This window comes from Actinia tenebrosa, unplaced genomic scaffold (assembly GCF_029948245.1).
Source record: "Actinia tenebrosa isolate PJP-AT-01 unplaced genomic scaffold, QUT_ActTen_1.0 PGA_scaffold10__47_contigs__length_13832649, whole genome shotgun sequence".
NCBI classification, from domain to species: domain Eukaryota; kingdom Metazoa; phylum Cnidaria; class Anthozoa; order Actiniaria; family Actiniidae; genus Actinia; species Actinia tenebrosa.
Window position 1 is genome coordinate 10,029,301 of NW_028292570.1, and position 62,356 is coordinate 10,091,656.

The window sequence follows — 62,356 nt, forward strand, 5'->3', positions numbered from 1 at the left end:
TATCAGTATTTGTAAAACAAAAATATAATTTTTTTAATAAACAGGATGTTAAACCCACATGCTTCATTTGCTTAGACGATATTGCAGAAGACGCAGAGCGCCAGAAATTCAATTGCTGCCGTAAAAGTATTCATGGCAGATGTTTTTTTCATTTCTGTAGACATCAAAACGTAACCCATTTCATCAAATGTCCTCACTGTAAACAAGATATGATTCTAGAAAACATAGCGCAATACCTTCCCTCGATTATTAATAATGAAGCGGAAAGCCTTGGAGTCCACGCCATCCGTAAACTACTCTACGTTGAACTCATTTCATGCAAAAAAAGGAATTTACAAGGAGAGGCGTGTAAAATATGTAACATTCCTATGGCCACGGCTTCCCTCTTCATTAATTGTTGTAAGCGATATGTACATGTACACTGTTTAGGTCAAGCCCTAATTAAGAAAAAGCAGTACAGATGTGATATGCATGATACTTTTTTATTTACTCATGTTCAAAAAATTCCCATCAAGCTCGTCATTTACGTATTACAGCATTCTAAAAACAAAGAACTCATCAGCGAAATTATCAAAGACGTTGAAGTACGCTGTACATTTTTCATCCTACAAAAGTTAAATGCTATACCTAATCTAATGTATTAAAAGAGGGTTTTTTTTTTATTTTTTTACTGGTGCTCCTTTTTCTTGTTTTACTTCATCTTCTTTTTAAGATTCTTTTTTTTCTTCTTCTTCTTCACTTTTTCATCCTCAGACTCCTCTTCTTCTTCTTCAGAATCTTCTTCTTCAGAATCTTCATCTTCTTCTTCTTCAGATTCTTCTTCGCTTTCTAACAGCTTTCTCTTCTTCTTCTTTTTCTTTCCGCCGTCAGCACCTGTTTTCATTTGCTCGTTCATGATAGCATCAAAACTACCATCATCCTCTTCGTCATCATAGACGTATTGAAAAAACAAAATTCCACATCAGGCCAGCGCACTGGACAGGCGTAAAAGGTCTTTCCAGGACAATCCACACTACCATCGTCTGCAACTTTTCGCTTCGTTATTCCAATTTTGCAGCGAAGTTTATGCTTACAGTGAGGAAGATCTCTGAACTGAAACGTTTCAGGAATCCTGTCGAACTCCTCCACTGGCATGTTAAGGTTGCAGCCCAAATTTGCTTTTGCCATGACGTTTAAACGTGCTGTCTTGCTCTTGCATGATGATAACTTCTTTTGTAAAGAACGCTTATCCACTTTATACCCACAGCGTATATAGTCTACTCCATCTTTCGAAGTACTAATCTCTGCCTCAGTTCCGCGACACCAACAGTAGCGAGTCATGCTTATCTTTTAGTTCTTGCAATGAGCTAAAGATAAATGAGGGAACATCGATCGCTGCTCTTTATATAATGAAAATAAATCATGTGACTAACCTGTTAAACACGCAAAACCGGTTTAAACCTGATTTTTTCTATTTTTTCACAGATAAAAACAGGACAAAACCGGTTTAACGTGAATATAAAGAACCTTTTGCATGATCGCTGTTCTATGATTCGCTGTCCTATCTGTTCGTCAGGATTACATATGACTGTTCCTCACATCGTTCAATGCGAAAGTCCTCTTTGTTTTTTCTTTGACATCTTTGAAAAAAACTTTGATCTCTTTTTTGAACCCGATACCATATATGCGCTACCTGGATATGAAATACACCGACTTCATAATCCTTCTGAAGCCGAATGGCGAATACACAGAGCAATGAAACGAAGATACCCTTCTTACATGCATAATGATGCAACTTTTATTTTAAATCAAACTATTGGATACTTGGCTAGAAATTATGATAGAACCTTTTACGACGTTCATAATGTATTATTTTATATTTGGACTAGAGATAAATTACTTATTTCAAGAGTTGTCTATACGCGCTTCGTCAATAGAGAAATTGTACGCTATTGTTTTCGAGTCCGCGTTCATCAAACAAAAACTCAAATATCGTTTAGACAAACGTTAGACTCTTATCATTAATAACCGTTTCTTTTCTTAGGTTGATCAATTAAATCCTTTACCAAAATCCATCTCTCCTGGTATACGGGCTTGGACCTTCGTTTGGGAAAATGCAGATAGACTGGCTTGCCTCTGCTGTAAAAAAATATTTGAAAGACAAATCGAATTTAATACTCGGAAAACACATTGGATAGTACTTATCTTAAAATGCGGATGTCAGGGACGCACAGAAATTACAACAAGCTTTAGCTTCATGTGCACTAAATCCATACAATTTTTTAAATTTCATGAATTATTTAGATTCATGATCCAGGAATTTGGAAAAGAAACCGGAACATGGCTATACGTGAATACTAAGCACTTAATTCTTGCCTGCGATGCTAGAGCTTCCATGGAAAAACACGGAATGACTGTTTTCGTGCGCGTTCCGCCAGAACCGCATCTTGTAGAAACAACATTCGTAGGAATAGATTATGTTAGTCCTTTTAACGTGTATGAAAGTGAATGTGAATACTGGTTTTTAAGTAAGGGAAGCACACATTATTCTATTTCCCTTCAGGATTAATTTACTTTTTTTTCTTCTTCTTCTTTCCAGTTTCCGTGCTAGAAATGTGGAAAAACTATAGGCTTAAATCATTGTAATAGTTGTGGGCTACCATTAAGAATCAAACACGTAGACAATATTCCTAATTGTTTTTACTGCACTACTGAAATTGGTATCGATCGCTGTGAATGCGGATGTGCGCTTTATCGAAGCTGGAATTATGCTTTAAATAATGGCACCTTAAAATCAAATAAATTCAAATAAATAAACGTGTTTTTTTTTTTCATTTTTGTTTTTTAGAACATGCGCAGGATATTACAAAAACAAAAAATACAGAAGCGCGATGATTCCCTTGATCTTCAGTTTAAAGTGTTTGCATGCAAATGTTGTAATGAACTATTTTGTGTAAAGTATTGTGATAAGTGTGCTCGTAATGTGATAGGCGGTGACACCTCATATCTCTTATAATTTCTTTTAGATTTGGAAGAATAAAAATGTGGATTTTAACGACAGTTTGGAAAGTGAATCTACCCGCCAATTTTTGTTCATAAAAACCCTCTGCGAACAAGAAGAATGTACTCCTGAAAATTTCAAACCCCTTATCAAGGCGATCCTTCAAACTGCTTCAGAAATGAATCACGAAGGATACATTACTCCCACTCTTATTTTTTATTTTTATTCTATCTTATTCCCTAAAATAAATAACTATGAAATGATTGAAAAAATATACTATTACTCCTGAAAATAAAATGCACACCTATCCTATCCTTTTCTTTCTCATTAAGCAATAGAAAAAGAGCTTCATTCGCTCTGCGATAACTATAACTATCATATAAAACTTTCTACCCTTCATTGGCTCAGATCATGTAGCGAATTTATTATTAACTTCTTAAATCTTCACCCCTTTCCCTACGGTAATGGGAGGATGGCGCGTTTCCTATTCTTCTATTTCTGCATCAGTAAATTTCCCTATAAACAACCTTTATCTTGCAATATCATTATGCCTCTGCCGACCACACGAACCACCCCTTTCCTTGATTGGTGTCACGTGATTCATACAAAAGATACCAAAAAACTTACTCGTATCCTTTTTGATTGTATCTTCGGCCGAATTGTTTCGTTTCTTTATTACTTTTTCAGGTTAAGAATAACATCTTTGGTCGCAACTGGTATGTCCAATCCGCAAAAGAAAAAGAAGTCGTAAACTTCATTTCAGAGCGATTTGGCCGATTAGAATATACCACCCATAAAAAATTAGAAAAAAGTCCTTATTTTCCCTTAATTAATATTATCGATGAAAAAACGTTTCATGCTATTGCGAAGCTCATACCGCTTCCTAAAATAGAATACGATACTTCTTACCCTTCATGATGGCTGAAGCCTAATCTTTAACGCATAAATACATTTATGTTACAAAATTTTTCTCAGGGTCTGCTATAGCGCAGGCGGTAAATCGCGAGAATTCAGTGTTAAAGTAATGAGTTCAAATGATAGCTAGGTAGGTAATCATCCAAGCTCAAGACACACTAGGTAGTAATAAATAGTTAGAATAAATAATACTAAGGTCGCTATACACTCCCTGCGCTATTAGCAGACCCATCTTTTGCCCAAATAAAGAATAATCTTGTCACGTAATTCTCTGCTCTCCATGAATTCTGTCTGTCCCTCCTCGTCACGGTCTGCTCTCCATGAATTCTGTCTGTCCGTCTCTCGTCACGTGGTTGGTCCAACTTTTTGCTGCCCTAACATACTACTCATACACGGTACGACATGCCGTAACATTTAAATGGCTTCCCATAAGAATGATTATCGCATGGGTGGGACACTGACTTACAGCAGCATGTTCATAAAACACAACCGAGAATACAAATCATGTTTTATTATTATACATTATTATTTATTTACGATTTTTCAATGTATAACACATTTGTTGTTACTCGTTTTCTGGTCACTCTCTTTACTCTTTACTCCGTTACTCGTTTTAGCAACACCCTATCGTGTGTATGGGAAACGTATGGTACTTACATCACTTTCAAGGTCTATGGTATGCCGTATTATTGAAATGGCTTCCCATAAGAATAGTTAGCGTATAAGTGGGAATCATAAAGTACTGTCTTACGCCCCTGTCACACGGTACAATTTCTCATGAAACAGAGAGAAGTTGCACGAGAATGTCACACGTAAATTTTTATAAAAGCTGTTGCGGAAAGTAGAAGCCGTTTCTACTATTGTCAGTGGTCTCACTGGTATAAATGTATGAGAATTGATTAGCATATCAATCATTCCACCTCAAGCCTGCTAAGGCTAGGACGTGTTCCTTTTAGCTCCGGCTTTACCAAGACTTCGAGCTTTACTGAGGCTTTGAACAATGTCTAATACTCTGGAAGTACCGCAGGACAGGGTCGTCGAAGCGCTTGGAGCTGTCCGAGGCAAACAAAATGAAGAACCAGTCACCGACCGAAGGGGCAGACTCTCCAGCGCTTGTTAAGGCAAATATATATATATATTTTTTAAATCTTCATATTAAACTCCGGTCAAGGAGAAAAGTAGTTTATGGCCTTTCGCCTCTGTGGTTGTCTTTTAAACCCTTGAGTGGCGTAATGTGGTCTAAGTGTGAATATTCTTTCGATATGTTCTTTGCGGTTGTGAAGCATTTTACTTTTTTTTTTCGTTTGTAAGTTTAACAAGTTTTGACACGGGAAAACGTGTCACTTAAAAACTTAAAAACTTGCAGGCAACATGGCTGAATTACGTTAAACAGGGGCTTATCCAGGATTTGTCATGGGGGGGGGGGGGGGGCGTGGGGGTCACAACATACCAAATTGTCACTATGACATCATATCACATACTGCATCTACGGTCAGATGATTTATCTTTGGCTTTGAAAATGGGGTCAAAGGCCCCCCTGAGCCCCATAGATAGGTCTATGTTAAGTTTAACAAATTTACACGTTAAAGTATGCAAAAAAAAAAAAAAAAGTTCAAATTGTATAATCATAGCTAAGGACAGTTGATGACAGCTAAGGACAGTTGAAAATAGCAAGAGATAGTTGAAAATAGCTAGGGATAATTGATCATAGCTAAGGGATAGTTGATCATAGCTAGTGACAGTTGATCATAGCTAGGAACAGTTGATCATAGGTAGGGACGGTTGATAATAGCTAGGACATGTAATCATAGCAAGGGAGAGGTGAGGTATAAGTGTGGAATACTTCTATGGGAGACTATACGTATGAGCGTCTATATGACATTCTACCATGAAGTACATCCCTTCCAAGGAAAACAAACACTCGATCGATCGATAAAAGTCAATAAAATTTTACATCAATGACGCAGTAGAAATTCCTGGCCTGTACATTTACAATCTATTGTTTACGTAACTAATTCGAGTTGTATCAAAAAAACAAAAATCGCACTTAAAGTTTCTAATTTAGCTCCAGTTTCTAATTATCTGCTTAGAATACTACCAAATTAAGTTTAAAGTAAGTTGGGTTAAGGCAATCTTACCGCGAAAACCACATATGTTCAACCTCTTTCACCTCCTCCGTGTCCCGATCTTATAGATCTCAACGTGCATTTTCACCTCGTGTTTCACCAATGTCAATCATGACGAGGTCCACCAATGGCATTCGTAACACTAAATTCCGATCATACCTAACTCACCAAAAACAAATGTACTGTGCCCATAGGCCCAGCACAAAAAAAAAAACTGCCAACAATAAATCCCACACAATCACAAGTGCACAATCACAAGTGCACAATCACAAGTGCACAATCACAATGTTCATTTATATACTTCAGGGATTTTATGATTTCTTTGGTATTTCGATTTTGCCCATTCAACAATGTTGCTAGTGAAACCGAGTGTGGATAAGCAGCTTCAGAATTTTTTGTTGTCTTCTTCATGATGCTTGATTGAGAATCACTGAAATATCATAAAACATAATAAAAATAATTGTATCAGAACATGTCCTTTTGATTTGACAGATTCATACTAGAATGATCCCTATGTCGAGTTAAAGAACACACTTCATGATCAGTTATATACGCACAAGATGCTAACAATACATCAACCTTTGATGATTTGCAGCTCCTTTTCTCTGTAGTTCACTTTACAATAGTAACTTCCTGGCTCATATACTTTGATTACACAACGATGAACACCACTGCACAATGGATATCCGTCATAAAACCAGTGATAGTTAAGGGACGGTTTTTTGTGCACATTAGTCACAACACCAAGAAAGAGGTTTTTATCTTCGTGACCGTTGATTACATCTGGACCATGTATGATCGATGGCTCTTTGGGAAGTTGCCCTTCCTCACAAAATGAGAAGGAACCATTCGTGGCTCTCCAGATACACCATGTTGTTAACTTCGATGCCACTCACAAAAAAAAAATGTCGTCCAAGGGATCGTATTCTTCTTGATCTTGATCCATCAACATTTCTGAGCGATATTGGAAGTTTGACGCCCAGTTTGAAAGGACCAGGGTGCTACACTCTCCAGACTACTTTGAAAATGTATCATACGCCAACTGGATAGTTATAGTATTTGCTTTCCCTTCAACGATCAACTTCATCTTCGTCTTCTGTGGCCACTGTAATACGATAGACGACCATGTTCACACATTATATCAGCTTTGATTTATTGCCGACTAACCATTCGGCATATTGCTTTCTTACTTACGGTTTCAATAAGTTTTTAAAATGAAGCGTCAGGCAGCTTGGGATAAGCTTAAAGATGAAATGGGCAAAAAAAGGAACCGGAACGACCGAAAGAATAGCAAGAAAGGGTCTGCGCCGCATGCGATCATCGTTCAGAGATTAGCTTCTGAGGCTGATAACAAGCACTGCAGACGTACAAGCCTATTCGACCCAGAGAATTTGTCGAATTTCCTTTTGAAGACCTGTCCTTGGCAAATCTCAAGAATGCATGTGTACAGCATTTTAATCTACCAACTCCTCAATGTGATATTTTGGTTTCAAGTAAAGGACCATTGTGTACCAACATCTCTAAAATACCGCGAAGGAAAAACAAGGTGAGCATTTATTATTTCAGACTTAATAAATTACTTTTTATCAGTTACTTTTGAATTAGCCTGACAGAAATTTTGTATAAAAATAATTCTTAGTTAAATTTTAATCTTTATTTTTTTTCCTCCTAAAAATTGTCTTTCCCATAATTCTAGAAATCTAAGAGTATTTATCAATTAAAATTCTTTTATATTTATTAAGAAACACCAAGCACTTCTGTTGACTACAATTTAGTTTGATTTCCTCGGCACAGAGTAGCTAATGCTTGTTTAAAGGCACTTGAAGTCTAATAAGGACGCAGCAATTTAAATTTCACCGAACATGCTCTTTGTAGTCATGGCAATCATTTTGTCTTGAATTATGTGAATGTGACAAAAGCTCATGTTAGCAAGGTATTTAAAACTTATGCTAAAATATTGACCTATGATGTGCACAGAGTGATTCTTATGTAAAATCTATTCCCCCTTCTCACCCTTCTCTCTTTTTTGGCCTACAAAATCAACCCATTTTACTAGAATGTCCACTTAATTCATTTCTTCATACTGCAGGTGTATCTAGTCAGATTTGCATTACAAGAAGAACAGCCTGATGCAGATACAGATCCAGAATCACCTGAATCCAAAGATAGTGAAAACCTGTCATTTCCAGGACCAGGTGGAACCATTGTTAAGGTGACGACCCTTAAAAGTCATCTAAAGATGAGCCAAAAAGCACTTTCCCAGCTTCTTTGTCAATTGAAGCATTGCTAAAAGCTGGGAAGTTAATCAAGCCTAAGCACCAAAACAAGGTGACACTAATTCTTGAGAGTTTGATATATCATCACAAAAATGGCTAGGAGGCACAGAGGAAGAAGTATCTATGATTGACCTGGAAAAATTCTCATTTCGAGATGCCTTCCATGCTGTAAGTAGTCAGAATGGCAAGAAGTGGGTTGTAAAAACGTACAACGCGAAGGCAAAATAGACAATTGAAGATACGGCAAAGACATCCATAGAGAATCACTGTCGCGAACCGGTAAAGATGCATGAAGTTTCCCGTCATCTGGCCAAAACATTTGAACCTAAAGCTCCTCCAGCCTTCGGGAAATGCTTTAAGTATAACCAGTGCTTCTTTCTACACAGTTTTCAGTGGTCAGCCTTAAACTATAGAAGAGTTTGTTCCAGGGACATTTGTAAAACTTATCAACAATGATGGTTCATTCCTAGAGCCTCCAGAGGAATCAAGCAAGGGACTCTATGCTAAAGCATAGTGTTTGGTGCATTTCAACTATGCATCAACAAAAGAAAAACGTATGCTCCTCCTCAGGTTATACATTGTATGACCCAGAAATTTCATCTGTGGAGCTGACTGATGTGGATTCAGATGAAATAAACTTTGGCTGCGGGAATTGTTCCACATATGAAATGGAGACATTTCTAAAATCCCACATTCGCAATGAGTTTGGTAAACTCATGGATTTGAGCAACGACATCAGGTCAACTTGAGATCATGCCAAGAGCCAAAAGTTAGTTTAAAGTTATTGCATTTAATCTATTATTTGTTATGTATGGTAGATATATACATTTAGATTGGTCATTTTTCATTTACACCTAGAGAAACTTCTTTTTTACACTTAATCAAAATACATCGCCAAAAGTGGTCCTTTATTTAGATGACTGAAGTAAATATACTTAGAAAACTCATTAATAATTCATGAAGAAAACACAATAGAAATCACGATCATTACGGAGGTTCTACATCTGATATAGATTCATCATCATTTGTATAAACTTTAACGTATTGCTTAATAAACGAGCAGGATAAAACACGATCTGCGAGTTATTAAACTACTTCAAAAAATTTAAGTTTTATTTTACAAACCTTTGGCTGAAGTAGAGCGACCATTTACCTCGCGAACGTTAACTTTTGTACTTTGATAGTCGTTTGTACAGCAATGTCATGCACAGTGAGGTTTGTACGTCACTGCCATGCGCAGTAAGTGCAAAAAAGACTCCCACAAGTTGAAGACAACATGCCGAACTCAAGACAGGGGCACTAGACGAAGATAATTCATAGGTCGTCTATGATCGTACGTGAGACTGACATTGATGAGGCTCGAAGTCTTCATCTAAACTTGGATGCACCTTCATTCTGATAAGGTTGTCCATATTAGTATTCTTCATATAATGAGTACTAATAAGGATGAGACTTTATATAAAGTCTCATCCTCATTAGTATTCTTTATATAAAGAATACTAATGAAGAGGACTTTATGGGGTTTAAAGGTCCATGCACGTGACGTGTATGGTCGGCTCCAATTGGTTCCAATGCTCATTAATTATTCAAGAGTTTTTGAATTGGATTTTCTCTATCAAACTTGATTCAGTACAATATGAAAACATACATCATGTGTTTTTTAAGCCGTTGAATAAACTCGCAGATAGTGTTTTATCGGATCTAAAACCACTCGGCTGCGCCTCGTGTTTTATGCCTGATAAAACACTCCTTCCCGTTTATTAAGCAGTACATAATGCACATTCTTTATTTTACCAAAATCAAGATGTAGTAGAGGGCTTTTTAAAGCGTGTTTTACGAAAAATATATGTGAATGATGCATTTTGTGGCTTAACATCCTCTAATTTGGGGACCACTCTTTCACATTCTTCTCTTACAGCTTGGGATATAAAGTCGTTGCTAATCTCCATGACTTGAGAGAGTTCTGCAACATCATCAAGTACCTTCTTGGTTATTTGAAAGCCTAGGATGTAAAATTGTTATAATAGAGAGTTTTAGATTGACTTTTTTTCTCCCCGCAAACGGCAAACGTGACCACGTTTCCATAGTTTTCCTGTATTTTACTTTACCTTTTGCAAACCTTCTCACCAAGCGCAAATACTCTTTTGTTTTTCTACTACTTGGACTTTTTTGCGATTCTTTTTCAGTAATTTAAAAGAATTTTTTACTGGTCAACTGACGTTTCACGTTTGCCGTGAACGTAAATCTAAAACTCTCTAATTACTAAGAACTCCTTGAACTGCAAAGCTGTTATACAAAGTTAACAAGAGCAGCTGTGGGATTTGCAAACCATATGTTAAAAATAAAACATACAAACTCTACCAATACCAATTTTTTTGGAAAAATATAGCTAGGAGCTTTTCAGTAATTATATTAGTGTCTTTGGAGGAAAATTAGGGGAAAGGGGTCATGATATTCTTCAAACCGAATAAAGGATACTTATGAATATATATATATATTTTAGAAATCTTACCAAGGCATTTAGCCAATTGCAGCTTTAATTGCAAAACATACTGAAAGTGCAATAAAATTCATTAAAAATCAATTCATTGTATTATTGTTGATCACTCTAGTCTATTGATGAGCTTGGGAGATTTTAACATCAATTAGATAAACTTGCCACATTGTTCAGCATCATAGTTCTCTGGGAAGTGGTAGAGATGGCTTGGTACTCCTTTTGGCATTTGAGCATCTTTTTGACATCTAACCCTGTGGGAGTTCCATGTTGTCTTAAAGATGCTCATCTCTTTATGAATTAGAGGGATAAAGATGAATGCTAGGAGATTCCTGTGAATCAGGACATGAAGAATTTTTAGTTTTAGTTGTTTTTTTCCCATTTCGCTAGATAATAATGATCATCATCATAGCGGAGCCCGCGCGAGCGAAGCACCATAGGTATAGAATATGGTAAACTATACATCTCAGTTTTCGTGGTCATCGTATGGGAACCCTGTGCGTAACGCTAAAAGTTTCGCCCGCCAGGTGTACATCGCGTTTCTGATTGGTCGAGCTTTCAAATCACACGTCACTTGGAAAATGGCGACTTTTTTAACGAGCTTTTTAACTATCATTTTTTTGTAAATATTGTAAAAACGAAACAAAAAAATTATTGAAGAAAATCATGGAAAAATAGAATTCGCCACAGTGTGAAGATAGAGGTTAGGACATTTCCTATTTATTTTTATTTTTTTTTAGGTTAGATAACATAGCTAACATAGTTAGATAACATTACCGGGAAACGAGCAACAAACTAGCATGAGGAACGAGCAAAAAAAAAAATACGTGTTTTGTTCTTATGGTAATAGTATTCGTAGTTCATACATGATACAAAATAATCATTTGAAAAAGCACTTTTTGAATTCCACAATTAAACAAATCCAAGAGATTTTTGACAAAGTTTAAAGCTAAATAACATTCCTAAAATTGCCAGCAAACGAGCAACGAACTAGAATGACAAACGTGCGAAAAAAGTGTTATTATGGTTATTATGGTAAGAGTACTTTCATTTTGAATTTCATTCAATAATTTTATATCTTTCTACAGATAATTTATCTAAATATTGATTGAATTTTAAAATTACACCAAATATTCAACTGTTTATTGAGCTTTTTGACCTAGTACATGATTATAAAAATGAGCTTGAATTTGTGTTGTTGTGAGATATGTTATTGTATAAAGAGCGGTACCTTGTCTTTCACTTTCAAAAGCTAAGAAAATATTAAAAAGCATTTCCAAATGCCAATTTACTGACAAAGAAAATATTATTTTGTATTTGCATTGCATTTTGCGTTATTTTCTAATTTGCTTCAGTTGTTCTTGCCAAGTATAAATGAATGTAAACTTATTAGTTTTTCAAAAACTTTTGTTGTTAATGATAATATTGAATTTTTAAAAATCTAGTAAGCTTATGTTTTCAAGCTTCTCGAAAAATAGTTAAGACTTTTATGAATGAAAATACGGTTTTTGTAAAAATATAAAACCTTGATGTGGATAATTAACCAAACATCGTTATTAGTGTATAAGAACTAAAAGTAAGCTTATGTATTTTGCTCACCTTTTTTTTACCAGTTTTCAAGTCTGTTTCATAGTCTTGATTTGTCCATAAAAGTTCGGAAATCTCCAAAATTTCGATTTCAATGAAAGACATCCGAGGTAAATTTCACTAAACGTGATATTGTATTGGATTATTTGTAGTTATCTTTCGTTTTACAATTAAAATTAACCAGGAATTCAAAGCTTAAAAAATGTCGGCCATGGAAAACTTTGTCGAAGAATCTTCCAAGAAAAAAACTAGCCCCTGATGGGGTTGGTGGTGAGTTGTGTACAAAATTCGTATAAGTGGGATCGGGAGAGGATTCTCGCGCAAAGAAAGCGATGTAGTGTATTTTGATTCGTTTTCAGTGCATGTTTTTTTATCATGGGAGACATTAACTTAATATTGAATAAAAAATATTTTTTTCCGATTTTAATTTTATCTTCCACATTCATTCAAATTGGGCTCCCTGTGACTTGCGTATCGGGAGCTCCGCTTTTAGGCAGTGCCTAAATATATTTAATATTTTCAGATCAGCATTATACATATAGTAATCCTTCATCTGCTGGCACTCCAAGACTACCACTACATTAAATATTTTGCATAAATGACTCAAGATACAAGGAAAAAAAAAAAAAAAAAAAAAAAAAAAAAAGAAAAAACAGAGAAAAAAACATTCATGGCATATTTAAGAGAACAACAAACTAAACGAACTAAGTTCACATATGACCCACAGTAGTAAATGGCTGGTGCTATGAGCGGCAGCCAAAAGTGGTAAAGATGACTGTTAATCCTTTCTGTTGATTGTTTGTTTTAGACAAATCAACATTTGTTATTGTACTTAAAAATTAAAAAAATAAAAAAAAAATGTTGACTTACCTATCAATTTGGTCTTCTGGGTCATAATGTCCTTGCTCAAGCAACATTAACATTTGCCTTTAAAAAAATCTTTCTAAACGATAATGAAGCTCACGCCACCACCTCTCTATCTAAAAAAAAATAAAACAGCTAAAAAAATAATTATAATAGTCAATGAATTTTTGTCCAATTTTAAAGTCACACGTGATGAGGGGCAAAGGGAACACCAGCTAATTATTGTGGTACCAAATAGTGTAAAGGATTTAACACTGTCTAGTACAACGTAGTTGGCTGCTTCCTAATGTTGTATCCACTCCCTTAATTAACCTCTAGTTCAACAATAAAAAGTAAGTCTTAAGACTTAGCTTAAGTCATTTCGCAACTTTGACGGACGATATCACCCCCAAAAACGCATTTCATGGAATTTTCATTTCGATTTTCAAAATCAACAAGGTTTGATGTACATTTTAAGCTATGATGTGTATGGCACCTCAGAGTCCCTTTAAAAGCTTTCTCTAGCATTAGGTCATCCTCTCTCAAAAGTAATTCTTATAGTTTACCTGTCATTGTGAACACTATTTTGTCTCTCATCATCCTGTATCTCTCTTTAAAGTTGCAGGAGGCTGCTCTTGTTTGGAGCTCTGTGTAGAAGTTGTCGAATGGATCCTGGTAGGGGATATTCCAGAATCTATGGGACTCGATTACTTCGTTATCTCTTGGGTTACAGTACTTTTTCAAGGCTTTTAGTATTTCATTGGGCTTGTCTGCATCCTCTTCTTCATTCCAAGTGAGATTATAGTATACTTCAAGCACTTGAGGACCAGCACAGTTGAGAATTATAGCTGTTTTTACCTTTTTACTCTTTGCAGTCGCGCCAGAGGCCGTTAAGAAAGTAGTATGGAAATGAAAGTTCTGCGCCATCCGAGTCCCCACTCGGACCGCCGGTGCTCAGCCCCATCTGCCTCCCGGTCATTCCACGCGGGCGCTCATTGGCTAAGGCGTCCAGCTATTGTTGGAGTGTTCGATCCCAGTCCCCTTCCCGGTGCTCAACCCCAATATCCCGCTCTACTGCTTCTTCATCCCAGAGATTGGCTAGGGTTTCTACTATTGTGCATGACATCACCAATCATCATCAATCATCACCATCATCATTTGTTAACATGGTACACATCTTGTACACATCAAAGTTTGGATCCAAAGGCTTCTTTGTGTTATTCTTTGTCACGGTAGCTTCCAATAATGTCGTGTATCCGTAAACGGTTTTGGAGATTCTTTGTCAGTTACATGTTAGATTCATCTTCGATCAAATGTTTCATCCGATCTGAGCTTGAAATTGAACAGGATTTGAGTAAAGTAGTCATTGTTTCTTGTGGAATATTACCTTTGGTCGGTGGATAAGTAAACAGTAGGTGATAGCGTCTCAGATTGATAACAGCAGATAAAATGGAAACAAGCTGTTTATGTATACGCTTGTTAAGCAGTTCACAGTCATGATCACGTTGAAGGCTTTCATTTTTTTAATGATTTAATGACGAGTCGTTAGGAACCAAAAATTTGCACTCTGTCAATATACAATATGCAAATTTCTAGATGTTTATTTTTCAACAGCAAAATTCATGCAAGAACTCCAAGCGAAGTTTATTCCTAGACTGATCTGTTTTGACTTGATTCTAATCTGTGTTTTCTTAAAATTTCCAACCACTTTTATTGGTCTTGCGATTCAGGGAAGTTTACGACTCCAGTCTCGACTAGGGATTATGCGAACCTTTGTTTACTTTGTAAATAAGCAATAGCAGGGATTACCAACAATGTGCGACATTTGAATAATTAAGGTCTCGGCGCGAACCTCGTAAAAAATATCATGTTAACAAGACTCAGGTGAAAAAAGTGTGTTAAGCTCAGTGAATTTTGACTGGATCTTACTTGCTGCAGTCTTTTAGAAATGTGAACTATGAATTTGAGTAAATAAATAAATAATATATATATAAAGTCAAACAACCAAAGTGACTCAAACTTCTTTATTTGCATTCAGTCACGACAGCCGGGAAAAGAGAAAAATGATTAACTGTTCATTTTATAAATTTCAAACTTAGATACAGCTTAGTAAGCCTCCCAATGAGTCAAGGAAGGAACGTAGTCGAGCTCTGCTCCGTAGTTTTCCTCCCCTTCCATTTCTCGGCTTCCTTGTCGTGCACTACAAGTTTCAACCTGCCTGATTTTAACGACATCTGGTGAATCGAATTGCAGTTATTACAGCAATAAAACCTTCTCTTTGTGTTTCTCAAATTCAGAGGAAACACGTTTGCACAAACGTCACAACGAACCGCTTGTTTTAGATGACTCATAATATGTCCTTCATGCCAATAGCAAGTTGGGCACCGCATTATAGATATCTTGAGAAACTGTCCTGGTTCTTGACAAACGAAACACTCTCTTTGTTCGTCTTCATCATAATTCGATTCTTCATCCATGCTTTGCTCTTCCTTCTGTCCATTCTCTTCATCATCACTGCTTTGCTCTTCCTCTTGTTCTTCATCCATTTCATGGTCATCGGATTGATCATCTATTGACCCACTTTCGACCTCACTCTCATTCTCACTTTCATCGTCGTCTTCATCTTCGGGTTGCGTAGCAACAAGATCGACCATTATTTTCTGGTTACCAATTAGATGCTTGTTTATACCAAGCTCTACCAGACCTTTAGTAAAAGTTTTCAAACCTCTGGGTGTTCTAATGTCTGGGTTGTAAGGTAACATAGTGTAGAGTATTGGGATACCTGTGTTATCACGTGTCAATAGTAATAAGAATAAACGTGGTTCCGCCATCTTGTCTAAAAGTCCTCGTGAAAACTCAACAAATTGGCGACGAGTACGGGATGTTTTCCACGCTTAAACTCAGGAAAACAATCCTAGAGAGTCCCTGGAGTGGAAAATTGGCTGAAAGCTTCCAGGATATAAGTTGTGTGTAAGGAAAAAAAGGGAGAAAATGCCGGATGAAGCGAGTCCAATACAAGCCGTTGGGAAAGTCCAGAAGTATGTTGTTGGAAGCGACTGGGAGTCGTATGCTGAACAGCTAGACTTTTACTTCGTGGCCAATGGTATTAAGGACGCAAATAGGAAGAAAGCTAACCTCCTAACAAATATTCCGACGGAAACATACCAGCTTATAAAGGATTTAGTGGCTCCAGAAACACTAAGAAGCGATTCAGTTACGTACGATGTTATCGTCGAGCGGCTTGCGGGTCAGCTAAAACCACAAAAGTCTGCCTTGGTAGCCAGGTATGAATTCGACAATCGAGCCAGGAAACTGGGTGAGTCAGTCAATGAATATGTCGCAGTTCTGAACATTTAGCTACCGAGTGCAAGTTTAATGAAGCGATGCGGGCCGAACGTCTTCGCGATAGATTGGTCTCGAGAATTCGCGACGCAAAGATGATAAGCGAGCTGCTCAAGGTCAAGCTCTCAGACCTCACGTTTGATGTTGCAGTGCGAAAATGCTTGGCGATCGAACAAGCGAATAAAGACGTCAGTGCATTGAAGGGCGATGCAAACGGGTCTGTTGACCCCAGAGAGCAAGTAAATAAATTACATGCAAAGAAACCTGGAAGGAAAACCCAGCCCAAAGCCCAAGCAAGCAAATAACCCAACCCGACATCCGCGCCCAGCGAAGCGAACTGCTATCGCTGTGATGGGAAGCATGCCCCCAAAAGTTGCCCTTTCCTTAACGAAAAGTGTCACTAATGTAAGAAGGTGGGGCACATCAAAAAGGTCTGTAGGAAAAGGAGGGGTGAAGAGAAAGGCAAGACCCCTGTGAACACCATGCAGGATGATGGGAAGGGAGAAGAGACGGATAGTGATTTTGGAGACATGAAACACGTATCTACAAAAGGGGATAGATCACCCATTATTGTCACGGTACTTGTGGAAGGTCAAGAGTTATCAATGGAGCTTGATACTGGGTCAGCCTTGTCGGTGATAAGTAAAGAAACCTTCCACAAAGGGCGTGTCCACCAAGAGTACCACCCTCCAGTTACGCACTTATACAGGGGAGGTAGTAAAACCCGTTGGGGTCTCCAAAGTAAAAGTACAGTATCAGGAACAGATACATGTTCTCCCTTTGTATGTTGTCGAAAAGGGAGGACCTACCTTGTTTGGCCGGGACTGGCTAAAGTGCATTCGCTTGAATTGGCCTCTGTTAAAACTGGGAACGGTAGGCACCCTAGACGACGTGCTCGATAAGCACAAAGTGGTTTTCTCTGAGGGTATTGGGAAAATGAAGAATTTCAAAGCGCATATCGAGCTAAAATAAAAAGCACGGCCCAAGTTTTGGAAACCTCGACCCGTAGCGCTAGCACGCAAGCCGGAGGTGGAACAAGCCCTGGATGAGCTAGAGGCTGAGGGAGTGATTGTGGGGGTGAATTATAGCGAATGGGCGGCGCCCATCGTGACTCCAGTAAAGAAAGACGGCAGTGTCAGGGTATGCGGGGATTTTAAAGTAACAATTAACCCGCAACTAGAAATCGACGAATACCCCCTTCCACGCATAGAAGACATCTACGCCAGTCTTAGTGGGGGTAAACAGTTCAGCACTCTTGATTTGCGCCAGGCCTACCTCCAAATGGAGGTTGATGAACAGTCCAAGCATTACCTTACCGTCAATACTCACCGAGGGCTGTTCCAATACCAACGCTTACCGTACGGTGTGGCCTCGGCACCTGCCATCTGGCAGAGAGCGATGGATCAGGTATTACAGTGCCGTCCAGGAGTACAGTGTTACCTATATGATATCGTAGTGACCGGTAAGTCTGAAAGAGAACACCTGGATGTGCTGGACAAGATGTTGCAGAGGCTGGAGGAGTATGGGCTAAAGGCCAACAAAGGGAAATGCAAGTTCCTCCAAGAGTATCTGGGTCACGTGATTTCTGCGGAAGGTCTACGCCAATCGCCAAAAAAGACTAAAGCCATCGTAGAGATGCCAGCACCCCAGGACGTAGCACAGCTGCGCTCGTTCCTAGGCATGGTCCAGTACTATGCAAAGTTCATACCAGATCTCGCTACGGTCCTAGCGCCACTTCATCATTTGCTTAAGAAGAATGTTAAGTGGACCTGGTCGAAGAAGGAAGCGGATTGCTTTGAGTCTGTTAAAAAGATGCTGCTGGAGGACAAAGTACTAACCCACTACGATCCCGACCTCCCGCTAGTTATGGCCAGCGACATCTCATCGTATGGTCTCGGAGCTGTCCTATCTCATCGTATGCCGAATGGAAACGAGAGGCCGATCGCGTTCGCTTCTCGTTCATTGTCAAACACTGAAAAAAAGTATTCGCAGATTCCATCGTGTGGGGAGTGAAAAGGTTCCAGACATACCTCGAAGGGAGGAGCTTCGAGCTAATAACAGACCACAAGCCGCTGAAATATATTATGGACGTAATATATTATAATACGAAGGCAGTACCAGTTACCGCTGCCGCAAGGCTGCAACGCTGGTGCCTTTTCCTGGGAGCCTTCACGTACACCATCCAACACCGAAACACCAAATAGCACGCGAACTGTGACGGACTTTCTCGCCTACCGCTGGCGGAAAGCCCTAAGGACAAACATGCTGAAACCGAAGTTTATTTCATGACTGTGGTGGAAGATCTCCCAGTGAAAGAGAAGGATCTGAAGAGACACACTCGCAGAGATCCAGTTCTGGCCCGTGTCCTCGAATCAGTGCAGAAAGGATGGGAGGAAGATACGATTACTCCGGAAATCGCCCATTATGATTATCGCAAGGATGAAATAACCTTACTGCACGGAGAGATCCTGATGTGGGGAACCAGAGTTATTGTTCCGAAGAAGTTGCAAGACAGGGTTCTGCAAACCCTTCACGAGGGACATATCGGGGTGGTTAAAATGAAAGGCCTCGCCCGCGGTCACGTGTGGTGGCCAAACATCGATAAAGACATCGAGCGTGTTGGGAGACAGTGCGAGGACTGTCAAGAACTGGCAAGAAGCCCATCATCTGCACCCCAACATCGTTGGGAGTTCCCCACGCAACCTTGGCAGCGAGTCCACATAGACTTCGCGGGACCTTTCCAGGGGAGAATGCTCCTAGTCTGCGTGGATGCCCATACGAAATGGCCGGAAATAGTGGTCATGAAAAACACTACTGCTGAAGGGACTGTGGAGGCTCTGTGCTCAATTTTTGCTAGACTGGGTCTCCCAGAACAAATAGTGTCCAACAACGGGCCGCAGTTCACTTCTGCAGAGTTTAGGAAGTTCACAGAAGGGAACGGAATCCGTCACGTTACAGGAGCGCCCTACCACCCAGCAACCAACGGTCTGGCTGAGAGACTAGTCCAGAGTTTTAAGCATGCAGTGAAAGCAGATAAGTTGAATAGAACGCTTCAACACAAGATCGATCGGTTCTTGCTGGCGTATCGCACTGCACCACATGCTACAACCGGTATAAGTCCAGCGCAGTTGCTGTTCCAGAGGAATCCAAGGACCAGGTTAGATCTCCTTAAACCGAGTGTCAAGAGCACTGTAGACGGAAAGAACCTACAAGATGAAACTAGGCCTTTCTCGGTTTTCCGCGAGGGTGACCGAGTCTGGATTCGGAACTATCAAGATGGTCCCAAGTGGGTTCATGGTACTGTTCTGGAGCAGGTGGGGCCGGTGTTATACAAAGTCCATACACAGGAGAAAGTGTGGAGGCGACATTTTGAACAGCTGTGTCGTGATCAGTCTCAGTTGTCACCTAGGCAAGAGCCCCCGGCTAGCACAGACGCCGTGAACTTGAGTGGTCATGATGTCAAGGTCAGCACTGACTACCCAGCTGAGGGTGATGGAGCGCCATCAACCGCTGATCCTACCATGGATGTCAGTCAACCCGTTGATGCTCCTAGGCCGCAGCAGAGTCAAGCAGCTGAAGGTCTAAAGACTACTCGCTCTGGTCGGGTTATTAGGACCCCAGCTAGGTTCAAGGACTTTGACTGTTCTGGACGATGAGCATACGAACGCTTAATACCGAACATTGTTGAGTTTTTCATGTATTTTTTTCACTAGGAAAACCATGGTTATGTAGCTAAGGGGGGAGGAGTTGCAGAGTATTGGGATACCTGTGTTATCACGCGTCAATAGTAATAAGAATAAACGTGGTTCCGCCATCTTGTCTAAAAGTCCTCGTGAAAACTCAACACACAGCATATGCAATAACTTCTTTCATGCTAGTGACTGGTATTTTTTGTTCATGATAAGTCATTTCTCCATGCGGATTCCAATACAAAATACCCTTAGAAGCTGCCATACTGTAGAGTAAGTTTAGAGCTCTCTCCCTAGGTATGCTTTTAGAAAGCTCCTGCGCCATCGGGTCAATTCCGTTGTCCAAAGACATTTCCTCATTAGAGGAATCAGAATCTGATGCATCTTCATCGGAAAATCTATTTTGACAAAGTCGAGAATTTCCCTACGCTTTAGGTTTTGTAGAACGTATCGTTGTAAGTCCGACTTAAGAGGCAGTCTCTGTAAAAGCGGCCCACTGTATTTCGGGTCAGAAAATATTTCACCCCCAAACTTTTACCATAGAAAGGTAATTACTAGTAAGTAATGAAAATGACTTTATTTTCTCGAAATTCATCAAAATGAATTTTCTACAGCGCATAAATCCTGGACCACCGTTATCGCTAAATTTGCATTTATAATAAATTGAAAATTGCCCTATTTAAGTCGTCACGTTCGCAAAATATTAAACGCTGAAGAAACTATCATTTTTCTTGACTTTAACATTCATTCTAGTGTCAAAAATAAGCAAAATTTTGAATGTTAAGCAAAAGGGAAAAAAGGAGAAAAATAAGTATTCATACCCATTTGACGGCTTTTTGAAATCAAGACAAACCACCCCTCACTAAAATGCTTTTTTCTCCCAATTCCGGAACGTTTCACTTAAGCTTTTTACTTCAATCCACTAATCGAAGGTTGACAAAAGTGGATTCATAAAAACATTTTGCGTTTTTTATGTATCTTCGTCACAGTAACCTCGGACTTCTTCGTGTTTTTACCGCAATGTCTCATGAAATATGCAAATTAAGTACTGAAATAAACTATAACTAATAATAATAATAATAATAAATATGTTCTTATATAGCGCATTATAGACTCTCAATGCGCTTTACAAATACCACGACGAAATGTCAAGTGAAAAAAATAGATTAAAGTTACAAATTGGACAAAAATGTTTTTAGTTTTTTCTTGAATATTTCCAAAGACTGCGATGTTTTTATATCTGGTGGTAAACGGTTCCATAGTCTGGGCGCTGCTACGGCAAAGCTACGCGCACCATATGACTTAGTACGATATGGAGGTTGTTTTAAAATTACTCCTTGTGTGGCACTCCTTAGCTTACGAGTAGGTTGGTGTATTTTGAGAATATCACTTATATAGGATGGAGCGATACCGTTTATAGCTGAGTTTGCCTAATGGTCGTGGGTCGTGGGTCGTGGGTACAAAGTCGTGGGTCGTGGGTACGAAGTCGTGGGTCGTGGGTACAAAGTCGTGGGTTCCATTTTTTTTCCAAATTTCCAAATTTATCATTTCTTCACTATTCTTCTAAAACGAGATTGTGTAGCTTTCTTCCTGTAAATTCGCGAACTCGACTCGAAGTATTAACGTAAAGCTTATAGCTTTTTGTCTCTATTATTAGTTTATAGGTTTTTTTATGGGTTTAAATATCGACTCTACTATCAAAGTGGTTCTCAGTAAGGTGGTTCTCAAAACTGCGCAAGCTCCCCGCGTTATAACTCAGGGTTTTTCCTTTTTTTGAAAAGGCAAACCAAGCTCTGAACCAGGATTAACCGGTAACGTCTATAAAATCCCCAAACTTTGCTGTCCTCAAAATTAGCTAGTCACGCAAATCTTGACCTCTTGGGTCACATATTTCTTGTTTGTCATTGGTAGTTGTTAAAAGCAAATATTTTGAGTTTTGGCTTGATAATAGAAAACGAAAGGAGCATCTTATCAGATATTTCCATAAACTTTACACCAACAATTAGAAGCAAAAATAGACTATGTGAAAAGCGATCGAATTAGAAGTGTGTTGAGAATGATTCGAAATTCAAAAAAGTTTTTGTAGTGTCCACACAGCGTAAGCAAAGCAGAGTAAAATATTTCAATCTATGGCATAGCTAGGCTCTTTCCAGTCGCACCCAATACGAAAAGATACTAGATCTCTCGTATACATTAAGACATGAAATTAAAATTTGGTTCCAATAAAACTGAATAAAAGGTTTGAGACTGGTGATGAAGATGAAGATGGAGACACGTGTTGGAATCTCCTAAACCGGCGATTATTCATTCCATGTAGTTGGTGGACATGATTTTCAAAGAGCTGACTCTGTTCGAATTTCTACTTTCCTTATAATTTAGGTATGGACCCGCAAAATCAAGAATAAAACATCGTTTTGATTATACTTACATCAAATCGGTTCTTCTCTAAGTTACTAAATATAACTTCTTTGACCTTCTTGGTATTTAAGCCCAACTGATACGCTGCCGCTGCATAAAAGCAGTCCCTATCAACCTTGGAGTCGTAGGTAACGGTAAACCCCGCACTTTCGAGTCGTTTACTCAGGATTTCCATACTAACACAGAAAACTACTAAGAAATAGTGAAACAAGCTTTCTCGCAACGACAAAAAACATAGAACGAGGAGAAACGCAATGCCGAAAACGCGAATTTGCTGTCCATCAACGCCAAATTTATGTTTGAACAGCAAGGCCAATATAAATGAAATGTAAGAAAGTGCTAAAAGGTTTTCCAGGCCACCAATTTTGGTGTATTTTTATAACACTGTCACGCAAATCAGACACAGACTACCTTGCACAACCCACAATTACACCGAATTTATAGGAACAAAGCCACACGATTTCGTTTTGGAAGTATAGTGATAAATTTAAATTTATAAATGATAAATTTGGAAAAAAATTGGAACCCACGACTTCGTACCCACGACCCACGACTTTGTACCCACGACCCACGACTTCGTACCCACGACCCACGACCATTTTACTATATTCCGTGTTAACACACTAAATATGATCTTATTTTCCATTTTAAACTACTTTGAAGTAAAATCGTCTCCAAAAAATACGTTATGATGCGTATGACGTGGTATATGAACTGTTTTGAAGTTTATGCAAATTACTTATTGATAATGTAAACTAATTTTTCTTAATTATAGTTTTAAAAACTGTATTTCTTTTCTTTTATTGTCTTGAAATAACTTAAAAACTTGTCAAAAAGCATCTATTTTAATATATCTGACCTTCTTAAACGTCCCAAACTAAGGAAAATAGTCAATTTACAATTTATCTACCACGACTGAATGAACAACTTAGTTCAAAACAAGTGATTAAATACGCGAATATTAAGCCCATCGTTCTCAATGCAAAATCAAAATCAAATACAAATACCAGCAAGCAAGCAAGCAAGCAAGCAAGCAAGCAAGCAAGCAAGCAAGCAAGCAAGCAAGCAAGCAAGCAAGCAAGCAAGCAAGCAAGCAAGCAAGCAAGCAAGCAAGCAAGCAAGCAAGCAAGCAAGCAAACAATAATTGAAAGAACATGAAAAAACATGTAAAATCCTCGGGACTTGAGAAAATCAAGCAAAATGATTTCAATATGAAACTATTTCAGCCATTTTTGTAACATCATGTCGCAAGTGGGTGCTAGATTGTTCGACTATTGAGATTTTACATGAAGATATAGAAATATAGATAAGTTATAGTGCTTGGAACGAGGTTATTCCGTGCGAAAGCCCTTGGAATTAAATTCGGAAAAATTAATTTCCGACCTATTGAGATTTTACCTATTCTGCATCTTGAGGGTGTTAGACAGACGGAAGTGTTGCAATGATGTTATATAGAAGAAAAAACATTACCTGAAAGTGGTCATCATTAATTTTGATAAATACATATAGTGTAATAAATATATATGTCTTTTAATATTTTCAAAATATTTCACAACAAAGGTCTCACCCTCAATATCACTCATAAGGAACATTTAAGAAAGAAAAGAAAAAGTAGAATAGAACATGAAAGACCACGACATTGTCATTAGGCTTTTTTCCAAGGCCTTTTAATTAAAATTTGCAATTGTGTATAAGACTAGCTACATGTTTGTTCATTTATTCTATTTGTATTGTTTCGGTGTATCTTGATAGATGGAAAATCTATGTACTTTGGTTTTTAACTTTGGTAATAACAGAAGTCAATTCTCAGAAAGAAGAAAATTAATAATTAATTAGTAATTAATATGATCTATAACATTGCGCAACATCTACAACTATCAACGTCATCACCTGTGCTTTAGCCAAACTATGTTACAACACGCAGCGGTTGAGTTAGCAGACCCCCGGATCCTTACCAGTGAAAAGGGACAGAACAACAACAACAACAACAGCAACAACAAAAAAGATATAAGATGAAGGGGGATGTGACGTCTTCTCATTCACAGTGTCACGCCACAAATGCAACTTGACCTTTTTCTTGTCCTTTTTTTTCTGTATCCCTCGAGACTGTTTAGACAACTATACATATACGCAGGTAAAAAGTCAGAGTTGAGTGTTGAGGATGGTTGTATGGGTCTTGGCTTAAACCAGGAATCATGTTTCCAGAAAAATATTTATCCTTCGCATGTTTTCCCAATGTTTCCCAGTTTAGCCACATGCGAAACATTGCTGCGTGCAATAAATTTTGCAAAATTTGCTGTGCGGCAGAAATATTGTATGCTTCAAAGACGCATGTAAACAAAGTTTCCCGATGTTTCCTGGCAGTTTTGCTACTTTGGAAACAATTTTTTGGAAACATGTTCCCTCGTTTAGTTAGGGTCCTACTCCAAGGATCTATATCTAATTAAGCTTCGAAAATTAGCACCAAAGAGATGCAATAATCTAAACAAGTATTAGAGGTTGAAAGGAAATACCTAAACAACAAAATTCTATCCAAAAAAATAAAATAAAAATAATAAATAAATAGATAAATAATTAAAAAAAGATAATAATAATAATAATAATAATAATAATAATAATAAATAAATTCTAGTCTGCAAACAAAGTAGAATTCATCATTATTGCCGAATAATACTCTGGTGGTCCAATTCCATTTGAGGGAAACTGAGGGAAACGTAAGCAACCAATTGATCCTACTGGGGCTCAGTGTGTTCCATTTGTTAAAGCCTGATTTGTATTTTTTTGTGAACACAAAATATTAAAAAGGGATAAACTTTCTTGTGACCTCCAAGTGGTACATTGGGGTATCCGTGCTCTCTGCACTTTGCACAGGATCTAACCGAGGGAGCATGATTAAGAGCGGCTGTAAGCAAAAATCAGACATAAGGTGGCAACAGTCAAAAAATCGATTTTGTTCATACTTTGAAGTTAGATACCCTATCATATAACATTAACCCCTGTGCACTTAGTTTTGCAAAATTCTTTTTTGTTCGGGAGAAATTTGAATTTTTATGCAGGTATGCAAATATGCTAATTTGACGACTCTGAAATTGAGATAAATCACCGATCTCGTGTACGAAATACAATTAATACTTGACCTTTCTAACCTAATAAACTTCAAATATGGTATCTCTATTTGCCTCACAATGATTTTCAGACATGTAGCTGTAGCGATGAATTTCTGGAAGAATTATTTGCAAGACACAGTTTTCTTGAGCTTAAAAGTACCCTCAAAACAAGTGAGAATTTTACCATGGCCGATACAACGGAAAAACGAGATTTTCAATGTACGTGATGTCAAGGTGATATTGTTCAAGATTGTGAAAAAAAATTCTTAGGTAAATGTGTTTTTAGGGTTTTACGATCGATCAAATATGCCTAAATACGTTGTTTCAGAAAGGATCGTTTTTGCATAAATTAGCAAGTAAATGACTGCCAAAATTAAAATAATATTTTTCAAATCTTTTATAAGCCGTTTTAGGCATCAATACTAAACAAAGTTGAGGGATTTTTCTGAAGAAAGAGCAGCATTTACTCCCTACCGCTTCAGAAATCATGAATTCTAGGTGTAGTGATGGCCATCTACACAAAACCGTGAAAGCGTTGCGTGACCACCTGCGGCGGGATAATAAATACTGTGTGTGCATGTGAGTTCTTTTTAAAAAAATATATCCAAATAAATACCGAAAATAGTACTTTTATTTCCCGTTATTAACTACATTTGTCCATGTCTTTCTCCTAATGTTTTAGATCTAAAAGTATAACGTTCGTGTTAGTAGCTCCTGGCCGTTCAAATCTATGCAAGGCTCTGATGACGTATTCCAGAGTTAATAGAGGGGACTCCCCTAGCTATTAACTCTGCGTATTCCTATGAAATATGGAGGGTCCTGAAGAGGGCTCCTAATCCCATTTCCAAGCCCAACGTTTATCCAAATCCCAGTTCAAATCCCTGTATTCTTAGCCCGAGTATGTTTTGCCCAAATCTTAATTCTACTCCCATTTTTGATGTTTTTTTTTTTGTTTGTTTTTTGTTTTTTTGTTTTGTTTATGAATCCCAGTGCATGATATCCTATTTTCCCAGCCCCAAAAGAGGATAATACCAGCACTCATTTTACCCCTTCAGGACCCTCTAAGCACTAGCTCGGTTCGATCACAAAATGGGTTGGGGAATGAAATCAAACAAAGGTCGAAAACGTCTTAAAGAAATACAGAAAGACTATCTAATTGCCCAGTTTAACATTGGTGAGCAGACCGGGCATGAAGTTGATACTTTAATGACATCGAAAAAAAAAAAAAAAAAAACTGTCATCGCTTATCACCACCGCAAGTACAGCATTGGCGCAGCTCAAAGGGGTCGAACTGAAAGCATTTTAGGCCTTCCTCAAAGTCCTTGAGGAAGGCCAAGAATTCTGATGGTGTCCGTTTTTTTTTTTTTTTTTTTTTTTTTGTCCTGATGGGTTCCTCACATCTAAACAAGTGGTATAAGGTTTTTTTTTCACGATTGCCAAAGAAAAAGGTCGTCCCCGCCGAAATAGATACACAAGAAGACGACAAGCTTCCAGAAAAGGCTCTGGACAAAATGAACAAGGAAGTACAGAATGCCCTATTGATACAGCACCCCATATTCTTGTATGTTTATAATCTGTGGGAACTTGCTGTGCAGAACACGATGAAAAAATTATCGAAACCCATGTTACGAGAGATGCGAGCAACACGTGGACACCAGCAAAAAGGATAAGAAAAGAAAAGAATCCTACATTGACGCCACTTGACCGCACACATCTTTTCACAAGAAAAAGAACCATTTCAACTAAAGCCGTTTTATAAGAAAAAAATATTTATACCGACATTATTAGTTTTTGTTTCCTGAAATCGTAGTACACTCAAAAAAAAAAAAAAAAAAAAAAAAAAAAAAAAAAAAAATTACGCGACTCTGATTGGTCGAGAGAAAAAAGCCGTAAATACTAATAAGAACTAATCTTTTTTATGCATTTAAGTTGCGCGATGGACTGAAAATCGGCCGCCAAATACACAAAGATGAACGGCGTCGCTTCGCATTTTTTACTGAAATTTTGTTGAGTGAACTATAAACAAAAAATCGCACGATCGTACAATTTGGAATTAATAGATACTCGTGATGTTTTGAAAGTTCTTTAATTGCACTTGCCTTTCTCGAGATCGTGCGATTTCCTATACTAATACAATATACATGACGCGAGTATATATTGAGTGGGATTCATGTGATAACTTACCGATACCGAAATCAATCGCGTAACTCAAGGGCGGATCCAACAGAGGGGTCCAGGGCTGCGGACCCCCCTTTACAACTCGTTGTTTCCCCTTTTTAACATACGATATATTAAAGATAATTTTCTATTGAAAGTCATGACTCTTATGTAGGTTTATAAGTTTACAACAAATATAGCGGTATGTATGACCTCAAAAATAACGTCACTGATTGAATGTACTTTTTGGACCCCCCTCAAAAATATCCTGGATCCGCCTTTGAAACTAGACAAATGTTACCTCAGGTGGTCACACACGTGCACAATACGAGGGCGTACAATAACAAGAGCCGATCTATTATTTTTGATGCGTTCGTGGGAAGAGCAAAGTTTGCATTCCTATATTACATAAATTTGTTATGCATACAAGAGGGGGATGTTGTTTTGAAAGGAAGCATAGTTTAAGGGGCTTCGAAATTTAAGTTTAGTCCTCAAGTGCCTGGGCCGGTAAAAAAAATAAGGTTTTTGAGGAGAACTCTTCATCCCCAATGGTTATGGCCGCCGGTGGTCACACAACGCTTTCACGGTTTTGTGGAGATGGCCGTCACTACACCTAGAATTCATGATTTCTGAAGCGGTAGGGAGTAAATGCTGCTCTTTCTTCAGAAAAATCCCTCAAATTTGCTTAGTATTGATGTCTCAAACGGCTTATAAAAGATTTGAAAAATATTATTTTAATTTTGGCAGTCATTTACTTGCTAATTTATGCAAAAACGATCTTTCTGAAACAACGTATTTAGGCATATTTGATCGATCGTAGAAGCTTAAAAACACATTTACCTAAGAATTTTTTTTCACAGTCTTGAACAATATCATCTTGACATCACATACATTGAAAATCTCGCTTTTCCGTTGTATCGGCCATGGTAAAATTCTCACTTGTTTTGAGGGTACTTTTAAGCTCAAGAAAACTGTGTCTTGCAAATAATTCTTCCAGAAAGTCATCGCTACAGCTACATGTCTGAAAATCATTGTGAGGCATATAGAGATACCATATTTGAAGTTTATTAGGTTAGAAAGGTCAAGTATTAATTGTATTTCGTACACGAGATCGGTGATTTATCTCAATTTCAGAGTCGTCAAATTAGCATATTTGCCTACCTGCATAAAAATTCAAATTTCTCCCGAACAAAAACGAATTTCGCAAAACTAAGTGCACAGGGATTAATATCATATGATAGGGTATCTAACTTCAAAGTATGAACAAAATCGATTTTTTGACTGTTGCCACGAAATTTCGAATTTGTCTGGTTTTTACTGACAGCCGCTCTTAAATATGTTGGTGCATAACCGTTAATAATTTCAAAAGTAATTAGTAAGACCTTAAAAGTTATTCTTTGCTTAGTGCGATTCCCAGTCACACGCGACCAAGTGAGACCAAAATCACAAACGAAAAATTGAGTTTTGGTGGACGTCAATCAAAAGGGTTTCTTAAACATGTCTAAAGGATTCCGACTCCGAATTTCAAACGTTTAACTGCAAACTATCAGTATTGACTTATCCTATCTTGAAGAAACTCAAATCATAGCCATAGCGATAGCTTTGCAATCAAGCGTTAAGATTCGGAGCCGGAATCCTGTGACATTTTTGAGATAATATATCCAGAGTGAGAAATTCACAGCGACAAGAAGCATGAGATAAGGACAACGATTTTTGCACATTTGCACGTGTTCACGTGAGTATTCACATCAGTCCTGGTGTAGAAACCAATAGAAACGATAGAAACCCTTTTGATTGACGACCACCCAAATTCAATTTTTCATTTGTGACGAAGGTCTAGTTGGTCGCGTGTGACTGGGAATCGCAGTAATAGGCAGCTAATGCAATTGATGTAAAACAGGAGTTATATGTTCTCTGCGCTTAGTTTTAGTTATTAGTCTGGCAGCTGAATTTTGCAAGCGCTGCAGCTTATTTAATTGCTTTGTAGGTAAACCATGCAAGACGCTATTGCAATAGTCTAATTTAGACGTCACAAAAGCATGTACTAGGCGTTCTGTGCTCGTTTGATCAAGATACTTCCTAATTATACCAATATTTCTAATTGCTAATGAGGCTGTGCGGCATAGATTATTCACATGACTAGACTCCGAGGTTTCGTGCTTCCGCATTGATCGATATGAAATGTTGACTAATACTGATACTAGAAATAGGAGCATGGTTTGAAAAACGAGAATAAAAATGAGCGATCTCAGTCTTAGAAGGTTGTTACTGTGCCTATTTTCTAGAAAAAAGGACTAATTGTCATTTTAATACATTGTTCAAGATTGTTTATAGCAGAATGTCTATGATCAGGATTCATTGTTATGTACAGCTGAGAGTCGTCAGCATACATCATGCACTCAAGACCATGAGATTTAACTACATCTTCCAAAGGAGCAAAGTATAAGATAAACAGCGGTGGGCCAAGCACCGAACCTTGTGCTACGAAAGACTTCATAAGCCGCAGGACTGGACTCGGTATTTCCAAGTACGACTTTCTGAGAGCGCTCTCGTATGTAAGACTCAAACCACCGAAGTACTATTCCTGTAAAGAGTATGTCGTGGTCGATGGTGTCGAAAGCAGCCGACAGGTCAAGAAGAACAAGAATCACTTCGATGCCTTCCTCTGGTCGATCTTTCTAAGAATATCGTTGTGAACTCGTATGAGAGCCGTTTCTGTACTGTGGAATTCTTGATATGCTGATTGAAATCTGGGATAGAGTTGATTTCTTGAAAGATAATCACGTACTTGAATAGAAGCGATACGCTCAAGAACTTTTGACAAGAATGCATGATTCGTTATAGGCCGATAGTTAGAGAAGTCCTCCTTATCTAATGAAATTTTCTTGATTTTTGGAAATAACCGACCCTTTTTGAAGGCAGTTGGAAAAACACCCTTTTGAAGTGAAGAGTTTATTAAGGTTGTTATTACAGGAATTAGTTGAAGTTTCGTAAAACCAAAGAGCAAATTTATAATCACTCGAGTAATAAATCAAAGATGACGGCGTAGATGAAATACACATTGACCGAGTCGACCTGGACGCATACATTAGCAATAATCAGCTCATTAACTGGCCCTGGCAACCTGACGTAGCATTGTCGAAAAGTTTGAAAAAGTTGCATTCCCCGTCAATATGTGCGCCGCCATCTTTGATACTTACTTGAGCCCACGCTATTTTTCGTGGACAACAGTATTCGTCAGCATATATCATTACCACAGGAAGACCAATCAACAAATTTAATGTCTGCCGTGCTCCCTTGCTTCGGATGGAACGCAAATGCAAGTAAATTAAGATACGCATGCGCAATAGTGCTTGTTTATAGTTCACACTTTTTTCCTTGCCTTTGCGGTTTTGCGTTTGCGTTGTTCGTGTGCACCAAGCTTTATTTACTTACATAACTCGATGACACATGGTATTCGCGTCTACGTGGCAGTAGCTACAAAAACCGGCAATAAAAGAGAAGCATTTCTGTAGAACAAAGTGACCTATCCATATTTTTTTCCTGAATATGACTCGTGGCAGAATAAATTAAATTGCTCATTTTGTGGGAAATTGGTCACGCGATCTTAGAATTAGTTTTGATTTTTCTATTAGCAATTTTTCGCCGAAGGCGAAGTGAATATCGGGGAATATTTACCGAGACGCGAGTTTTCGAGCGGCGAGGTAAATATTCTCCATATTCACAGAGCCTGAGGCGAATAATTGTTTTAGCATATACCAACTTGTGTACAGAGTAACTTATTTTTATATACAATGATTCAATAAAAACAAACAAACAGAAACTTTTACTTTGCGTGACAAATTCACGCAAAACTTTTAGCAAAACTTTTAGCAAAACTTTTAGCAAAACTTTTAGGCCTTACTTCGTTGCCTTTTTAGTATTGATAGGAATGGCAGTTACTTTGTTTCACGCCAAAGTTAAACGATTGCCGGCAGATGCCATTTTGTTGCTGACTCAATATTCCGAGATTCAGAGGTGAATATCGTACAATATTCAACTCCAATTAACCAATGAGCGCGCGCGTTCTTAGGAAGTACACAAGTTGGTATATGCTAAAATTGAAATATTTCCTAAATATTTCACTACAGTAGTGAGGGGAGAACTCAGCTAAAATCCACCAAATCGTCCTGAAATCGCCACCAAACAACAATAAAAACATAAGGAACACCACATGAAGGTTTGGATTTATTTTTTTTATTTTTCACAGAGTTATAAGCTAGAGAGTAACTTCCCATACATTGCCTTATGCACCGTCCAGTTATATGAGATTGGGCTTCCTGTGGAATAACATAACAGAATAAAACACAAAAGTTTAAATCCTAAAGCACAGAACTTTGGATCATCAAACAAAACGATTTTAAAAAGTCCAAAGATATTTTTTCCCCTTTGAAGGCAGTAGTTTCTAAGGCATCTGACGTTGACGTGAAATTCGGAAGACATCAATTCAATTTAAACTATGAACATTTCCTCTTTTTCCAATTAAGGAAATCATTCCATAGTATATTTTTAGAAATATGGTAATATTTTCCTATGACGTCAAGAGACATTTCGTTTAAGTACTTCACTAGGCAACTGTCATGCAATATCGAAATCGAAGTGGTTCACGAACTGCATCTCCTAAAATAGCAAAAAAAATACTATATTTAACTTAACTAAATGGTTGGTGGCTTGAAATATCCCGGAAAAACCTAGTTTGTTATGAATTATTAATAATAAAAATACAAATTCTGGCGATTTTTTGCTCTATGTTGTTTTTCGATAAGAACTCTATGCTGATATATTTTTCGGAAATCATTTTGCCCTTAATATAGATTCATTCATGTTAATTTTTATTCAGAAATATTCTTTAGGAATCATAAGCTTTTTTTTTGGTAGATAATTTTTTTTTCAAGAATGAAGAGTTGGTAACCGTATAGGAGCGAGTGCCCACAAACCTAAAAAATGATAAATTAAAATGTTAGCAACAAAAAAGTTGCTTTTTGCAATTAAAGATTATTTACTTGCTGAATAACTAACTGTTAATAGCTTCTAATATTTGAAGTACAATTTTGGAAGTTATGTAACGTTGAACATTTTAGCGCCAAAAAAATAATCTTCACTGAAGTATTCTGGTAATTTTCGAAAGTTCAAATTTTATTGCACTTATTCAAAATTGTACATAAAGATCTCCTAGGTAACATATTGTAAAAAAATATGTTTTCAAAAAAATCTATTTATTTATTTTTACGGTTAAAAAAAATCCAAAAATCCATAAAAATATTTAAAATATTCTGCATTGAGTGTGTGACGTCACTGTTGTTTCTAATACCTGAACGAATTATACAACATGGCGACTGGGTTACTAGTCTGGAAACCATGAACTTTTTCGAGGATTTTAACAGCTTTTAAGACCAACTAAAAAGCTTTTCACCTACGAGACACATTTATAAGGGAATAGAGAAATGATTCGAGAGTTTGGGTTGGAATTTTATCACCTTTTTTGGATTCTTTGTAACGAAGTTTAGCGAGTCTTCAACTGCACAACACTACGAAGAAAAATCATAAAGTCAAATTAAAACAACTTTACGAAGTGGCAGAGCTGCAAGAGTTCGGATATTTTGATCTAAATAGATATTTTTCAGTTAGACAACTCGTTTTAAGTAAGAAGAAGCCCTTGGTTATTTTTTTAAACAATGAATCGTGAAGAAAGACTTGAGCGAACGATGTCAATGGCTCAGAATAAAGGACTGTTGAATAATCCTGGTCAAAACAACTGCTTCTTAAACTCAGCCGTCCAGGTAAGCTAAACAAAAACTAGTCAAATCTCTCGGTATTTTATCAAGCTCTAAGTTTATTGAGCATTTAAAACAAAACCGAGAAACTTCTCAATGTTTAGAAACTAAAAATCTTGACTCAAACTCAATGTCGAACTCTCTTTATCTGACGATTGATTTGTAAAATACGTATTCGAAACATGATCCAAAAAGGAAATTTTAAGTCCCTATTTATTTAAAATCTAGTATTGCGTCCTAGATTAATGTTAGAACTTTTAGTCTACCAAGTTTAAAGCATTTTGGAATAGTATTTCTTGCTTATTCTAAGTAGTTATAATTCTTAGTATATTTTTTTGTATACGTGGTTCAATTTTGTACTTTGTTTATACCTGAATGAACTCCGAGTCGTATGTTTTGTTTATAATTTTTTCTATATCATAGCTAAGTTTTGTTAATATATATTTGTGTTTTGAGAGGATTATTCTAGTGAATGTATTAAGGGTCGTTTTGTCAAATAATTCAGGGGATAGTACAGCGTGTTTGTGGAAGAAAAGGCTTTTTTGTATTATATTATTTGATATAAAGACGTGAGGTCACAAAGAATAAGCTTAGCTTGAAGCAAAGGACGTTTAAGAAGAATTAAATAGTCCTGTGTTCTGCATTGACAAAGAATCTAACTCAAGCATGGAGGTTTTCCTTTGTTATGCAGAAGTATTTCTATGAATAAAGTTGGAAAGGATGCTCTTGCACAATCTATTAAGGCCGATTTAGACGGTACGATTTTCGTCTACAACTATCGTATACAACACGCTCGCGTCATGACACCTACGATTGTCGTAGCTTTTTAAAAATATGTTTTAAAATCCTACAACTTTTTTCGTGTTGCACGCGTCTGTCGTTGGCGAGTTGTAGGCTTGATTTACACGCGACGACTCGAGTTATAGGATAGCGCGAACGTGTTGTATACGATAGTTGTAGGCGAAAATCATACCGTCTAAACTGGCCTTAAGACAATAAATTGTTCTAACCATAAGCTCACAAATTCATTCATGATAAATGTATAAAAATTGCGAGAATGATGTTTTAATGCTTAGAATCTGTGGAAAGATATATTGCATGAGGGGGGAGAGAGATTCTGGATATATGTTTGTTTACACAGCATGAAATGAATACCCTTCCCTACTTAAAACTACTACTGCCCAGATGCCGCACACCAGTAATTAAGCATTAATCAATATTAATAACAGCTCTTAATGAGGATAAAAGCACTTTACTGTGTTATGTCAGCGTGCGCAGGCCATTGACTTAGATTATAATGTAGGAAATTGTGGGATTTTAATTGCTATTGACTTCAGCATACTTGTTTACACAGGGTAGAGTAACTGGGGCCGTATGTTGATATGCTTTATATTGTTTAATCAATGCATTGTGACTGCCTGTCACATACGTTAAGTGACCTCTGCTTCATTTAACATAAAAAATAACACTTGACAGATTCTGCCTTTGTAGATTGTACAACACAAGTGACTGCACTTCAAATTATGGCATCAATCCCTCCTTTTTTTGCTTCAAATCTTCTGCTACTTTGCTAGAGAAAACCTTAGTTGTTTACGATCCATATGAATTTAGGTAAAAGTTTGGTTTTATTTATCATTTGTTCAATACAAAATCAAAATACTATTCAATGCAATCCTTTACATTATTGCTTAAACTATGGACTTGAATTACCCAACTTACTATATTTTCAAAATTCTTGGAATTAAGAATGTGTTAGCATGAAACACTTTTAATCAAATACTTTTAAATTACCTAATTTGTGTTAAAATTTGCTCTATTAACACAAGATTAAAAATTCAAATTTAAATTACAGATGTTATTATTTTGTTAATGACTTGTTATGACTTTTTATGACTCCTAAAAACTTCATACTTCAGTGTAGTATCCCGTAAGTAGATGATGATTAACTGTTGACATTAATTATTAAATAATTGCTACTGTAAACAGACTCGTTACTATTACTATGATTTACAATAAATTCTTTACTGAATAAAGCTTTTCCTTGGTAAAACATAAATTAAAAAAAAAAAAATGTTTGGAAACATCAAATTGCTAAAAAAATTATACTGTAAAGAGACTCATTACTACACTGATTTACAAAAAAATTTTTAAAGGATAAAGTTTTAGATTTTCACAACACGAAATTACTGAAAATCTTGAATCAGAATTTTTGTTTGTAATTTTTTAATCATAACAGATTTTTCTCACTATTTATTTACACTTCCTGTGGTTTCTAAAAAGATATATTCCTAAAACCACTGGAACTAAAATATTATAAAATCAAATATTTGTGTTAGGTTTTGATTTATCATTATCACAAACCACTGCTTGAAACTTCATATCTATTTTTTCTTCTTGTGTATGTATTGCCTGGGATTTTCTGCTGTTTGCAGTACAGAGATTTTGGCATTTATAGAGATAATGATTTCATGTGATTTTCATGGGTTTAGTATAATTAAATAATTGTATGAAATTTTTTGACACCTTAAAAACTATGTTGCTAATGACTGCAAATATTTCATTTCTTTTAATAACCAGCAATTTTTTTTTTCAATTTTGACAACAGGCAAATATATTTCACTATTAACAAGAAGTACTTTTAATTAAAACCCCTGTTTGCTAATAATTTACCCCATTTCGTGATTTAATCCTTAAATTTGGAAGAATATATTGTGCTAAAGAATTTACAAGAAATTCAAAAAAAATATTTCATTACTAATTTGTTAAAACTAATTATCTTTAAAGGCAGGGTAATAATTTTAACCTTTTAAACAAAATCACTTACGATGATAGTATATTTTTCAATTATATTTTACAACCATCAGTCCCTGTATTGAGCTCTTCCTTGAGGTTCCCTCGACAAGCACTACCACTACATTCTATTTTACAACATACAACAATCACCTCACATGCTGCTTTTTGCAAAAGAAGGAAACTGGAGAACCCGGAAAAAATCCTTGTGGCAAGGGAGACAACAAGGGATCAAACAGACTCAATTCACATGATCCAGTCTGAGCCAGGGCTCGAACTCGGACCACAGCAGTGAGAGGCGAGCAGTAAACCACTACTCCATCTATGCTACTCATAAATATTGCAATATTTGTACTCTATAAATCACAAGTCACATTAATTCATTTTGTAATATTTAGTCACAAAAAAATATGCTAATCATTAATTTATTAGACATTTAATATGGAACAGGACAGGTAGACAGTTTTCTCATCTGCAGTCAAGACAGTAAAATATCCATCTGTAATGACAAATAAAAGTCGACAGACAGAAAATTTTTTTCTTGTTGTTAAAAATCAAGGTCAAGTGCAATTATTTGAAATATTTTCCAGCTTAAATGTCATTTAAAGAATTTTATCAGCATTTATCAGATCTCTGGAGAACTATTGATTTCAACTTTATAATAGTTTTTTAATCTTGACAAACTTGTAACAATTTGAAGTATTTAATTTAGCCATACTTGAAAGCTTACAGTAAATTGTAAAGATTTAAGTTATGTTAAGTGTTTTCAGCAGCAAGCCATAAAGTCACATTTCTTGAATTTTAAGAAGGTTATAATAATGTGTAATCATTCTTAAACAATATTGTTTACAAAAATGATAAAGTTACCTATTAATTTTTCTGAGTACATAAAGCTATGTTTCTATAACTGAAATATTTTTGGTAAGCTTTCATCTTTAGTTGAGAAGATTTTAATGATTATTCCCAAAATATTCTTTTGCAAGGGATATCGTTTCACTGTTTTTAAAGCATCAAAAGATATCTTTCCTGTTATTAAATAAGATTTTTACTATAACTTGGAAATTTCTCAAGCGGTGGTTGGCTTAGACCCATTTTCGATTAGAGGCTAAACCTGCTTGTGCTTACTGAGCGAGTGGATGAAACGGCGTTTTCAAACTTTTTACTTGTCTTTTTGTTAATTTTTTTCGAAATTGTTAAAGTAAAAAACAAATCGATCAGTACAAACCCATAGAAAACTGACTTCAATTTGTTAAATCTCTCCTGTTATTAGTGCATCAGTAAGATATCTCTCCTCATTGCACTTCATACTCATTGAACCTCATACTAAACTCTATCAATGGATTTTGTCACATACACAACGTTGGTGAATGGTTGATTGCTTTGCATGACCTTATCCTGGTGACTTGATTATAAGTCGTTCAAGTGTAAAGACATCCTATGTGCTAGCCTTTTTCCTTGACATCACTCAAAAATTTCCTACACTACTAGATCATGACGTGTTCTTGAATTTAGAATCATTACTCCAGTTATGAATTATCTGTTACCTGTACTTATTTAAGAATATTATATATTCACGTTGTAGTGAAGGACTTTGGAATTTCACAGTGTTTGTATTGTTGAAGTTGTGCATTCTTTACTTTACTGTTGTTTTTGTGTCTTAACTAATTTGTGAGAAGTCCATACATTGAGAAATAAGATAATAAGATAAAATAATTAGATATAAATAATAAGATTTTAACTGTCTGCCAAATATGTACCAGTCGAAGTTGTGCAATCCTTTAAGTGCATTTTGTGTTTATTGCATGCTTGCATTCTGAATCAACTATTTCCAGTTGCACTGTCCAATATTGTATCCACCCATAATTCTTACCACCTAACTTCTTTTTTATGTTGTATATTGATAATCATAGGCTAAGAGTAGATCAACTGTATGCATCTAGTATAATTAGACTAATCTAGATCTCCATTGTTCTGTCTTGATGCTGTGATGGTTATGATCATATGATTATTACAAGCAAATTATGACAATATAGATCCCATTCAAGACTCAGAATTTTTTCTGAGTCTTTTAATTTTCAGCTGCAATAAGTTGCTTGATATACTGCAAGGATCAGCTCAATTTGATACATTGCAACTGCAGTTCAATAGGTAGTTTATATACATTCTCATATTTTTGTGTTAATTGCTGAAGTGTGGCCGGCATATGAAACAACATGCTCACATTAATAATTGCGCCAAATTTCATTGCTATGGCACAAATACCTGAAACAAATTTTGAAATTACAAGGATTTGTATGAGAAAGACAACCTAGATATTTGCGTTAGCACACTACAGTAGTTGGCTCATAACCGGGAGGGCTTATAACCAAAGGGGCTTTTACCAATAATGATAATGATTATGATCAATGATCAATGATTTACATAGCACCCTTTTTACATGGATATAATCAGGGCACTTTACATTGAGTTGTGAGGGCTTATAACAGGAGTAGCTTATGATTGAAGTGAAGCGGCTTTTTATCGAAGCTTCTTATAACCGAAGAGGCATATTACCGAAGGGGCTTATAACCAAAGGGGCCTATAACTAAAGGGGCTTATAACCAAAGGGGCTCATAATCAAAGGGGGATTTAACCGAAGGGGTCTATAACTGAAGGAGCTTATAACTGAAGGAGCTTATAACTGAAGGGGCTTATAACTGGGAATTTTCTTTGGTATATTCCAGGTGTTTTGGCATTTAGATGTGTTCAGGAGGAGTTTCCGTGAAATCAAGGGTCATTTCTGTATGGGAAAGAGCTGCATATTTTGTGCCTTACAGAACATATTTAAAGATTTTCAGTACAGCAATAATGATGCTCTACCTCCAGATGCTCTCAGAATCGCTATGGCTAACACCTTCAAAGTATGTTACTTACTACCTTTTACGAGCTGCCGTACTGAGGAATGGTGTGATAAGTAGGTTTTGAAAAGATTATAACTTGAAGTTTGCAACAAACTAAAACTTTTCAAAATCTAGTTGTCACACCATGCCTCACAGTAGCTCACAAATGGTAGTATTACTATAACGAAACAACAACTTACAGCACTTCTGATCAATCACACGCGAAATCGTGAAAATTGTTTTTGAGACATAATAGAGTTTTGGTGGACGCCAATCAAAGTGTTTCCCAGCACTGTCGGAAAACACAAAGGTTTTAAGGGCACATGCCTATGAAATGTCATGGAAGCGCATTGATTGATGTCCACCAAAACCTACTTCGTCATAATGGCAAATTATACGATTTCACACGTGATTGACAAGCGCCGTAATAGATAAGTTTGTTTTCAACATAGGATTCTAAATCTAATTTATTGCATTTAGCATTCCAGAGTGGATGGAAAGCATAATAGGTTTAATTGACAACCCACTTGATAAGGCTACTAATAGATCAAACTAGAATCTAGAAACTGATATTTGTGGAAGACGAAAAACTGGAGAAACCATAGAAAACCCTTGTAGCACAGGAGACAACCAACAAACAACTCTACTCAGTATACATACGACAATGAGCCCTAGAATTGAACCTGGATTGCATTGGTGAGATATGGTCAATTAGCAGCACACACCAATGTGCTTCTCTGATTGAATTTTCATCCAATCAGAACACAACACAACACTTTCACAGTCATGGCACAGGACAATACAGTAATCGTGATTCTTTCACAGACTTGTCTGTAGTTTTAGTTAAAAGTCAAATAAGTACCAGTCCATGTGTGGGAGAAGTATTCCCTCATTTCTCATTCTCTTGAGAATAAGATTCTTTGTATTCTATCCACATATTTCTTCTCAATCATACATGATATATTGTCTGAATTTGACCAAAAAAAAAAAAAAAAATTTCCATTTCAAGTTTTCTTCATCCATTAATCAATAATCAGTCGTTTGGTTTGTCAGTCATTCTTTTGTCCTAATTTTTTTCAATTTTATTTAGGACCAGCGCAAGTTCCAAATGGGTGACATGGATGATGCTGCTGAATGCTTTGTAAGTAAATCTAATTATTTTCATTTAAAATGCTTCGTGTTCAACATCCACCTAATTGCAAAAAAGTATTTTTTTTTAGTAAATTTAACAAATAGATATCAATTTTCATGTGTCTGTCCTCTTATTGCGTGACGATAAATTGCGTCATCACATTTTCAATAAGAGGACAGACATAAAAGACTGATGTCAATTTGTTTTTTCCAATAACAAAAACGATAAAAACTTCTCATTTTTACTGATCAAAACAACTGACAGAAAGAGCGCGCGCTCGTTGACGTCAGTCTTATCTGTCTGTCCTCTTATTGATGGTAACAAATAACCAATCAGCGCGCGAGAAGTTTGCAAGTTATTGTAAAATAGTAAATTGACCATTAAGGTATTATAATGTATTTGTACTGCGACCACATACTAAAGCTGGGAAACACAGCTTCCGTTATAAGGGAGCAGTTCTCTGCTGGAACCGTGTGTCCGATTATACTAGATGGCAGAGAAGCCTAAAGTCTTTTGGGATTAATCATATAATCTATTATATGACATATTAATTTAAGATAGGAAGTAATTATTTTTATAGAATGCTAAAGATGACTTTGGATTGTTGTTCATTATTCATGTTCGGCTCTCTGGAATAGCAATTTCTTTTTTAGAGATCCCGTATTGAAATCAAGGATATGTATGTACTACTATGAGGATGAATCTTTTATTTAAAAACCACGAAGCGTAGCCAAATGGTTTAAGACGTAATAAAACACGATCTGCGATTTTATTGAACAACCTCAAAAAATCATGAATAATTAATGCGCATTTAGGGTCCTTATTCGTGTCTTGCTCTTGTACTCTTTTGGTCCTTATAAAGATTTCAAAGTATTAATAAAAATATATCCATGTTGAACTATTATCAGGTATAAAGATCCATGCACGTGATGGATTTGAAGGACCCGATTGGTTTAAATGCTCATTAATTATTCATGATTTAAAAAAAACCTAGACCCTGGTTCCAGGGTAAGCTGGGATACCTGGAGGACCTGGTTTCAACATGCATGGAGAATTTAGTTGGTTAAGCTCCTAAAAATACTGATAAAGTATTTCGTGACGTCTCGAAGTAGTGATAAACCAGACCCTGGTGAGTGGGACGGTTTACTAGTATCAGAGTCTGTAACATCTAAAGGAGAAGTAAAAATAAGTCGCAAAATTTCGAACGACAGTGTTAAAAGCCGTTTGTAGGCAGAGCGTTTATGCCATACTCATCAAACTCGTCGAATAACTCAATCTGGAACTTCAATTCCAGTTCCGGGTTCCTGATTTTCGCATACGTAATTAGTAACACGTTTCAAAAACATGCAAATTCGCACGGCTCGCTTTAAAATCAAAATGCTTCATTTAAAACGTAAATACAGGCTGATATTTGCTCAAAACCTCTCTCATAATTGCTTTACATTTTATAATTTTATAATTTATCCGGCGATATTTTTTATTGAATCGCCATTTTTTTGAAGACAAATTAAAGAGATCATAACGCTTCGAACGGCAAATATCATGCCCTGGTATGTGCGTAGCAAATTATTTATTTTGCTTAAATCAAATAGAATCTTAAAATAAATATTGACATGTACCTCATGTTCCTTTGTGAGTAGACTATGAAACCAAAACAGTTAAAAAAAAATAAATATAGGTTATAAGACTATATTGTCAAGTTTAAGAGAATAACGAATCATGCTGAATGAATTTGCTTTATACTATCGCTTATCGTAATTCTGACTCTTGAAACCCTGTTCTCCTCATCGATCTTCCCTTGTTCGTGCAGAAAATACTGTTCGAGTAGATGAATCATGAATAGTTGACCAAAACACAAGCTTTTGCCCATGAAATTCAGTAAAAATTCTTAGAAATAATCCTTCGAAATCCTCGCTATCTTCTCCTTGTTTACGAAATTCATAAATTAATATTTCTAGTTCGGCTGTCTTGAATTACGCCGGTCAACGAAATTAGAGCATGCGTAGACAATAACCTCTTCCACGGGATCTGCTAGCTCCGCCATCTCATAATTGCTTGACAACATAGTGACATTGATTGACATCTGGTACATGATAATTGATTGGACTATAGACGGGAATCCTATAGCAGATACGTAAGTTCCTGTTAAGTTATGGGTAAGTTCCTGAAGACCTCTGGGTAACTATTGCGCAACTTTGCTATTTTGTCGCGGAGGAAAAAACAAAAAACAAAGACATTTTATAGCTCAGCAATAAAGATGAGGGCCACTTGGTTATCAGTATGATTTTTTTATTAATACAGTATTATAACTGTCGTGTGTTACACTCTTGAAGTTTATTCATTCATGTTATCTTTATTAGTGTTTAATGTTTTTTCTTTCACATCTACAGGAAACTATCCTATCCCGCATGCATTTCCACTTAGCTATGGATGAAACTGATGATGGCTGTAATGCACAGCACTGCATAACCCACCAGAAGTTTGCCATGCAGATCATAGAACAGGTAATGATCATATTAACACAGCAATAGACCCTTTACCAAAATGGCGGCCGAAAATTGAAATGTGTTCAGTTCAAAAACCAAAAGCACTCTCACTTTAGTAACCTTAAAAAGATTCATTATGTCAGGTGTTATATCGGCCGAGAAAACTTCAGTCGAAAATTGGCAAACTTACAGACATTTGTATGTCTGGGGGTATACACTATGCTCTTTCCAGTCTTTCCAGAGAAAGAAAAAAGAGGGAGTAAAAAAAGGAGAAAAAAAAAATTATAAAGAAAAGAAACAAACAAACGGGATATTGGGATATTGGGATATTGTTCTTAAGAGATTAATAGCAACCTTGCCCTTTCCTTCCAGACTGTGTGTCCTTGTGGTGAGCAATCAGAACCACTTCCATTCTTCCAGACAGTTCATTATGTGTCAGCATCAGCATTATGGTAAGATATATAGGCCATTTACTGGCCAGGAGGTCTGGGTAGGGAAAACTCATGCCTAAGGTCTTGAATGTAGGGACTAAAGTAACAGTTTTTCACTGACCGGACTGACTTTAGAGTGGTAATTACTAGCTGTGATTCTCAATATTCTGCAAACTCGAGAGTTCTTGGCTTTAAAAAAAGTATCAGTAGGTACGTTTTATATTTTTGACTGGCGGGAATAAATAAAACAATTTCACAACAAGCCGTTTTAACCTTTAAGTTTCGTTATTCGCGAAATGTTGAAAATCACAGTGAATTATTGCAATTTTTTTTTCATTTACTTCCGCTTGTTTTTATAATCATGTCTTGTTTCTTAGCAATCTGGTATCCTAGGACACTGGGCCGCGGTCGGAGTTCGAAAATACGGCCCGCTCCAACAGCCAATCAGAACGCACGGGTTTTAAGTATACCTGAATCGAAAAATACAAATATATATATTTTGAATATAAATATGTGAACATATTATTAACTATTTATCAGGACTCTATTTAAACTAGCTTTGCTAAATTATATGTGCCTGTATAAATATTGCCTTAAATGAAAATAAATCCTTATTCGCAAAGGCCCTATTACACGTTGAAACTTTTCGTGTGACTGAAACTTGTGTTGCTAAGACGTTTGGGGACGAATTTGTGCCGTGTAGTTTAACACCGGTTCCCGTAAAACGCCGTTGCACACGAGTTTCAGCTAAAACTTTCAATGTGAAGCGAGGGTCTTAAAGTTTATTTCAAATTCTAGGGGACTTGAGTAAAGTACCTATATTTAACGTCGGTAGTTCCTTCAGTTGAAATTCAACTGCTATCAATGGAAGCCGACAGTGCGCACTTTACCCCCTCTCTACATCAGTGCTCTGTTTTAAGAGTATTTAAAGCTGAAGCTACACGGATTAGAGAGAAGTCGAAACAGACGTGGAGATCCTAAGGATCGAACCGTGGACCTCAAGCTCTCAAGGTCGCGCACTAACCAACCGAGTTACGCCTGCTCCAAGATAGACTTATCAATGGAAGACGAGGAAAGAGCTTTCCTTTATTTTCCCAGTCTATCTTTTATGTGTCATCAAAGTCATAAACTCCGGAATACCAGATGTACTTTACCTGTGGTCTTGAAAAGAAAACAATGCACTTGTAAAGAAAGGTCTTGCTAAAGCATATCATGTTTAATTTATTTCAGCGCCAAAGCAAGAAGGATCGAGAAGTTTCTAGGTGAAGAATATAATCATACCAAACACTTTGGTACATTATTAAGAATGACTGGAGAAGACACTAGGGATTGTGCTGTAAGTCTCATAGGCTCATCTAGGACAAAAGTGTTGAGATATCTTTAGTTTTAATGGATATTTTCACTCGGTAACTTATCCTTATTATATGGCAAGGTAATTTCACGCGCTATGATTGGTCAAATTGCGGTACATAACTTACGGTACGGACCGAAAAATGAAATGGTTCACTGAATGTACGTACTTATGATCTTATAAAACATTAAAATATTCATCCAAAAAATATATTTCTCGATGAAAATCGTCGGGAAACCTTCAATAAATAATCAAAGATAACTGATAGTCACTGGCATTTAATGTAAAACGTATCAAACAAGCGACAACTCTTTCATACAAGTTTTTCCAAAACTTCTCATTCATTTCTGGAGACAGTTTTTGAGTTTTTTCCCAATAAAAGGCGGGAAAACAAACGGAAGGATGTAGTATTTTTCATCTTGGTTGTGAATATCTTGAAGTTTGAAGTACGACAGTTTTCTTCTCAATCTCATGTTGAGTTCTTGAGGTCTTCTTTTGATGCCTTTTTTGCTTTGCATTTGCATGTTTTGCAAAGGAAAGCCTCTCTTTCGGTCACTAGTATTTCAGAAAACTTTAAACTATAGCTAAATTCATTCAAAGTAAACTAAAACTTCTCTTTTTGAGCAACTCAAACACTACATGACTTTTGGCACGTACAGGAAGCCCTTCCAACTTTACTTTTTGTTGCTTCGCCTCTTTTTAATCTCAATGCCTTGCCATATAATAAATATCTTATTAACCTCGTTTGCTTGGTCCGTACCGTAAGTTATGGATCCTCGTTTCCCCCCCTTTTTTATTGTCCTCGCGCTACGCGCTTGGGCCATAAGGCAGTGAAAAATACCCGGTCCATAACTTACGGTACGGACCTCGCACTCGGTTAATAAGAGCTATTTATTCGCAAAGGATATTCGTAAAATATGAAAGAGTATTCCCCTTAAAATGACACCCCTAAACAATGTTGTTTCCAGGGAGACAACCAACATTGCCCTTGGGGGGGTCTTAAAATAACTGAGGAGAAAATGATGCCTTTGTAACTACATCTGTATAGTTAGGCTTTCATGTGGCTAATGAACATCAGACGTTAAAGGAATCATAAGCGTATTAGTTGAATTACTGTCAAGTGTTATCCTATATAACAAAGTTGGTACAGTAAACACGCTGCATGTTGTTGTTTGTTGCATGATGCAGGTTGCGTGTTACATGTTACATGTTATATGTTATATGTTACGTTACATGTTGCATGCTGCGTGTTACGTGTTGCGTGCTACGTGTTGCATGTTACGTGGTGCATGCTGTATGTTGCGTGGTGCATGTTGCATGCTGCTTGTTGCATTTGCATGTTGCATTTTGCATATTGCTTACTCAGTTTGATATGTAAGATATTCATTTGTAAATAATGTCAACACAGAAGAAATTATGCCGGAAAAACGTGCAGATAAAGTTTGGGAAAATTCCATATCGTTGTGGCATTTCGCTGCTTGGATTCACATTGCCCATAGTAAAGGTCGGGCTCCGTATGCAACTTCCAACAAAACCTTCATCAACCTTTTTTGAAATAGCTGTACATAGAAACAGGTCTATGAGTTCTATAGCTAATCTAGTTGTGGTGTAATTGTTTTATCAGAGTCCTGAATGTGATGAGAATATAAGAGTTCAACGATCATTACTCAACTGCCCAGAAATAGGTAAGTCGACCATGCGTTTTAACTAGTGAATTTTGATTGGATGAGCAGTGAATTAGAGCGCTGTAATTGTTTCAGGGGGTGTCTTCAGTTGTGTACGTGCCTTACCACACGACATTTTCTCTGTCTAGACATTGTGTCTATTCTTTTTGATTGACGGTAGTCTATTTCACGATTTCCATTTCCCCACTGTTGTCTCAATCAGCGCGTAGCAATGAAAACAGTGGTAATTCAGTAAAAGGAGAAAGACCGCACCTTTCGGAACCTGCTTTTTGATTGCCCCATAGTAAAGCACCTCTTTTGTTAAGCTGTACGTTAGGTTTCATTGTTTGGAAGACCAATGTATTGTCATTTTAATCGTATGTATCATTGTTTTAGACCGCGTATGAAACCTTGTATCAAAATAGATTTTATGGCAGCCATGTTGCAAACAAGCGCAATTAAATGTTTCATGGAGAGAGATTTTTTTTGTTTATTTTTAAAATTTTTCATATCTCATATCTCAAAGAAAAAAAAGTTCCCAAGGACATGACTACCGTGAAACCACTCTAGTGAAAGGCGTTGTTATTTTGTCTCTAATTATTTGTTCTTTATTGGATGTATTCAGTGAGTGTTGGTCTCAACTGGGATTCAGAGTCACCTGAAGCAGATCATATAGCAGAAGTATTACAGTGTATTGGTACAACCTTAAAATTACCATATGTAAGTCTGTCTTTCTCTCCGTCCGTCCGTCCGTCCGTACATGCTGATCGTATTTAATGATGATATTGAAGGCGATGCTGACAATAATGGTGATGATGATGATAATGATGATGACGATGATAATGATGATGATTATGGTGATATCGATGTTCATCTTGACATTGTTGATGTCGATAATGGTGACATTGACATTTTGTTGTCGATGATAGTGATGATTGTGTTGGTGTTTGATGTTGATTATGATGATGATTGTGTTGTTGATGTTGGTAATGATGATGGAGACATTGATGGTTGTAATGTTGGTGATGGTGATTGTAATGGCAATGATGGTGATGATATCGGTGGTAGTGGTGTTGGTGGTGGTGGTGGTGGTGATGGTGATGGTGATGGTGATGATGGTGTTGGTGGTGATGATGATGATGGTGTTGATGGTGATGATGATGATGGAGTTGATGATGATGATGTTGATGATGGTGATATTGATAGTTGTAATGTTGGTGATGGTAATGGCAATGATGATGATATCGATGGTAGTGGTGGTGGTGGTGGTGGTGGTGTTGATGGTGTTGATAATGATGATGTTGATGATGGTGATATTGATGGCTGTAATGTTGGTGATGGTAATGGCAATGACGATGATAATATCGATGCTAGTGATGTTAGTAGTGTTGTTGATGGTGATGGTGATGAAGATGATGTTGTTGATGGCGATGGTGATGGTGATGGTCATGATAATGGCCACGATGATGATGATATCGATGGCAGTGGTGTTTGATAATGATGGTGATGCTTATTGTAATGATGATGATGACAGTGAAACAATGATGTTAATGGTAATAGTGATAATGCTGATGCTGAAGTCTTTTCTTGCTGTAGCTGTTTCATCATGTGTACAATGCTCATCGAGCGTCCCTCAACCTGGTTGGCATAGTAACATACTACGGCAAGCACTACTCGACATTCGTCTTTCACAGTAAACTAAAAACATGGATATACTTCGATGATGCCCGAGTGCAAGAGGTAAGGCTGCCTCACCATTCGTAATATAGTAAAACCCCGCGTGTAAGAACCTAAAATTGAAGAACCTGTCAGGCTGAACATTTCATTTTAAGCACCCTTCACATAAGAACCATTTCAGGCTGAAATGTCAAAGAAGGTTCTTAATTTCCATTATTTGTTGTAAATAATAAAATACAGTACTATGTATGTTAGAGTGGTTAACTTGTGTCCATGAAATAAGATCTAAATAGTTACTACCTAACAGTTTTTGTTTAGTACAGCTAGCATGAAAATATGTGAATTATTTATTGTATAAAATGCCACACCCACCAATACTCTTTTTTTTTTCTTTTTTACCAAAAATTAAGAACCCATTTAAGAACCTAGATAGCCTGATTTCATGTTAAGCACCATTTATATAAGAACCTGTTCAGATTGACTTGGAAAAATCTAGGTTCTTACACGCGGGGTTTTACTGTACTCCACTTCTGGATTCTCAGGGTTAGCCTAAATTCCAAAAATGTCCCTATTAAAGTCCTTAGAATTTCGAGGTGTTTGTATCTCGAAGTTCTGCATTCTTTTCTTTAATAACAGAATTTTTTATTCAGGGAGGGAGGATAATGGACGATTTAAGAATGCTTCCACAATACAATTACTATTTTTATAGTAAACTCAACAAAATTACTCGACTCTGATTGGTCGAGAGGAGTACAATTATAGCGTTAATTGTACTCCGTAGGAGTACCGAATTAATTCGCTATGGCAACACGGCCAAAACAATGTCAAAACAATGATTTTCTATCATTTTGTACTTAAAAAACATATAAATAAAATTTTAAAGCCGTAAGAACTAATCTTTTTTATGCATTTCAGTTGCGCGATGGACTGAAAATCGGCCGTCAAATAGACAACGATGAACGGCGCCGCTTCGCATTTTTACTGAAATTTTGTTGAGTGAACTATTAACAAAAAATCGCATGACCGTCTCGTACAATTTGGAATTAATAGACACTCGTAATGTTTTGAAAGTTCTTTAAATGCACTCGTCTAAAGGCTCGTGCAATTACAAGAACTTTCAAAACATTACTCGTGTCTATTAATTTCCAAATTGTACTCGAGATCGTGCGATTTCCTATACAAATTATTGTTAGAAAATTTTAACACTGAGATGAGGCTAGCCCTGAGTAATTGTGTCTGATCAATAAAGGAACATAACAGTATTTCTGCATAGACCCCTTGCATGTGACGCCAATCCTGCTCGATTTGGAGGACAAAACAAAACTAGAATTGGAAACCTATTGTTATGTCCTCCAAATTAAGCTGCATTCCGACATACTGTAAGGGGTCTATTTGTAAGAGGTCAATACATTGAAAAATTGTACATCTTTTAAATTGTTCGTTCTTACTACTTTGCCGTTGGTATTTGTGAATATTTTATGGTGAAATGAGACCCTGAGTAATAACTTTGAGTTTGTATTCAACGAACACAATGTTATTTTATGAATTCATAAAAAGTCTCGATAGAAGCTTGATAAACACTAACACTTGCATTAAAAACGTCCTTGCTTTACGAGGGCACCACTTAATATCCAGTGGCTAGTAAACCTGTGGCCCTCATCCAATGATCAAATATGAATTTAGGAGTTGCTTCTTTGCGGAGGGAGAAAAACCGGAGATCCCGGACAAAGGCCCTCGATGCACATGAGAGAACCAACAAACAACACTGTACTCACATATGATGGCTGGTCCAGGGCTTGAACACATGACCACACCAGTGAAAGATGACGCATTAGCAGCTCACGCAATCGCCGGAAACAGGAACTTTAATAACTTAAAGATTTTTCTTTTAGCCAATCCTGTGTTCCGTTATATGTTAGTGATCATGTGACCTTATATTTGTAGATCGGTCCTGATTGGTCAGTCATACAAGAGAAGTGTCGTCGCTGTCATTACCAGCCCCTATTACTACTATACGCCAACCCTAACGGAACACCCGTCAATACTTCCACCGCTCCGCAAGAAAAAGTACTAATCAACAACGGTACCTTTGTCCGAACGCCCGACTCACGCCCGAAGAGCAGACGACTGAGCTCCGAATTTTTCCGATATAATGGCGAGCGTGTTCGGCCGCGGAAGAGGCACTCGAGTAATTGTGAAAATAATATATGTAGAACTGATTCAGAGAGTAATATGAGCACTTTGAAGTCTGAAAAGAGGTTGTCAACTTCTGAAGGGAACGATGATACTTTGAAAGCACGTGATAATCACACTAGTGTTCATCCCACGTGGCTTGATGATGAGAGCGGTACGTTAAAAGCAAATGACAGCTCCGATAATCAAAGGTCTCGGAGAACCGACAGCAAGACGATAAAAGACGAGAAGTCCCCGAGATCTCGACGAAGTAAGTCGTGTGATACGTTAGACGATGGTACTTTGCGCAAGAAGCCTAGCTTGACGCGCATGAATAGTACTGGGTCTGACGTGACGGAGACACTCAAAAGAAAAAAGCGAGCGAGTATTGGTAAAGACAAACAGAAGAAGACAGGACTGAGAAGGATAGGGAGTGCGATTATACAGGCTATGAAGCCAGCTACTGCTATTACACATATCAAGACATCCAGGAAGAAGAATAAGGACAGACGACCTTCTGATGCTTCGACTGTGTCGAATGGAGAACGAGGGTCCATGGAGTTGAGGTGAGGTTGATTGATTAATGTACAAATAAAGGTGTTGTTAGGGAAGATACGTTTTCTATTGGGTGGGTGGGTGGGCCCCCTTGTCATTTAGTTACAAACAAGGAACTAGTTTTCGTAAAAATGAAAAGCTTTAACCCCCCACAAAAGTTCAAATCTTTGCTAATGACCCTCCCTTCTGAAGCCCCAGCCCTCCCCCACCAATGAAAAAATACCTTCCCTTACATTAGGCGACTTTCTTTCAACTTGACTCGCAATTTCGTTATTGTTGTAAATATGCCGTTATCATTTTCATCATCATCATCATCACCACCATAATCATCATCATCACCTTCATGATCACCATCACCATCATCATCAACGTCATCACCACCATCATCACCATCATCATCAACATCATCATCACCATCAACATCATCATCATCATCATCATTATCAACATCATCACCATCATCATCAACATTATCATCACCATCAACATCATCATCATCATTATCAACATCATCATCACCATCAACGATTTATTTCATTGACGGTAGTGTATTTCCCGATTCGCATGTCCGACTGTTGTCTCGATCAGCGCGTTGCGATGAAACATTATTAACGTTACATGTTCCTTCTCCTATCCCAGCTCAAACCCGGACGCCACCATAACTCAACAAGACCTACTACGCCTATACGAGCAGGCCCAATCAGATGATTACTTATGGTCCCCCAGCCATGACAGTGGTATTGGATCAGCTACGGGGTCAGTCAGCTCTAATGACACCAACCATGGGGGTAGTGACGAGGATCTGGTCGAGTACAGCCACACCCTGTACGCCCTCAGGAATGGAGGACATAAACCAAAATCATCTTCCAATAGAATGAATAAAAGTAGGTTCATCTGTCTTAACCGTTATATACACCTGACCAATAAAAGTAGAGTCATCTGTCTTAACCGTTATATACACCTGATCAATAAAAGTAGAGTCATCTGTCTTAACCGATACATACACCTGATCAATAAAAGTAGGTTCATCTGTCTTAACCGTTACATACACCTGATCAATAAAAGTAGGTTCATCTGTCTTAACCGTTACATACACCTGATAAACAACAGTAGGTTCATCTGTCTTAACCGTTACATACACCTGATAAACAACAGTAGGTTCATCTGTCTTAACCGTTACATACACCTGATAAACAACAGTAGGTTCATCTGTCTTAACCGTTACATACACCTGATAAACAACAGTAGGTTCATCTGTCTTAACCGTTATATACACCTGATCAATAAAAGTAGAGTCATCTGTCTTACTGTGCGGACACACTAACTGGTACCCCACTTCAATAAAACTGTCTAATTTACGAGAAATCAATTGTTATATGACGTTTGACGTTTGCCGTTTGCCGTAAACAACGATCTTAAACTCTCTGGTATAGACTATGATTTCTAATCTTTTAATAATGTTTTTTTATTATAAATTGAATGTTTAGGTCGGACTTCGGAGGAATGTGAAGTCCTTTTACAGCAAGGTGATAACATGGTTCTACAGTCTCAAAACGCAGAGAATTCTCGTGATTACAAGTCAGCTTTACGCTTTTGCGCCGAGGCGGCAAGTAAGTAAAATTGTTTGATAAAATAACTTTCCAAATCTCGCGTTCTTATTGGTTGATGGCGCATGTTATATAAGAGCACACACGCGCGCACTTTGTATTTCTCATTCTTATTTAAAATTTCGGCGGTCAGTCTAATTTGTATTTTATAAAAGATGTAAAAATAACTTTCTTCCGTATCACTTCGTGCTTATGTGGTCTGCCAATCCCTGAGTGTTTTGTGGTGTAACAGCACACGTGAGCGTTTTCTGTTTCTTCAATAGTAACCTTGCTATGTGTGCTCTTATTGGTTCAAAAGATAAGATAACTTTATTTATTTAACCACGGTAAATTCATCAGGATTTTTTAAAAAAAAACTATATAAACAAATCTTAAAACTAATACTAAATCTATACTATAGTTTAAAACTGCTAAATCTATTAAATAATGTACTATAAAAAAAAAAACACGTGCTTTCCATGAGTGCTGTGCAAATTAATGCTACTTCTAAGAAGTGATAAGCTTAACGTAACCTTGTCTAAATTTGCTTAGGGTGTTTGCCTTTTGCCGATCATTTGGCAGACTGTTCCATAGCACCGCACCACTGTACCCAAAACCGTTTTAAGGTAGTTAGTGCGGGGCTTAGGAATTGCTAGTTTGTTCTCGGTATTTTTCAGAGAATAGCTTGTTACTGTGCTTTATCAGAGAATAGAGCATGGTACCAATTCACCAATGTGACGAATCCTGGTACGCATGCGCACAAGGAATAATTTTTCATACCCATGCTACAAGTTCAGTATTAACAAATAAGAATAGTCCTCGTGCACATGCGCAAACATTAGTGCCCTTCATTATCGTTCAATTACCTTACTAACATATGATGTGTATCATGTACTCAGCATCATTTCGCAAGGCAACAGAGATATCTGGAATGTCAAGCAATAATGGCAAATACGCAGTCATCAAAAAGGATCAATGCCAATTAAAGATCAGACAACTGAGACAGAAGATCGAAGCCGTGTCTAATGTAGACAATATGCCCAAGTAAGTAAAAGATAGGTTTTATTTGATTATATGATTACGGCTTTTAAATCTGAACATCTTAATTTGCGAGCTCAAGTGCATTGGTTTGGAGCAAAGACAGATAAAAACATATCTCCTTTGTAAGTTTTACGAGGGTAGTACTTAATGGCCAGTGGCTAACAAACCTGTGGCCCTCATTCCATGATCGAATTGGAATTTAGAATGAATTTATTTATTTATTTATTTATTTATCTATTTATTTATTTATTTATTTATTTATATTTTTTATTTATTTATTTTTATTTATTTATTTTTTTTGCGAGAAGCAACTTTTCTCACATAGTAAGTTTTTTCGTTTTTCCTTTTTTTCATTGTTTCGTCTTTTCACGGTGTAAAATTTACCCTTTTATCGTTACTGCTTCATTATAAACACCGACGCAGCTCACACTAGTTTTTAGGTATCTCTTCTACTCACATGTGATAGCGAGTCTGGGGATCGAATCCTTGTCCGCAGCAGTAAAATAATGCTATTCGCTGTTCCTTGTTCGTTGTCTCCTGTCCTTCGAACATTTTCACCGTTTTTCCGGTTTTCATCCCTAAGAAAAAATACAATGACTAATTTAAAATTGATCTTGAATCTACGAAGGCCACAGGTGTGTTATCCACAAATGAATCCTCAAAAGACAAGGATAATATATATTTGATGCATGGAACAAATAAACTGTAGCATATACTATAGCATTTATTCTACTTCACGTGCGTCTTGTCCTATGTCATTTCTCATTTCATATAAAACTCTTTTCCTTCGTTAAATTTTTGGAGCGCAAACTTGAAACCCGGTGGCGCATGCTATTTTCAATAGCAAAAACAAAAACGTATAAGCAGTATATATGTTAAGAAAGTAGTGTAATTTGGCTGTTTTGAGTTTTTTGATTATAGTATTATTATTGCGTAAGAGCAAGAAAAACAGTTTTAGTAATGACTCATAAAAATGCATCAACATTATAAACATATTGTTCAGAAAGTCATGTAATTTGACTGTTTTGCATTGTAAAGATTATATTAATGAATTATTTTGGTCTAAGAGCCTGAAAAACAATTTTAAAAATGACTCGTAAAAATACATTGAAAGTTGTTATTTGCTCTGATACGTGCTGCAATTTTTTTCCCATTTCAGACCACGTGTCATTCACGTGAGAATGATTTTTTTGTTTGAGTTATATCCATACTTATGTGTCTTCTCATGCACAACCGTTAAACAAAGAAATAATACTCTAGGGAATGACTTGTCTGAAACGGTCAAACATTGCACCAAGGCTAATTAGGTCTAATTTAACGTGATTTAATCAATGTCTGTTCACTCAACTATTACAGCCATCTTCGAAGTATTAATATAATTGACAAAAAATGTTCTAGTGGTCTCTGTTTTTATCGTTGCTGTAGCAACTGGTCTGTGTGGTTAGCCGCTAGAGCGAGATTGAAGAGATATCCCCCGTTTTCATTCATATATCCTATTTGATGTATTATAAATCTCTTGTAGACTCGCTAAACGAGAAGACGACGAAGTTCTTCGCCAACAGAGGATTAGAGACGAGATGATCTTAAAACAACAGCAGCAGAATCACGCGCAATATGTAAGGATTAACCTAGTTGTTTTCTATTGTCTGTCTTGTGTGTGGATCAGTTAAATTTCCATAGACCTTACTTTTTTTCATGCGGGGAACATGTTGGTTTGAACAATAGATTCAACCAAGTGCAGCCTCGCGCTCAAGTGTTTGAGGATAAAATTAATACGGGTTAAACAAAGATTGTTTTTCTCATGAGAATAAACATGGCCAAAGTGTCAATAAACGTCCTTCCTTCCTCCCTCGCGCTTTCTCTCCTTCTCTTCTTTTTTGTTCAGTTTTCGTTCGTTCCTTTCTACTTACTCGAGTCTTTATTCTTTCCTTATTCCTTTTCTAGCATCTTCCATTCTTTCTTTCAAAAAATGTGATAAGATATTGATTTATGTCTTCCTTTTCATTCATACATCTTTACATTCATTTTTATCTGTTTTTTTTTTTTTTTTTTTTTTTAATAACTTTTTAGTTTTTTTGACATTTTTCTCTTTCTTTCTTTCTTTCTTTCGTACTTTTCTGTTTCCACCATTTTACTCCCAATATAACATCTTAACAAGTGATTCTTATACATACCTGTTTACACTTTCTGTTTTTCATTTGGAATTCTTATGGTAATGTAATTTTACCTTCTCGTATTTGTTCTAGGGTACATTACGTAATCAACCTACCCTACACAAAGTGTCCCCTTCCAGCGCTACTCTACTTCATTCAAGACAGGATTCATCTCCTAAACTAGATCCTCGGATCAACCAGGAATACCACTCACTCAAAGACCCCATGTCATGTACTCTTCCCATCAAACCCAAACGAGTATCTTCAAATCACTACTCGAATAAAATAAACCCATCAAGAAATGAATGTACTCAGAAGATCAAACCAGACTCTATGTGTTACAGCCCCACCCATTATGATGACATGACGGGCAGGATGATGGGGCTTAGTATCCACCAACCCACCCATATCAATGGATATTCACCCTCTGAAAAGTTCTCCTTCGAAAATCCTTCGACTGTTCAGAAAAATATAAACGTTTCAAGATCGTATACCAGTGATAGCGAAGCAACAAAGCCAAGACCAACGGAAAGAAAAATCTCTTCATCAGCTACGATTTATCTTCAACCTACAAGAGGTGATAGCTATGTGGTGGCTCGAAGAGGTGGATATGACCCTATGAGCTATGTCAGCCCAGAAGAGGAGCAACCAAGACAATCGAAAGTCTATTATGCAGGGGCATCTGAATTCAATGTAGGTAAAGACACAGGACTGAGATCAAGATCTTATGGTAGTATGGAAACACCAACATCCTCTCATTCCTCCGGGCGTGTTCCTTTCGATGCTTTACCACCAAGCTACCGACCCTCCCCTCCCTCGTACCAATCAATACAACAAGCCAGAGCTTCGCTTAATAACTCGAATATATCTCCACGGAAGCCGTGGTACCATGACAATACTTCGGTGCATTCAGAGCCCCTCCTTGAGTCTTCAGCACCGGCTAATCTTCGAGCTGTGTCAGCCAGAATCATCGTTGATAGACCTGTCTGTGAGAGCTGCCTTCAGGTTCCTGTTGGTCGACAGCAGCGCATCTGTGCTGGGTGTGTCCAAGAACATAACAGGAGACATCGGCAGCTACAGGATGGTACAGATATGCTCTATTAATATCTATTTTTAATTATCTATATTATCTACTTATATAATGAATCTTTAATTGGTGGAAATACGGGAGTTGTGAGTTGTGCAGTGCAAACCTTCCTGAGAGAAAGTTTTATTAAAAAAAGTATTATCACTTTTTGCTCTTGCACCTCAAAATTGTGTCACTAAACAGCTTTCCCAAAGAATTCACCTCTTTGGCGCTAGCCGTCACGGGGTATAAATTGTTTTAGATTGTGATACGGTCACCAAAAAGTTCGGCATTCTCGAATTTCCGTACGAATGTACTGACTCTAAATGAACTATTTACTTGGTTAATGTTTAGTTAGTTCTCTAAATACAAGTAAATAATCATTTTTTCTAGCTTGATTGAAGCTTTTCTTACTGCTGTTAAGATAGCTAACTAAAGAAATCTACCTATATTTTCTCTTTAAAGTCAGTGAATTTGTATGAAAAATCCGAAAACGATGTACGAACTTTTGGGTGACCGTAACACAATTCAAGCTAGCGCCGAAAAGGTGAATTGTGCCATCTAACATCCATTGTGAAACTTCTTTAGCAACAGTTCGACTGAACGTTTCAGGGTCTTTGATAAGCCACGAGTTTCTGGTTTGTTTTTTTTTTTTTTTTTTTTACCTTCGTCTGCTCCTGAAATTCCATCAATTATAAATGTTACAAATAACTGAATTATTCTAATATTAGTCCTCCCTGCAGTTGTTGTTGTTAGTAGCAACCATTACACTCTCCCCTTTACTAAGGAATCCAACTGAAGGAATGATGGACTCGAAGTCTGATATTTTGGATTCTGGATTCTATCGTTAGGAGACAAGTGGTGCTACCCTTACAAAGGTGTGGCAAATGACAAATGCAGGGAAGACTAGAGTTCTTTATTGTAAATATATATATGAATAAGACCGTATCATAATTTACAATTTTCTTATTGCTACAGAAACTGAAGTTACTAGTTTTGTGTCCCTCGTTCTAAGACGATATCTTTCATTTTTTTCATTTGTCAATGTTTCTCAATTGTTGGCTTGCATGTTATCATCTCGGCCATGTTGGGGGATTTAGCACACGCTTTCTCGTAAGGCCTTTTGTTATTTCCTCCAACAAGGCCAGGTTTTTGTCGTCATTTCGCTTGTAAAATAGTCAAAGACATTAGCAACTTATGCCGACCCAGTTGTGCATTGCTCATTATCAGCAACTGTCTTTCTTCACACGTGTTAGAAAAGAGCTGCAACGAGTCTGTGTATGTTGCTAATGCTTGTGTTGCAATCATATCGATATCTGTTTGACACGAGATTTTTAGAACATGTTCACAAAATGTGAAATAACACTGACGAGGGTCTGACCTTCCTTTAAAATGCTTATAAGCCTTTACACAATATTTTCAGAATTGATTCTTTAAATAGTGAATATTTGATTGTGAAAATAATTCGTCATTTGAATGTCGGGTCTTTGAGATACGAAGGTTTATATTTCCAATATGTTAATGACTATGACGTAACATAAGGGATTTGAGTTATTTTGTGGCAACTTTTTGTATTGAACGCTGGACATTTTTGGAAAAAAAATTTGTAAGAGCCTTTACGTGAGTCACGAGTAAAGGGGTGATGCTTTTGGAATACTGTATTCCAGAACGAGTGCAGTGTTGTATATTAAATGATCCCTTGTGTTACGTCATAGTCATTAACATATTGTGAATACAAACCTTCGTATCTCAAAGACCCGACATTCAAATGACGAAATATTTTCACAATGAACTATCCACAATCTAAAGAATCAATTCTGAAAATATTGTGTAAAGGCTTATAAGCACTTCAACCTTTATTTTTGACCTTTTTCGATCTTTTTCTCCTCTTTATTTTACATTCATTGTCTTTAACTTATCACTCCATCCAAAGAAAAACACTTAAAACATCAAGATTTTATATCTATTTTTTTAACGTGATGTAAATATATACATTTAGAAGTCGTATACATAGGTTGTGTTACTAGGTAACAAAGCCTGTTTCTTTGTGTACACAGAATTGAATTCTTTGCGCTAAAGTGACATCATAGCCGCTATATTGGTTATCAATAGTTTTTTTCTTTAAATATCGACCTACATGGCAGCTACGTCGTTTGTTTTTACATTCTCTTGGAAATACAAACCAAATTTTCTGCAGATAAGCATTGCAACGTATCAGGAAATGTTTAAAAAAGTCACAATTGGTTGTCATAATGTCACACCCGTCTTAAAATTGTATCGAATGCGAGTCTAACATGAAAAATAATAAATAAATGCCACAAATTTCATGGAGAAAAGTTTGTTTTCTTTTTTATTTCCATGTTACCCTCCATGATACTTTTAAGAAGGGCCATTGCTTGTTCTCGTGTTGTTTAGTTAGCTGAAACTAGTGCTCAGTGATGCTTTAATGAAGACAAATTTCAAGAAAAACTGCTCTGCAGAACACCCATTCAGCACGGTGTCAAATAGACCTTTTTACTGATACGGCGGCCATCGTGATTTAATATGGGATGTCGAGGGGGAAAACACGTAGAAAATTTCTAAACTCGTATAGTGGCGGGCTTACGTTTTCAAATAATTTGAAGTCTTGGTGTTGCGCATATTGTTACAGTTAGCAGCCAATTTAACTACTTTTTAGATTTGCTTCTTAATGAAAAGTGTAAAAATGTATGAAAAAACAACCTACCCTGACAGCTGTGCAGTCTATATATTTTTCAATATTTGCCCCCTCGGCATCCCATAATGTCTTGATTAAAACAGAATTCAAGATGGCCTCCATATTCGTAAACACGTCAAATTGAGCTTTAATTTTATATAAACTACATTCTCTTAAGAAAAAGATTCCTTTGAATTTTGTACTTATTTATGTTTTCAAGGATTATCAGTTAAAAAGAGGAAATCATCACGTCCAATGACATCACGCGTGGCCCATGACGGGAAATTAATTAGTACAAAATTATCCCATTATTTGCGTTGCAAGAGAAGCCATTCATCTTGTATACCAAAATTTTTATCACGACTTGACACTCAATTGGCTTCCTTGTTCAAGCACTGTAATTGGCGGGTGCGAATCTCATTTACATAGATTGGTTAGGCAGAAAGCCATTTGGCACGCGATATAACATTATCTTACCACCCATTCGGATGTTTGCTCATTACTTCGACTCGCGCAGAGCGTGCAATGGTATTTCAAATGTACAATGTTCTTTTGTTTCGTCAGATCTTCAGTATTTCATAATTTTACAATAATGTGTGCTCGACAATTTTATATTTATAACCTATGGGGAAAGGGGGCAATTGAAGACTTGTAGAATATACTTTATTGCATAGAAAAATAAACTGTGATACGCTTTGCGGAGTTGTTTTTTATTCCATAGGGATACAACTAATAGACATGTACAGACACCTATAGGCAGACACCTCCAATTGACAGACACCTACAACAGACACCTACAATAGACAGATACCTTCAATAGACACTTCTAAAACAATAATTCATAAGCTCAACAACGAATCAGAATATCTTCGTATTTTGGTCAGGTGGATGAGTTTTGATACTGGATCAAACACTGATCAACACATGGATCAACCAAGTGAACTCATTTTGACAGCCCACCAAAAACCAGCCAATCGAATCTACTGGGGATAAAACATGGCGGCCGCAATCAGAGAAAATAACTCTGAATCTTTGCTTTCCTAGCTACGTCATGGACTAACAATGCATTTAAATGTCTACATATACTTATAACGACTTCCTATGCGTCAAATGGTGCGTTGTGGTTTTTAATTTTTTAATAAAATTATTGTGAAATGATAGCTCTGTTCGTCGATAAACTGAAACTAGGACCTCCTAATCAACTACAACAATCCTTTGCGCGCGTTCTCGTACCCAGAGCCTGCATTTTTTTCTGGCCAGCGGAGAGGAACGAGGGCTCCAGCATAATCCATTTTTGGCGCATGTGCAATTTTCAGGAAGTGAAATACAATCAACGAAAATCAAGCTTTAAAACAGGGTTCTGTGTTTACTCTCGATCAAAATAAAAAGTCTTTGAACGCATGCGCTCTTATACCGGAAGTCCTGGTCTCAAAAAATGGGTTATGCCAGAGCCCTTGTTCTTCGCCGTAGGCCAGAAGAAACGCCGGCTCTGGGTACGAGATTGACACTGAAGAAGACATGCAAAATCATGCGTTCTCCTTAGCTGATGTACACAGAGCCGTTCAAGGAAATAAAGCGTTAAATTATCGCACTTTCTATAACCGAATGGATGGTGATGAGTGAAATTTGGGATAAATTTCACACGTCTTTGTCAAAACAGAGTGATTTACGCATATTTTGACAAACACAAATAAATGTATCCCTAATTTCACGAGTCACATGTGATTACCAATTACTACTAGAAAGAACAAATTCTGGCAGAAAATTCTGGCAGCCATAAGCTTAAATTTTATTTTAGTCACTAGAATTTGAGCCTTATCGATGAACACGAAAAAAAATATATTCCCGACGACTTTAAGATAGCCATTCGTATATTTTCAGTCATGGATTAAGTATATTTTTTCTCGTTAGAAATACAAAAGTCAAGACCACACAAATGTTTTAAAGTTATATTTTTGCAAATAACTATACTTTACAAAAACTCTAGTAGCTTCTGCTCGCATTTCTCCGGGATTCAGTTCTCACTTTTTGATCGTCACAAAAGTTTTGAAATACATTCCATCCATTTTCGATGCTGTTTTTTGGTATTTAAATTCTCAGCTGGCTCTTTGGGCTATAGAATTTTTTCCCCTTGCGTCTTCACAGCAGAGTCTCGACAATCTAGACGCCATTTTCTTTTTGAAGGCAGAAGAAATCACACCACCTTGGCAACAGTGAAATTTTACATGCAAAATTACGCGAACTACGCGGTGAAATGTCACCTTTAAATTTGGGAGTAATTTGTCCTTTCTTTTTCAATCTTTCCACCACAGTCCTATCGTAATCAAAAAATTTTTTCATTGTCAGAACAGTACCGTGGACTCTCTTCACATTTACTCCGACGAAGGACTAACGTCCGAAACGTCAGTTTCTAAACATCACAAACCATACGGTGTATTAAGTTAAATATATTCTCCTACTCGTGGACTCTCTTCATCCGACTCTCTTTCTTTCTCTACTGCCAATATAAGTGTGACGGCACTATATTTCAAATGCCGCGACAGCGCGAGTTCGTTGAGTTAACGCAAAGGAATGAGAACGGAGAGTAACTTTACAAAACAATTTATTGAATCGCACGACTGAATAATTTTAACTAATACAACTTGAAATCGTAAATATCACACGCTAGGAAAATAAATATCACTAAGTAACCAATACCAATCACACATACTAAGCGATTAAATATAGGATATCACACTTCTAAATTAACTCACTATTTTGGTTACACTCCACACTCGGTAACAAGAGAAGAGGTGCACTCATACCTTATAAAGTTGTTGGAAGCGTACCAAGTTGTCGTAGCATTCGGGTTCCCGACTAACACACCAAACTAGCGTGGTAACTCTCCTTTTATAGTCCAAGGATCTTGAAGGACAGCTGCCAGTCTAGCTC

The 62,356-nt window shown here is 36.9% G+C and overlaps 1 protein-coding gene and 1 long non-coding RNA gene across 2 annotated transcripts; one reads left to right on the forward strand and one right to left on the reverse strand.

Annotated features, from left to right (window-relative positions):
• Positions 1–10,931: 10,931 nt before the first annotated feature.
• Positions 10,932–14,095, reverse strand: LOC116287604 (uncharacterized). The gene is made up of 3 exons (XR_004196089.2): positions 13,788–14,095; positions 13,249–13,358; positions 10,932–11,123 (listed from the first exon to the last, which is right to left on the reverse strand). It is a non-coding gene; the product is annotated as an uncharacterized LOC116287604 (long non-coding RNA).
• Positions 14,096–33,296: 19,201 nt separating this feature from the next.
• LOC116308932 (uncharacterized) lies at positions 33,297–60,123 on the forward strand. Its single transcript, XM_031719452.2, has 15 exons — positions 33,297–33,753; positions 39,261–39,437; positions 40,507–40,557; positions 42,939–43,052; positions 43,407–43,486; positions 44,696–44,801; positions 46,441–46,501; positions 47,106–47,200; positions 48,077–48,220; positions 50,102–50,895; positions 51,524–51,768; positions 52,372–52,494; positions 53,370–53,514; positions 55,034–55,127; positions 55,758–60,123. The coding sequence occupies exons 1-15, from the start codon at positions 33,649–33,651 to the stop codon at positions 56,766–56,768; spliced, it is 3,345 nt and encodes a 1,114-aa protein (XP_031575312.1). The 5' UTR covers positions 33,297–33,648; the 3' UTR covers positions 56,769–60,123.
• The last annotated feature ends 2,233 nt before the right edge of the window (positions 60,124–62,356 follow it).

What these genes read in the sequence shown, in the direction of transcription:
- LOC116308932 (XM_031719452.2), top strand. Translation starts at nt 33,649, where the DNA reads ATGAATCGTGAAGAAAGACTTGAGCGAACGATGTCAATGGCTCAGAAT. An exon ending in TCTTAAACTCAGCCGTCCAG is followed by an intron (nt 33,754 to 39,260) that starts GTAAGCTAAACA and finishes GGTATATTCCAG; the next exon opens with GTGTTTTGGCATTTAGATGT. An exon ending in ATGATGCCCGAGTGCAAGAG is followed by an intron (nt 48,221 to 50,101) that starts GTAAGGCTGCCT and finishes TTATATTTGTAG; the next exon opens with ATCGGTCCTGATTGGTCAGT.